At 45.8% G+C, this 71,305-nt stretch overlaps 2 protein-coding genes across 6 annotated transcripts in view; both read left to right on the top strand.

Moving 5' to 3' along the window:
• Window positions 1–14,746: 14,746 nt before the first annotated feature.
• On the top strand, window positions 14,747–42,032 carry KCTD14 (potassium channel tetramerization domain containing 14). Of its 3 annotated transcripts, none has more exons than XM_032167011.3 (2): window positions 14,747–14,821; window positions 37,120–42,032. In XM_032167011.3, the coding sequence occupies exon 2, from the start codon at window positions 37,120–37,122 to the stop codon at window positions 37,795–37,797; it is 678 nt and encodes a 225-aa protein (XP_032022902.1). In that variant the 5' UTR covers window positions 14,747–14,821; the 3' UTR covers window positions 37,798–42,032. The 3 variants fall into 3 exon arrangements, with proteins under 3 accessions (XP_032022902.1, XP_032022901.1, XP_058302181.1); XM_032167010.3 differs by lacking the exon at window positions 14,747–14,821 and adding an exon at window positions 30,844–31,246; XM_058446198.1 differs by lacking the exon at window positions 14,747–14,821 and adding an exon at window positions 30,885–30,930.
• Window positions 42,033–57,707: 15,675 nt separating this feature from the next.
• The window catches only part of INTS4 (integrator complex subunit 4), a 133,036-nt gene continuing 119,438 nt past the window's right edge, over window positions 57,708–71,305 (top strand). The window contains exons 1-2 of one of the 3 annotated variants that reach the window (XM_032167003.2): window positions 57,708–57,884; window positions 61,151–61,342. In XM_032167003.2, coding sequence (XP_032022894.1) covers window positions 57,831–57,884; window positions 61,151–61,342 — 246 coding nt within the window. In that variant the 5' untranslated portion in view covers window positions 57,708–57,830. Of the gene's footprint in view, window positions 57,885–58,397; window positions 58,654–61,150; window positions 61,343–71,305 lie in introns of those variants that run through there. The other 2 variants (XM_058446646.1, XM_058446644.1) reach the window with 2 other exon arrangements.

Raw genomic sequence — 71,305 nt, 5'->3', positions numbered from 1 at the left:
ACCTCTCAACCAGGAAGGTCAGGTGACCATCAGGTGAAGGTCAAGTGGTTGTTAAGCTGTGACGCTAAAATGATAATTGGTTGCATCTGGCATCAGGGACTGGCAGTCTCCCAGTAGACAGGAAAAACCTGAAACTGGTGATAAGCTCTCAGGAACTGGACAAGTGGGCCCCCACATGCATACTAAGAGGCAAAATGGTGGAGTTTAACTGGTAAATGACCTCCTAGGGACATTTGACTGGTAAAGGAAGAATGCCTTGAGTGAGCAGTGCACAACTCCAGGAAACACACTGCACATGCTCCCCTCCCAAGCCCTAGCAGGCCTCTGCGCATGCTGATAGCCAGCCCCAAGGGAAGAAGAGGGGGAGAAGGGACACAAGACCCCAGAAGTTTGCCAATGTATAAAACCCCAAGTCAAAAGGTTAAACAGTGCACTTAGCTTGGCTTTCAAGTCATTGGCTTGACCCTCTTCCAAGTGTACTTTCTTTTTTTTTTTTTGCAACGGAGTTTCGCTCTGTCAGCCAGGCTGGAGTACAGTGGCACGATCTCAGCTCACTGCAACCTCTGCCTCCTAGGTTCAGGCGATTCTCCTGCCTCAGCCTCCCGAGTAGCTAGGATTACAGGCACATGCCACCACACCTCGTTGATTTTTGTGTTTTTAGTAGAGACTGGGTTTCACTATGTTGGCCAGGTTGGTCTTGAACTCCTGACCTCGCGTAATCTATCCGCTTCAGCCTCCCAAAGTGCTGGGATTACAGGCGTGAGCAACCACACTCGGCCCCAAGTGTACTTTCTTTCCTTTCCTGCTCTAAAGCTTTTAATAAACTTTCACTCCTGCTCTAAGACTTGTCTCGGTTTCTCTTCTGCCTTATGTGCCTCAGTCGAATTCTTTCTGCTGAGGAGGCAAGAACTGAGGTTGCGGCAGACCCATACAGATTCCCCGCTGGTGACACTCCTTGTATTAATTTTGTATTGCTGTTGTAACAGATGAACACAAACCTAGGGGCTTAAAGCAACAGACACTTATTACCCTATAATCCTGGAGGTCAGAAGTCCAACATGGGTCTCACCAGCATAAAATCAAGGGGTCAGCAGAGCTGCCCTCCTTTCTGGAGGCTCTGGGGAGAATCCGTTTCTTGTCTTTTCTGGCTCCTAGAGGCTGCCTGCACTCTTTGGCTTGTAATCTTTTCCTCTGTGTTCAAAGCCAGGAACACCTTTTCATGCCGCCTCTCTGGTTCTCCCTCCTCCAGTTACATTGGGAACTGCTGGATAATTCAGCATAATCTTTCCATCTTAAGGTCAGCTGATTAGCAATCTTAACTCCATCTGTCCCCTTAATTTCCCTTTGCCATGTAACCTAACATTTACAGGTTCCAAGAATTAGGAAGGGGACATCTTTGGGGGCCATTATTGTGCCTACCACAGTCATCCCTTTCAATTTTGTTTTTACATGCCATGGTATTTTTTTCTTTCTTTTTTGAGATGAAGTCTCGCGATGTTGCCTAGGCCGGTCTCGAGCTCCAAGGCTCAAATCATCTTCCCACTTAAGCTTCCTCATTAGGTCAGACTGCAGGCACCTGTTACCTTGCTTTGGTGCCTTGTATTTTTGCTTTGTTTTTATTTTACTATTTTATTTTTTTGTTTGTTTTTGGTTTTGAAACGGAGTCTCACTCTGTCACCCAGGCTGGAGTGCAGTGGTGCAATCTCAGCTCACTGCAACCTCTGCCTCCTAGGTTCAAATGATTCTCCTGCCCCAGCCTCCCGAGTAGCTGGGATTACAGGCGTGAGCCATCACACCCAGCTAATTTTTGTATTTTTAGTAGAGACAGGGTTTCACCATGTTGGCCAGGCTGGTCTGGAACTCCTGACCTCAGGTGATCCGCCTGCCTCGGCCTCCCAAAGTGTTGGGATTATAGGCGTGAGCCACTGCACCTGGCCTGTTTTGTTTTTTTGAGTCAAGATCTCACTTTGTCACCCAGGCTGGAGTACAGTGGCATAATCACGGCTCACTGCAGCCTCAACCTCCCAGGCTCAAAGGATTCTCCCACCTCAGCCTTCCCGAGTAGCTGGGACTACAGGCATGTGCTACCAAGTCCAGCTAATTTTCGTATTTCTTGTAGAGACAAGAAATATAAGTTGGCTGGGTGCGGTGGCTCATGCCTGTAATCCCAGCACTTTGGGAGGCCGAGGTGGGCGGATCATGAGGTCAGGAGACCGAGACCATCCTGGCTAACGTGGTGAAACCCTATCTCTACTAAAAATACAAAAAATTAGCCAGGCGTGGTGGCGGGCGCCTGTAGTCTCAGCTACTCAGGAGGTTGAGGCAGGAGAATGGCATGAACCCAGGAGGCGGAGCTTGCAGTGAGCTGAGATTGTGCCACTGCACTCCAGCCTGGGCAACGGAGCGAGACTCTGTCTCAAAAAAAAGAAATATAAATTTCATCACATTGGCCAGGCTGGTCTTGAACTCCTGGCCTCAAGTGATGCCCCTACCTCGGCCCCCAAAAGTGCTAGGATTACAGCTGTGAGCCACCGTGCCTGGCCAGGATATAGTATATTTAATAAAATATATACCTATTAAAATTTTTCTGGCTGGGTATGGTGGGCTGTAATCCTAGCACTTTGGGAGGCCAAGGTAGGAGGATTGCTTGAGGCCACGAGTCTGACACCAAGATGGGTGATATAGTGAGAGGCCCCATCTCTATTAAAAAATATTTTTGCAACCTGGGCAGCATAATGAGACCCCCATCTCTACAAAAAATGTAACTTAGCTGGGTGTGGTGGAATGTGCCTATGGTCCCAGCTACTCAAGAGGCTGAGGCAGGAGGATTGCTTGTGCCCAGGAGGTCAAGGCTGCAGTGAGCTGTGATCATGCCACAGCACTCCAGCCTGGGCTACAGAGCAGTGTGCTGTCTCAAAAAAAAAACCCCAAATCGGCCGGGTGCGGTGGCTCACGCCTGTAATCCCAGCACTTTGGGAGGCCGAGGTGGGCGGATCACAAGGTCAGGAGATCGAGATCACGGTGAAACCCCATCTCTAGTAAAAATACAAAAAAAATTAGCCAGGCGTGGTGGCGGGCGCCTGTAGTCCCAGCTACTCGGAGAGGCTGAGGCAGGAGAATGGCGTGAACCCAGGAGGCGGAGCTTGCAGTGAGCCGAGATCACTCCAGCCTGGGTGACAGAGCAATCCAGCCTGGGTGACAGAGCAAGACTCCGTCTCAAAAAAAAAAAAACAAAACCCAAATTTGATTTCATGTATCTATATATTCTTTATACCTACATAGGTAGTAAACACAAACTTACGTAGGAATGAAAAACCAAATTAAAGGAGCCATCTGGGTGGAGGGAGGGGAAAAAGGGAAGCGTACATGAGTACTTTATATTCATTAGGTCTTATTTCCCAAGCTTAATAATGGCTACATGAATATTTATATATTCATCATCTAATATTTTTGAATAGATTAAGTACTTATAACAACAGAAAAGGAAAAGTGAGAAATGTTTTCTAGGAACAAATGCAAGCCTCAGCAAAAGTTCAGAGGCATGAAATAGCAAGATACATATATACATATATACTGATGATTCTCCAGCATGCCCGCACTCTCTCCCAAACTCCACCATAACTTCCAAACCTTTGCTCACCTCTTCCTAACCTCGCCCCCTTAAGTCCGGCCTCAGCCCCCGCGCTGACATTTTCGACAGATCAGCCCCCTTCCCCTTTAGGATAGGCTCTCCTCTCATTGCAAGGTGCGCTTCTTATCAATCCATGCATGTATGCCTGTCCCCAAAGAACTGCAGACTCTGGGAAAGTTGGGACTCCTAGCTCCAGGCTCAGGGCTCTGGTTCAGGCGGGGCCCCCGCCGTCGCGGCTCCGGCCAGCAGAGGGCGCTGCCGGGCAGGCCCAAGCCTGGAGTTGCGGGGACCCCGGCCTCCCGCCAACACGCCAGCTTTCCGGTTCACAATTGTCAAATCATCTCATCTTTCCAAGACACCCTCATCACATAGACAGCGTCGATGTTCTGTAGCTGGCTTACTAAAGGGGCTTGACTTAGCAGGGGAAAGCACTGAGCCGATCTCTTTCTTTCCTGCTCCTGCCCTTGCGAACTGATTCTGTGGACTCCTTTTTTGCTGTTTCTGGGGGAAATCTCGGCAGATCACTCGCTTTTCTCGGAGTCCTCCCCGTTTACTGTCAGGTAATTCCAGCTTGTGTCTAAGTGCAGGCCGGTATTCTGGCAAACGCCCCCTCCTGAGGCTGCCTCTAACTGGGACACCTGCTGACTGGGGCAGAGGACCGGCAGCCTCCCTGCGTCCTCACCCAGCTCTTCTGCTCCTCCTGCCCCTACGCGGGCTGCCTCGGACTCTTCCTGGGTGGAGTGGGGGAGAAGCGGTAGGGGCAGCAACGTCTGAGAAGGACCTGAGAACTCTGGGCTTTTGGGAGCACTTTGATGGGCAGTATGAAAACCCTCACATCTCTGCTCAGTATATTTATATACATATATATATATATTTATAAGACAGCTCCTTATAAAGAGGGGCTGTCTCCCCCAGGGCTGCTTATGAAACTGCCTTTGCAAAAACTATAACAGTGAGAAAATTAGGGCCGCAAAAGACATCTGATCTAACCAACCCTCATCTTGCCTTTAAGCTCCAAACTGCCTTTGGTCACTCCTGGGTTTAGGCCAAGCTAACTTTGGAAGACATTTAGTTTATAGTTTAAATGATAGCAGCCCTTCTCCAAAACTCAACTGCCTTTGTAAAGCTAATGAAAGACCAACCAGGTCAGGAGGATGTTGAGCCTGAGTTCTGCTAAGGTACAGACATAAACGATTGCCAGCCATTATTCCAGAGGCAGAGGGAAGATATGCAACTTCCCCAATTATTCCTGCAGATAACATCACTATCGTAGAACCTAAGATTGGTACTTTGGGAGGCCAAGGCAGGCAATTGCTTGAGCTCAGGAGTTCAAGACCACTCTGGGCAACTTGGCAAACCTTGTCTCTACAAAAAATACAACAAAATTACCTGGGCGTGGTGGCATGTGCTGGTAGTCCCAGCTACTTGAGGGCTGAGGCAAGAGGATCACTTGAGACCAGGAGGTCAAGGCAGCAGTGGGCTGTGTTTGTGCCATTGCCCTCCAGCCTGGGTGACAAAGTGAGACCCTGTCTCAAAAAAAGATCTCAGGAGTTGGGTGAGTGGGCTTGAGCATTCACACCTACAAGGCAAAATGGCAGAGCTTAACTTGTGTGTGACCTTCCTCTAGGAACACTTGACTGGTAAGAGAAAAATGCCTGAAATGAGCATGTGATCAACTTCAGTAAACACAGTACACATGCGGGCCCCTCCCAAGTGCTGGCAGGCCACTGTGCATGTGGACAGCCCACACCAAGGAAATATCAAGGGAGGGGAGGCGCAAAACCCCGGAAGCATGCCAAGGTATAAAGCCCCACGTCCAATGTCAAACAGGACACCTGCTCTCTCAAGTCACCTGCTTGGTCCTCTTCCAAGTGTACTTTACTTCCTTTTGTTCCTGCTCTAAAGCTTTTTAATAAACTTTCACTCCTGCTCTAAAACTTGCGTTGGTCGCTCCCTCTGCCTTATGCCCCTCCGACTAATTCTTTCCTCTGAGGAGGCAAGAATGGAGGTTACTACAGACCCGTACAGATTCACTACTGCTAACAATTTGAGAAATAACTCCGTCTCCTGTGTGGCATGGATGGCCTTGTGGCAATTAAACTATATTTTTATTACAATGCTGCGTGGTCTCAGTGAATTGGTTTTGTCTGTGCAGTGGGTGGAAGAACCTACTGGGGGTTATACTCACTTACTGCCCCTCAGCTACTGCATCCCTCCTCACACCTCCAGTCTCATTCTGCTGGAGTCCCCTCACCCCTAGATGGAAGCTCTCTTCCACCAGGTCCTTTTCAGGAAGATTCTTCTGCGGGGTCCACATGTGGGTCACAGGAAGCACACAGCTGGCAGTGCAGCCCCTGCCTACCAGCCCTTTGGCACCCTGCTAGGTGCCAGCCAGATTCCACACCCCAGAGTCTCCACCTCCAAGACTCCCCAGATAGTTCTCCTAAAGCCCTGCTCACCTGGTTAGAGGTGAGGGAGAGCAGCGCCCTCTACTCCCTGTTTTGGGGTGTGGGCTGGGGAACAGGCTGAGGGAGCATGTTGACAACTCTGTCCAGAGAAATTTCCCTCCAGTTTCTGGGGATGTCGCCTCTCTTTGTGGTCAGGAAGTAGGTGAAGAGGTGGGTTTTAACTCTGTTCTCCCTTCTGGGGAATCCTAGGTGGGTGGTCCAGCCTCACTTTAGGATCAGCAACTCTGGCCTTGTTTTTGCCTTTGGGGCCTCAGCTGAAATTCTGAGGATACTGTTAAGTCTTCGTTTACATCGCATTAGTTTCCAGACTTTGCCTGAGAGCTACTCAGGGTGTCTGTCACCTTGAGCCAGAAGAGACCTCCTCAGAAGAGCCAACCAAGACAAAGCTGCCATCAGTTCCCTGAGTGAAACCCTTCCTTCTCTGTCAGCTGCATGTGGGCTGCACCACTTTGCCTCACCTTCCACCAGAAGAATCCTGCCCCTGCTTCTCCACTTGACCAACACCTTTTGGTCTTAGAAGACCCGAGTCAAAATGTCACCTGCTCCAGGAGGCCTTCCCTGACACCCCACGAGCTGGTTCAGGGGGCCCCTCCACTGTGCTTCTGCCAGCCCTGTCACACAGGGTTCTGCTGGCATTCCCTCTGTCTCAATCTATCCCCTCACTTGATTCTGAGCTCTTCGCAAGCAAGGATGGTATTTGTTTTATTGAGTATGTTTAATTGTTTCATATGAAAAGCACACACAGGCTGGGTGCAGTGGCTCACACCTGTCATCCTAGCACTACTAATCTACTTTTGGTTTATCTGAATACCTCATTCTTTTTTAGTGATGACGGTTATTCCATAGCAAGAGACATAATCATTTTATCTAACCATTCTAATGAATGGATATTGAGTATATTCCTATTTTGTGGATAATACAAGCAACATTGCAACAAATATCTTACTACATAATACATATGAGAGTATTTTGGTAGAAGAAAATGCCAGGGGTTGGGCTGCTGGAACATACGGTGTGTGCATTTAAAAGTGTAACAGAGGCCAAGTGCGGTGGCTCACTCCTGTAATCCCAGCACTTTGGAAGGCCAAGGCAGGTGGATCACTTTAGGCCAGGAGTTCGAGACATGCCTGGCCAACACAGGGAAACCCCATCTCTACTAAAAATAGAAAAATTAGCTGGGCATGGTGGCACACACCTATAATCCCAGCTACTCAGGAGGCTGAGGGATGAGAATCGCTTGAACCTGGGAGGTGGAGGTTGCAGTGAGCTGAGATCGCGCCACTGCTCTCCAGCCTGGGCAACAGAGCGAGACTCTGTCTCAAAAAAATAATAAATAATAAATAACAAAATTGTAACAGGGCCAGGAGTCATGGCTTATGCCAGTGATCCCAGCACTTTGGGAGGCCAAGGCAGGAGGATCACCTGAGCCCAGGAGTTCAAGACTAGCCTGGGCAAGATGGCAAGACCTCATCTCTACAAAAAATTTTAAAATTAGCTGGCATGGTGGTGCTCACCTACAGTCCAAGCTACTAGGGAGGCTGAGACAGATCACTTGAGCCCAGGCTGCCATGACCTACGATCATGTCACTGAACTCCAGCCTGGGTGACAGAGTGAGACCCTGTCTCCCCTAGTAGCTTGGAAAAAAGGAAAAGAAAAGAAAAAAAAAAAAGAAAAAATCCCAGGACTTTGGGAGAACAAAGCAGGAGGATTCCTTGAGCCCAAGAGTTTGAGACCAGCCTGTGCAGCAGAATGAGACCCTCATCTCTCCATTAAAAAAAAAAAAAAAAATTAGCCATAGGTGGTGGTGCATGCCTGTAGTCCTAGCTACTTGGGAGGCTGAGGTAGAAGGATCGCTTGAGGCCAGGAGTTGGAGGCTGCAGTGATCTATGATTACACCACTGCACTCCAGCCTGAGCAACAGAGTAAGACCTTATCTAAAAAATAAAAAAATACATAAAAATAAATAAAAGTGTAACAGATATTTATGGGCCTGTGCATCACAATCACATTTAACATGATTGTTGATCCCCATCTTAGATATTCTGGCTTAATAGGGATGAATTGGGGCCCAGGAATCTGGATTTTTAAAACGTCCTTACCTGATCGTTGTGATGTGAGCCCACACAATGAGAAACATGATTGCGGGTTCTTCCTGCCCGCTCAACAAACAAAATTGACTCACCAAGACCATGGCATTGCAGTAAAAAAAGGGTTTAATTGACACTGATACAGGAGCTAGAAAGAAATGATTTAGGCAGATAGTGAGGGTAAGAGAGTCTTTGGTAAGGTTTCCTTTTAATAAAAAGCAGCCCCCAAATAATTTATTGTCTAACAAAAAGCAGGCTGAAAAATCAAGCTGCAAGCATAGATAAGCAAGCTAAAGGCTTGCATAGGTAAATGCTGGCAGCTGTGCCAATAGAAAAGGGACACCTGAAAGCCAGGTATATTCAAAATGGATTTTTTTTGAGACACAGTCTTGCTCTGTTGCCCAGGCTGGAGTGCAGTTGCCCGATCCCGGCTCACTGCAACCTCTGCCTCCTGGGTTCAAGCGATCCTCAGCCTCCTGAGGAGCTGGGACTACATGCATGTGCCACCATGCCTGGCTAATTTTTGTATTTTTAGCAGAGATGGGGTTTTGCCATGTTGGCCAGGCTGGTCTTAAACTCCTGGCCTCAAGTGATCTGCCCGCCTCGGCCTCCCAACGTGCTGGGATTACAGGTGTGAGCCACGGTGCCCAGCCCCTCTTCCCTTTTCTTTGTCAACCATGTGTGCAGCAAAGAAGCAAGCAACATGGCACCGACCAGGTAGGGAAATCATTTGCATAATGAAAAATTAGAGTGGGGTGGCCAGCTTCTTCGCAAGCTATATAAATGGCACACCGGGTCTGACCAATCTTTTGGGCCCTATGTAATCAGACACCACCTCCTCAAGCTCGTCTAGAAAACCCCATGCATTTCACCACAGAACCAGAAGACCCACCCGGGAGCCTTTCTCTCTACAGGAGAGAGAACTTTTCCCTTTCTCTTGCCTATTAAACTTCTCTCTTAAACTCACTCCTTGTGTGAGTCTGTGTCCTTGATTTCCTTGGCATGAGGCAATGAACCTCAGATATTTACCCCAGACAATGATACTGCTTCAACACGAAGGTGGCCATGCCATGTAGGAGACGGAGTTATTGCTCAAATCAGTCTTGTCCAAAGTGCATAGGTTAGGGATTTTTCTTTTCTCTTTCTTCTATTTTTTTTCTTTTTGAGATAGTCTCGCTCTGTTGCCTAGGCTGGAGTGTAGCGGTGGGATCTTGGCTCACTGCAACCTCCGCCTCCCAGGTTCAAGCAGTTCTCGTGCCTCAGGCTCCTGAGTAGCTGGGACTATAGACATGCACCACCACGCCTGGCTAATTTTTGTATTTTTAATAGAGATGGGTTTTCACCATGTTGGCCAGGCTGGTCTTGAACTCCTGACCTCAAGTGATCCGTCTGTCTTGGCCTCCCAAAGTGCTGGGATTCCAGGTGTGAGTCACCATGCCCAGCCCCAGGTTAGGGGTTTTTCAAAGGTAGTTTGGTGGGCAGAGGGATAAGGTAGGGGGCATGCTGATTGGCTGGGTTGGAGATTAAATCACAGGGAATCGAAGCTGCCTTCTTGTGCTGAGTCAGTTCCTGGGTGGGGGCAAAACCTGGAAAGGCATCTCAAAAGGTAAATCTTTCTTTCCTTTTTGTTTCTGAGACGGAGTCTCGCTCTGTTGCCCAGGCTGAAGTGCAGTGGCGTGATTTCAGCTCACTGCAAGCTCTGCCTCCCGGGTTCACACCATTCTCCTGCCTCAGCCTCCGGAGTAGCTGGAACTACAGGCACCCACCACCATGCCCAGCTAATTTTTTGTATTTTTAGTAGAGACAGAGTTTCACTGTGTTAGCCAGGATGGTCTCGATCTCCTAACCTCGTGACCCACCCCCCTCAGCCTCCCAAAGTGCTGGGATTACAGGTGCGAGCCACCGCACCTGGCCAATCTTTCTTTCTTTCTTCTTTTTTTATTTTTATTTTTTTGTTTTTTTTTTGAGACAGAGTCTCACTCTGTTGCCCAAGCTGGAGTTCAGTGGCACGATCTCGGCTCACTGCAACCTCCACTTCCCAGGCTCAAGAGATTCTCCTGCCTCAGCCTCCCGAATAGCTGGGATTACAGGCGTGTGCCACCACATTCAGCTAATTTTTGTATTTTTTAGTAGAGATGAGGTTTCACCATGTTGGCCAGGCTGGTCTTGAACTCCTGGCCTCAAGTGATCTGCCTGCCTCAGTCTCTCAAAGTGCTCGTATTGCAGGTGTGAGCCACACATCCGGCCAGGTCAACCTTTCTTTGGCTCTACAATAGTGATATCTTCTGCAAGAGTAATTGGGGAAGTTGCAAATCTTATGCTCTCTGGAATAAAGGCTGGTAATTATTTAGAATTCAAGCCCCTGTCATCCTCCTAACTTGGTGGCCTTTCATTAGTTTTACAAGCACAGTTTAGTTTTGGAGAAGGGCTATCATCTTTTTTGAGACAGAGTCTCTCCGTCTGTATCCCAGGCTGGTGTGCAATGGTGCAATCTCGGCTCACTGCAACCTCTGCCTCCCAGGTTCAAGTGATTCTCCTGCCTCAGCCTCCCAAGTAGGTGGGGATTACAGGCGCCTGCCACCATGCCCAGCTAATTTTTTATTTTCAGTAGAGACGGGGTTTCACCATGTTGACAAGGCTGATCTGGAATTCCTGACCTCAAGTGATCCACCCCGCTTGGCCTCCCAAAGTGCTAGGATTAAGGAGTGAGCCACCGTGCCTGGCCGTTATCATTTAAACTATGAACTAAATTTCTCCCAAAGTTAGCTTGGCACATGCCCAGGAATGAGCAAAGACAGTCAGCCTGTGACACTAGAAGAAAGATGGAGTCAGCCATGTCAGATTCCTCTCACTGTGATCATTTTGCGAAGGTGGTTTTGTTACCAGTGTTCCTTGCTCACAGAGCTCCCAAGATGGTGGCGGGCCACTTCCAAGATGGTGGCGGGCCACTTCCAAGATGGTGGCGGGCCACTTCCAAGATGGTGGCGGGCCACTTCCAAGATGGTGGCAAGCCTTTCTTGGCCTCACGGATTCCAAGGAATGGAATCTTGGGCCATGCGGTGAGTGTTATAGCTCTATTAGAAGCCGTGGGTCACGGAAGAGAACTGTGGAACCCAGTGACTAGTGTTCAGCTCTATTAGGACGAACCCAGGCACTTAGCTGTGCAGGAACAATGGCAAGCCTTTAGCATGATCGGGAGTGGCAACGGGAGTCTCGCTGGATCAGGAGCACAGCGGACACCCTGCCAGATCCCGAGGGATGGGAGTCAGCGGCAAACAGCAGTGGTGGATGGTGAGCAAAAGCTCAGCTCGAGCTGTAACAAACATAGACCAGAAGAGTGCAGTTGCAAGATTTAATACAGTGAAATAGCATGAAAACAGAGCTCCCATACAAAGGGAGGGGACCCAAAGGTGGTTGCCTTTGCCGGCTCCAGTGCCTGGGTTTATATCCTGATCATTGTCCCTCCCGCTGTGCTCTCAGGCAACAGATGATTGGCTATTTCTTTACCTCCTGTTGTTGCTTAATTAGCATTTTAGTGAGCTCTCCTTACTATCTGATTGGTCCTGTGTGAGCTAAGTTGTAAGCCCCGTGTTTAAAGGTGGAAGCAGTCACCTTCCCAGCTAGGCTTAGGGATTCTTAGTCGGCCTAGGAAATCCAGCCAGTCCTCTCAGTTTCACGCAGACTGGGTCTGCTGTGTTCTTGGGTCTCCAGCATCCAGCCCTGAGCCCACCCACACACAGTAGGTTTGCTCCCTGCAGCAACATCATAAACTCCAGTGCTCCTACCTACCTCCTGCTGCCACTGCGCCAATGCCGCCCTGGTGAGTCATCAGACCCAGTGTGCTGGCCCCTGGGGTGATACAGCCTCTAATGGAAGCTTGACAGACTGTGTGTCTCCCAATCCTTGAAGCCCAGAGTGCCTGGGTCAACCTGGCTTACCAGGCAGCTCCCACTTCGGAGATCTGTTAGCTTTGTCCTTTGTGAGAGGCAAAATCACCTTCCATTCAAATTAAGTCCTAGTGGCCGGATGCGGTGGCTCACGCCTATAATCCCAGCACTTTGGGAGGCTGAGGCGGGCGGGTCACCTGAGGTCAGGAGTTGGAGACCAGCTTGGCCAACATGGTGAAACCCCATTTCTATTAAAAATACAAAAATCAGCCGGGCGTGGTGATGTGCACCTGTAATCCTAGCTACTGGGGAAGCTGAGGCAGAAGAATTGCTTGAATCTGGGAGGTGGAGGTTGCAGTGAGCCAAGATCGTGCCATTGCACTGCAGACTGGGGGCCAAGAGTGAAACTCTGTCTCAAAAAAAAATAAAATAAAAATAAAATAAAATAAAAAATCAAGGCCTAGCAAGGAGAATGTTGGTTGCCTTCTCTCCCTGGGGAAGGGATGACTCACAGAACAGGAGTGGTGGATGGAGGACAGACAGCCACTGAAGAGACAGAGAAAAGACACAGAAATGAGGCTGGATTCCAGGGGGAGAAAATTAAAAGGTGCAGAAAAAAGGCAAAAGAGGAAGAAAACAGCATAGAGACACACAAAGAGAAAAGAGCCAGAGAGAAAGAGGAGCAGAGTTAAAGAGAGAAGAGACACAGGAAGAAGTGGAAGGAGAAAGAGGAAACAGGAAAGAAAGAATAAATAAAGAAAAGAGACAGGGAAGAGAGAAGGAGAAGACAGGAGAAAGGAAAAAGAACATGGAGCAGGAAGTGAGTTTCTGAGGGTACTCTGAATCAGCCAGAAAAAATGCCCGTGCTTCAGATTCCAAGAAGACATGACACGGGAAACGGGGGCAGCCTTGGCTTGGTTCTCAGCTCCTGGCTAGCAGCCAACTCTGGTTTCAGCCCTTGCCTGCAGCCCCAGAAATCTGTTGGAGGTCAGACTCTGAACATGGGGCAAAAACATAAACAGGGCAGCCACACTCTGTGTGCCTGGATGGTGGGCACAGCTTTCTTAGTAATTTGGAAACACAGAATAAGAGCTCAAAAAAGCCTACTCCTTGCACAGTGCCTTAGCTATCAAGGATGCCCACTGCAGCACTGTTATAGTAGAGAAAGAGAGAAAAAATACAGAAGGAAGGAGAGAAGAAAGAAATAAAATGTGGCTTAGTAGATTTATGATACATTCATACAACATAATGCTCTGTTGCCATTTTAAAAAGTGGTACAGAAGAGCCCTTCATATGGGGGAAATCTTCACGACACCAGATGGAAAAAATGAGTATACTTTTTTTTTTTTTTTTTGAGACAGGGTCTCACTCTGTCTCCCAGACTGGCTCACTGCAGCCTCAACCACCTGGGCTCAAGTGATCCTCCCACCTCAGTCTCCTGATTAACTGAGGCTACAGACGCACATCAACATGCCTAGCTATTTTTTTTCTTTTGTAGAGACAAAGTTTCACCATGTTGCCTCAGGCTCATACATGTTTAAATAAATCTTTTCTTTTTTTTTTTTTTCTTTTTGAGACAGTCTTTCTCTGTCACTCAGGCTGGAGTACAGTGGTGAGATCATGGCTCACTGCAGCCTCAACTATTGGGGCTCAAGCAATCCTCCCACCTCAGCCTCCTGAGTAGCTGGGATTACAGGAGCACACCACCACACCTGGCTAATTTTTTTTTTTTTTGTATTTTTTGTAGAGATGGGATCTCTCCACATTGTCCAGGCTGGTCTTGAACTCCTGGGCTCAAGCGGTCTGCCTGTCTCGGCCTCTCAAAGTGCTGGGATTACAGGCATGAACCGCCGCACCTGGCCTGGTTAAACAAATATTTTATTTTATTTTTATTTATTTATTTTTTTTGAGACAGAGTCTCGCTCTGTCGCCCAGGCTGGAGTGCAGTGGCACGATCTCGGCTCACTGCAAGCTCCGCATCCCGGGTTCATGCCATTCTCCTGCCTCAGCCTCTCCGAGTAGCTGGGACTACAGGCGCCCGCCACCACGCCCGGCTAATTTTTTGTATTTTTAGTAGAGACGGGGTTTCACTGTGGTCTCGATCTCCTGACCTCGTGATCCGCCCGCCTCGGCCTCCCAAAGTGCTGGGATTACAAGCGTGAGCCACCGCGCCCGGCCTAAACAAATATTTTAAATGGCATGATTGAAGTTTTGTTAGTGGATGTATATGAAGTAGGGATGGCACCGACCCTGTCCCAGTTCAAGGTCCTCTTGAAATTCAGTTCAGCCCAACCCTGTGGTCAGAGACAGCTGTTTTTTTGTTTGTTTTTTTTTTTTTTTTTGTAATCTAAAGTCCAGACTCTACTCCTTCCCTCCTAGACCCATATTCTCCCTTCTGGGGAAATTCCCATGAGTTTTAGGCAGGGCGCCAATTCCTGGCCCTTGCTCCCACTACGGAATCCCTTGCAAGAGATGGGATTCTTCTGCTAGCAGCCCCTGGTACATCTGGGCCTGATCGTGACCACAGCAGCAGTAGCCATCCAGTTCTGCAGTGTGGCTCCAGTCAGGCTCCTGGCCTGGGCCCTCTGAGCTCCTGGTCCTCGTCCTTTGTGAACACTGATAGTCTTCTAAGAAATTCTCTTTCTGTTTCAGGGGGTGACATTGGCCTCTGTTGCTTGTCCCCAGGATCCCTGTCTGACACCCCTGCTGTGTTTGCTGTGGGGAGTTCTGCTGCCACCACCCATTAGGTATGCAGGTCGCCCCCTTCTCTTGGGTCCAGGTGTCCGGGCTGTGTGAGATGGTGGAGAAGCTGTTCACTTGGGGTAACCAGCTGGGGCCTACGCACTTGAGCTGGGGAGCCAGTGAGCGGGGAGCTGGATGGGGTGTGGTTGATTCCTCTCCAGGAACCCAAGAAGGACAAGTTGGGAGAGGTCTTGGGTCCAGGCCGTGGGAGATGTCCTTCTGAGTGACAGTGGACAGTTGGTAAACAATAATTGTTTGCACATGGTCCTGGGCACCAGAAAATTGGCCCTGCAGGCCAGAGGCCATCAGCATGGCCTGAGAAAGAGGTTTGGGCTAAGAATAGGGAGAGGATCCGAGAACCTCTCACTCGAACTGGACCATGGAAAGGCCTACGGGGCTTCAAAAGGTGTCTCAGAGAAGGCAGGAGGAGCTGTCCACCAGGAGCAGGATGCCTGAGGTCCCAAGACTTGGGACGCTGCCCATGTTGGCTACTTTGTTCTGTCCTTCTTTGCTGGCCAATTTTCAGTCAGAAACCCTTAGATGGGAAAGGCCTCTGGATATGTTTGGGGAAGTAGCGAGAAAGGATGGTGTTGGGGGGGCAGGGAGCCTTAATCCATGCTGGTCTGCTGGGGAAGCCTGGGGCAAGAGTCAGGTAGCACTGATTTTTTTTTTTTTTTTGGTCAACATTTTATTGAAATGTAACTACACACAGAGGAATGCACCTAAGTTAATATTCACAAAGTGAGCACACTTGTGGAACCAGCACCTAGCTCAAGGAAAAGAACTTTATTCAGCATCCCAGAAGCCTCCCAATTGGGAGGCAATGATTTTATTTATTTATTTATTTATTTATTTTTGAAACAGAGTCTCATTCTTGTTGCCTAGGCTGGAGGGCAGTGGCGCGATCTTGGCTCACTGCAACCTCTGCCTCCCGGGTTCAAGTGACTGTCGTGCCTCAGCCTCCCGAGCAGCTGGGATTACAGGCACCCACCACCACACCCGGCTAATTTTTGTATTTTTAGTAGAGACGGGGTTTCACCATTTTGGCCAGGCTGGCTGGAGGCAATGATTTTAAAGTGGCACATGGGTAGGGTCTGAAAGCAAAGGGAGGAGGTAGGAAAAGGTCCTCCCATGTGCCACCTGGGCTGAGTATAGTTCTGGGGGCTCAGCAGGAGGCCCCTTCTTTATTGGCACCAGTTGGTGAACTGGCCTACTCGCAGGGCTCAGGGGTGCACCAGTCCCTGGTGCTCAGGGCCTTGGAGCTGGCCCTTGGGAGCTTGGAGAGCAAGTTATCAGCCATAAGTAGCCCTGCAAAGAGAGCCCAGGAACAGTGTTTGTGGAAGTCACAGAATGGGTGGAGCTGGGCCAAGAGCCTGAGGGCAAACAAGGAAGAGGATGTGTCCTGGCTGGGCTGGGAGGGCGTGTGCCCACGAGGTCTGGGAGTGGCTGGCCCCGGGGGAGTGGTTGCAGCAGGCACTATTTGCTCCCCAGTTTCTGTTTGTCCAGGAATGATTCACATGAGTTTTACTGATTGGCCCCTCTGCCTCTCACCCTGTAGTGGACACCTGAGTAGGGGACAGAGGGCACCATGGAATGAGCACAGCTGTGGCATCAGAGGCACCTGGTTTTGAACCCTGGCTCATGGCTCCGTGACTTTGGGAAAGTCATATTCCTTCTTTGGCCTTCGTTTCCTCATTAGCAAAATGGGACAACAGCATGTACTTCCTAAGACAAACTGTGTAAAATGCCTGGCATTGGGCAGGCACTTAATAAATGTCTGTTGCTTTCCTTTGCCATGTTTTCACTTAGCAGCGATTTATCCGGGGCCTAGCATGTAGCAGCCACATGTGCTCAGCACCAGGATCACAGTGGTGAACAAAACCACAGATGTGGAGACTGGCTGCCCTCATGCAGCTTGGGACAGACATTCAGTAAACAAAGGCATGTCCTGAAGGAAAAGTAATGTCTTACTAAAAAGAATCATTGATGACAGCCTTCAAATAGAGTGGTCACGGAAGGCCTCTTGGGAAAGGTAACATTTAAGCTGAGATCTAAAGTATGAGAATGAGCCAGGCATTTGGGAAAGCAGTGCCCAGAGGAAGCTAAAGGACACAGGCTTTAGAGCCAGATGTATACGGGTTTTGAATCCTGCTTCCTCTATTTATTTAGCTGTGGGACTTTAGGTGAGTGTCTTCACCTCTCTGGGCTTCGGTTTTATCTTTTGTGAAATGTGGCTAAAAATACCTACTTTATAGAATTGTGAGGATGAAACTCAATCATGCATATAAAGTGCCCTGCATGGAGTCTGGCACATGGTGAGCCCCTGTGAAAATCAGCTCCCCTCTTGTCCCAGTTTGAGATTGTCAAGTGTACAGCATAGACACAATGCATGCACATGTGTGCACACACACTCACACTCACACTCGAAAACACATATAGATATGCAGGCAGAACATAGGTAGCTCTCTCAAGCTCGGTATTTCAGGAGACTTTCATAAAGGGACTCTTTTTTTTTTTTTTTTTGAGGCAGTCTCATTCTGTCATGCAGGCTGGAGTGCAGTGGTGCAATCTCTGCTCAGTGCAACCTCCTCCTCCTGGGTTCAAGTGATTCTCCTGCCTCAGCCTCCCAAGTAGCTGGGATTACAGGCACCCACCACCACACCCAGCTAATTTTTGTATTTTAGTAGAGACGTGGTTTCACCATGTTGGCCAGGCTGGTCTCAAACTCCTGACTTCAAGTGATCTGCCTGCCTTGACCTCCCAAAGTGCTGAGATTACAGGCGTGAGGCACTGTGCCCGGCCATAAAGGGACTTTTTTTTTTTTTTTGAGATGGAGTCTCCCTCTGTCACCCAGGCTAGAGTGTGGTCACACGATCTCAGCTCACTGCAACCTCTGCCTCCCGCGTTCAAATGATTCTCCTGCCTCAGCCTACCAAGTAGTTGGGATTACAGGTGCGCACCACAATGGCCAGCTAATTTTTTGTATTTTTAGTAGAGACAGGGTTTCACCATGATGGCAGAGCTGGTTTCGAACTCCCGACCTCAAGTGATCCACCCGCCTCGGCGTTCCAAAGTGCTAGGATTACAGATGTGAGCCACCGTGCCTGGCCCATAAAGGGACTCTTTACAAAGAGTCCTTTTGGCAGGGTTTGGTAAGAGCAACAAGTGATAGTGCAGACCCTGAGGGTTAGTAACAGGGTGAGGAAGGGGGCAGTTAGCAGAACTGAGATGATAGCTGTGTGGAGAGGGTCCCTGACACAGGCTGGGACCTTCAGAAGAGGGATGCAGCCAATGTATAGGAACTCGACAGGGAGAGGGCCCCGGAAGAAACATTCTGGCTTCTGCCTTCTCTTGCCTCTGATCTCCCGCTAAGCTCCCCTTGGCCAAACTCAGTTGGAAGCCAGGGTGCATGGGAGCCTGTGGATGCACCCCATAAAGATCAGCCTCCCAGAGTAGAAAAGGCTGGAGTAGATCTGGAGAGACAGATAGAGGAGTTACAGCATGCTCTCCACTCCCACTGGCCTCTTTAGAATGCCAGAAGTGACAGATATACCCAGTGTAAAGTGGTGTAAGTCAAAAAAGAAAACCCTCGGTCACCTAACTTGAAACTCCAGGGGTAGGGCCTTAGGCAGAGCTGCATCAGTGCTCAAATGATAGCCAGCAATCAGGTTCTCATCAACTCTTAGTTCTATTTTCCGTTGTAGGTTAACTTCAATCTCAGGCTACATATGGTGGCAAGATGTTGGCAGTAGAGAGTAAAGAAGGGGGTGGCCCCCGAAGGAAAGCCATGGTTCTTTACAAAGGAGAATGAATAAAAGCAGGGTGGAAATGTTACACATGTTCACTACAGTTTACCTCGGAGTGCTCATGGCCCATAAACTCAGGCGAGAGGGATTGAGACCACTGAGGCCGTGGTGAGCAGGGTCCCCTGCTTGGCTATAGTCTGTTTGGGGATGACTCAGACTGTCTTGAAAACATGTGGGCTGTCTGTTCCCACCTCTGCACTGAAGGGACCTGAAAGATTACTTAGCCCAGCAAAAAGATGAGATTTGTACAAGACCATGTAGTTAATGTCAAGGCCAGGACTTGAACCCAGGTCACACAATCTGTCCTCTACACATGACTTGAAAAAAAGAAAGAAAGAAAGAAACACCCATACAGAGTGTTTGGGTGAAAAACAGAAAGAGGAGAGAGGCAGAGAGAGAGAGAGAGAGAGAGAGAAAGATTAAGACAGTATAAAATAATATACAATGAAAAGTAATTTTCCTCCAGGCACAGTGGCTCACGCCTGTAATTCCAGCATTTTGGAAAGCCAAGGAGAATTGCTTGAGCCCAGGAGTTCAGCCTGGGCAACATAGGAAGTTCTTGTCTCTACAAAAAATTTAAAAACTAGCCGGGCATGGTGCTGTGCACCTGTAGTTCCAGCTACTCAGGAGGCTGAGGTCGGGGGATCTCTTGAGTCCAGGAGGTTGAGGCTGTGGTGAACCGTGATTGTGGCACCCCTGAACTCCAGCCTGGGTGACAGAGTGAGACCCTGTCTCAAAAAAATAAATAAATAAAAGAGCTGGGTGTGGCATCCACTGCACTCCAGCCTGGGTGACAGAGCAAGACCCTGTTTCAGCAACAAAAAAGTAATTTTTGTCCCATGACGTATTCCTGGTCCTCTTTCCAGAGGTAATGATGGCTAAGTCTCCTTTATATCCTTCCAGAAATTACCATTGCAAAGGCAATGGTGTGCATATATATATTATATATAATGTGTGTGTATATATATACATATACATATATACAATATACATATAATGTGTGTATGTATATATACACACTATTATTGTCTTTGTTATCTTTTTTTTTTTTTTTTGAGATGGAGTCTTACTCTGTCGCCCAAGCTGTAGTGCAGTGGTGTGATCTCGGCTCACTGCAACCTCTACCTCTGGTTCAAGCAATCCTCGTGCCTCAGCCTCCCAAGTAGCTAGGATTACAGGCATGTGCCACAACACCTGGCTAATTTTTTTTTTTTTTTTGAGAAGGAGTCTCGCTCTGTTGCCCGGGCTGAGTACAGTGGTACAATCTCAGCTCACTGCAACCTCTGCCTCCCGGGTTCAAGTGATTCTCCTGCCTCAGCTTCCTGAGTAGCTGGGACTACAGGTGCCTGCCACCATGCCCGGCTAATTTTTGTATTTTTAGTAGAGACAGGGTTTCACCATGTTGGCCAGGCTTGTCTTGAACTCCTGACCTGAAGTGATCTGCCCTCCTCGGCCTCCCAAAGTGCTGGGATTATAGGCGTGAGCCACCGTGCCCTGCCCCTGTCTTTGTTATCTTGGTGACCTTCCTATATTAGCCACAGAGATTCACCTCATTTTCGATAATAGAAGAGTGTTCTACTATATGGATATACTCTTATTTAACCAGTCCCCAAATGATGGACATGTAGGCTGCTTCTGGTCTTTTGCTTTTGCAAACAATGGTGCAACGAACATTCTTGTGCACGTAGTGTCTTTGCACATGTGTGCTCTAGGGGCTAATCCTAAGAATGGAAATGGTACCTCATGCCTTTCAAGGGCTTATGCTGACACCACTTATGCTAGAAAGAACAAAGACTGATAGTGTTGGAAGGGATCTTAACCATAATCAAGCCCAACCGTTCCCTCCTCATTTTGCAGATGAGGACGCTGAGGCCCCAGGTCTGACAGCAGCCTAGTGGTAGATTTGAAGTAGACTATGGTTGGGCATCATGGGATAGGCCTATAATCCGAGCACTTTGGGAGCCTAAGGTGGGAGGATGATTTGAACCTAGGAGTTTGAGACCAGCCTGGACAACATAGTGAGACCCCCAGCTCTATAAAAAAATTTAAAAATCAGCTGGGCATGGTGCTGTACCTGTTGGAGGCAGCATGGTTGAGCCTGGGAGGTTGAGGCTGCATTAAGCCATCTTTGCACCACTGTACTGCAGACTGGGTGACAAATTGATATCCTGTCTCAAAAAAACAAACAAACAAACAAAAAACAACAACAAAAAAACTAGATCACTTTGTGTTCTCCCAGAGAAGATGTGGAGGAAAGAGGGCAAGGCTGGGAGTAGGGCAGTGCTGGCCTTGTGTCCTGGCCTGGAAGGGCAGGGTGTGGACAACAGAGCAGTTCCTGGAGCCAGGCTGCCTGGATTTGAATCCTGGTTTAGCAAAATAGGCTTTCTAAGCTTCAATTTCATCACCTGGAAAATGGGGGTTATTTTAACCTTCCTTTAGTCTTCCTTATGGGGTTGTTGTGAAGATTAAATGAGATAATGCCTGTGAAACAAAGGTTACCTTTTACTACCATTTCCTAGCCTGGGCATCTTGACTCCTGCGCCTTGCAAGAGGCATTTTTGGGGTTAAAAGTCCCATGAGCTGGTGAACTAGGGAAATGCCTGGCTTCCAGCCTTGCTCTCTGTTCTTCCAGTGAAGGCTGAAACTGAGCAGGTTCTAACCTTATCCAGAAGCTCTGGCTGCCTGCTTCCTCCAGAAAGGAGCTTGCTGGGGCTGGAACCCAATCAAGTGGAGTGGTTTGAAGGAAGCCCAGCCATACTTCCTTCCTGTACCTCCCTGTGCCTGGCACTGATGGTACAGGACCTCCCAGTTTCCTCCCAGAAATGGTAGGGGCATCACAACTCCCATTTTTGAACTGAAGAATATGAGGCTCCCAGAGTTCAGGGGACTTGCTTCTAAATAAAGAATTCCCTGGGTGGAGTGGGGGACTTCCCAAAGGGAACGGAGGACACATTGGTTCACCATTATCTGTGATCCACCATTACCTATGGGCTCTTTAGCATACCTATCCATATCTATAGTTTCTTCCGCTTTCTTCTCAGAGCACTGCTCACACTGTGAAACCACATATTCATTTCTGTGGTTATTCAATTACAGCTGACAATGGGCCCCAAGAGGTCAGCTCTTGTCCCCTGGTTCACTGCTCTTTCCCCAGTGCCTGGTGCCATGATTGACACACAGTAGGCAAATACGTGTTCCTCCTTCTCTAAAAAAGGATTACAGGCTGGGTGCTGTGGCTCATGCCTATAATCCCAGCACTTTGGGAGGCCGAGGTGGGCAGATCACTAGAGATCAGGAGTTTGAGACCAGCCTGACCAACATGGTGAAACCCCATCTCTACTAAAAATAAATAAATAAATAAATAAATAAATAAATAAATAAATAAATTAGCCAGGCATGATGGCTGGTGCCTGTAATCCCAGCTACTCGAGAGGGTGAGGCAGGAGAGTTGCTTGAACTCTGGAGGCGGAGGTTGCAGTGAGCCGAGATCACACCACTGCACTCCAGCCTGGGCAACAGAGCAAGACCCTGTCTAAAAAAAAAAAAAATAAATTAAAAAAATAAACAAATAAAAAAAAAGAGATTGCAGGCATGGTGGCTCACACCTGTAACCTCAGTACTTTGGGAGGCCAAGGTAGAAGGATTGCTTGAGCCCAGGGGTTTGAGACCAGTCTGGGCAACATAGTGAGCCATCATCTCTACAAAAAAGTAAAAAAAATTAGCTGGGCATTAGCTGTAATCCCAGCTACTTGGGAGGCTGAGGCAGGAGGGTTGCTTGAGTCCAGGATGTCGAGTCTGCAGTGGGCTGTGTTAGTGACACTGCACTCCAGCCTAGAGTCTGGGTGACAGAGTGAGATTCTGTCTCAAAAAAAAAAAAAAAAAAGCATTACTTGCTATCAGCGTTATTCTGAAGAGTCAATGGGATAAAGCTCTCCAAAGTGCCTGGCACAGTCAGGTCAATCTGATGTAGTCCTGGACCATTCTTTACAGACTTGCACAGGTATGGAGCAGAGGGAGGGGAAGAGGGTCCTTGTGGGTTGGCAGGCGTCTCCCTCTCTGCAGGACTTACAAAGGGAGCCTTGTATGGGAGTGGGTGGACAGGATGCCTCGTGGCACAGCTGAGCCCCAGGCTGCCAAGCCTGGGCTGGACTAGGCTGGGCACTCTGCCACAAGCAGCCTTCTGAGGGCCCTTTCATCTGAGTCCCAGCTGCCATTTGGCTGGCTGGCCTGAAGCCCAGCCGCCTGGAGGGGAGAGGGGCTGGCCGAGTTGTCTCCTGAAGAACAGAGGGGAGTGAGTGAGGGGAGGGCAGAAGGAAGCAGTGCTTGCTCTTGGAGTCAGGCCAAAGGGAAATAAGATCCAATGATAGACAATAGCAAGGGGCTGTTTGAATTCTTTTGTTGCCATAGCATCAAGCAAGCCAGGATCACAGATACCATCTCAGAAAATACACAAACCCCCACCATATTATAGGTGGAGAACCGAGGCCCAGAGAGGGGCAGGGACTTGTCTAAGGCTGCACTGCAAACTGGTGGCAGAGCCGAAACTAGAACCCTGCTCTCTTGTCTCCTGGCCTGACTGACTCTGAAAGAGGTGCTTAATCTCTGGGAGCCTTGGGGTCCTCATATAGAAAATGGAGGCGCTAATGCCTATTTTGAATGACCAGGGTCAAATGTGCTAATGTCACTGGAAAACTGAGTTTTTTTCCTACTTTGCATTGGTGGCAAAGAAAGAACACGCAATTGCGGGGTGGGGGTGGGCGGAAAAAGAAGCAAGCGGGTTTTATATTCCTGTCCAGGAATGGAGACAGAGAGAGCTCTTGCTCTAAAGAAATTTTCTCAGAAGGGCCGGGCGCGATGGCTCACACCTGTAATCCCAGCACTTTGGGAGGCTGAGGCAGGTGGATCATGAGGTCAGGAGATTGAGACCATCCTGGCTAATACGGTGAAACCCCGTCTCTACTAAAAAATACAAAAAAAATGAGCTGGGCATGGTGGCGGGTGCCTGTAGTCCCAGCTACTTGGGAGGCTGAGGCAGGAGAATGGCGTGAACCTGGGAGGCGGAGCTTGCGGTGAGCCGAGATTGCGCCACTGCACTCCAGCCTGGGGGACAGAGCGAGACTCCGTCTCAAAAAAAAAAAAAAAAAGTCTTGTCTGAGATTCCTTGTGGAACTGATTTCCATCAAAACCTATTAAAAAACCCTAGTAAAAATAATTATTCTGGCTGAACTTTATGCAAATAATCAGGCCAACCATAAGACTAAAGTTTATTTTGCAAACAGCTCAGTCCTATCATAATCTGTTTTGGACAAAAGTGAGAACTAGAGAGAGAAAAATTAAGTTTCAAAACTTATCATACACTTGACATTACATTCCATTTTCATTAGTTGTTTTTAAGGTTTTGCCCACATTTTAAATTAACCCTGCTTATTCCTGTGAACCAACCAGTGACCTCTGGGTAAAAACAGAAAATCTGAATCAATATACTAGTTCTGGGGAATTACCCTGCAAATCTTGTCAGGTGACAGCAGCAAATAGGGTGCCCATAACCGGGAGGTTTCTTTGTTTGGTAAAATAAGACCAAGGGAGCTAACCAAAGCCAAGCCCCATGCACCCAAATCTTAGGAGGCGTAACTATAGTCACTAGTTACCTTCTGGGCATGTCAGTGACTTCAGGATTTCTAAGCCATCCTTACCCCCTTGTTTCGTTTTTATACATCTCTTTTTTTTTTTTTTGAGACGGAGTCTTGCTCTGTTGCTCAGGCTGGAGTGCAGTGGCATGATCTCGGCTCACTGCAACCTCCGCCTCCCGGGTTCAAGCGATTCTCATGCCTAAGCCTCCCCAGTAGCTAGGATTACAGGCATGCACGACCACACCCAGCTAATTTTTGTATTTTTAGTAGAGATAGGGTTTCACCATATTGGTCAGACTGGTCTTGAACTCCTGACCTGAAGTGATCTGCCTGCCTCGGCCTCCCAAAGTGCTGAGTCACTGTGCCTGACCTCATTTTTATGCATGTTTTTGGATAACCCGGTTTGTCTCTTCTTGCCTCCCAGGATCAAGTGATCCTTTTACTTTACCCTACCGAGTAGCTGTGACTACACACATGTGCCACCATACCCAGTTCATTTTTGTCTTTTCTGCAGAGATGGGGTTTTGCCATGTTTCCCAGGCTAGTCTCAAACTCCTGGGCTCAACTGATCTGCCGATCTCGGTCTTTCAAAGTGCTGTGATCACAGGTGTGTGTCACCACGCCTGGCTCCACATAACAATATACTTGTCACGTCCCCTTAGGATGCTATTTTTTTTTTTTTTTTGAGATGGACACTTGCTCTATTGCCAAAGCTGGAATGCAGTGGTGTGATCTGGGCTCACTGCAATCTCTGCCTCCCGGATTCAAGCAATTCTCCTGCTTCAGCCTCCCGAGTAGCTGGGACTACAGGCGCATGCCACCATGCCCGGCTAATTTTTGTATTTTTAGTAGATACGGGGTTTCACTATGTTGGTCAGGCTGGTATTGAACTCTTGACCTCATGATCCACCCGCCTCAGCCTCCCAAACTGCTGGGATTACAGGCGTGAGCCACTGCTCCTGGCCCCTTAGGCTGCTCTTGACTGTGACAATTTCTCAGATTTTTCCTCTTTTGGGTGACCTTGATAGTTTTGAGGAGTACTGGTCAGTTATATTAAGGATGTCCCTCTATTGAAATTTCTCTGATGTTTTTCTCATGATTGAACTGAGGTTATGAGTTTTGGGGAGGAAGATCATTTTCCTCACATCACATCAAGGGTTTATACTCGGTACTATAAACAAAATATAAAAGTCTAAGCCCCTCAACCATCTGAATGGACCCCTCCTCCCGGCCAAGGGCATTCCAAAGTTAACCTAACAAACTAGTTCAGGCCATGACTGGAAGGGGGTCAGACATGCCTCATTATACCCTTCCCCCTTTTGGAATTCAGGCACAGCTGACCAGTATTACCATCAAAACAGAGACCTTAAGACTGACAGAACAGTCTGTCAGTCTTAAGTCTGTCAGTCTGTCAGTCATGCACAGTCTGTCAGTCTTTACATCTGATAAGAAATATTTGCAATCTATTGTCTCTGAAGCCTGCTACCTGGAGGCTTCATCTGCATGATAAAACCTTGGTCTACACAACCCTTTATAGTAACCCAGACATCCCTTTCTATTGATCTCAGGTCTTTAGATAATAACCCATTGGCAAGTAGAAAATCCTTGCTTTTTTATTTTTATTTTTTAAAAGTAGAGACAGGATCTGGCTGGGAGTGGTGGCTCACGCCTGTAATACTAGCACTTTGGGAGTCTGAGCCAGGCAGATCACAAGGTCAGGAGATCGAGACCATCCTGGCCAATATGGTGAAACCCTATCTCTACTAAAAATACAAAAATTAGTTGGTTTTGGTGGTACATGCCTGTAATCCCAGCTACTCGGGAGGCTGAGGCAGGAGAATTGCTTGAACGTGGGAGGCAGAGATTGCAGTGAGCCATGATTGCACCGCTGCACTTCAGCCTGGGGACAGAGCAAGACTCCACCTCAAAAAAAAAGAAAATAGGGACGGCGTCTTGCTATGCTGCCCAGGTTGGTCCCCAACTCCTGGGCTCAAGCTATCTGCCTACCTTAGCCTCCCCACGTGCTGCGATTACAGGCATGAGTTTCCACACCTCAGAATCGGAAAATCGTTGAATCTGCTTATGACCTGGAAGCCCCCACAACCCCTTCCAGCTGTCCAGTCTTTTTGGACCTAACCAATGTACGTCATACATGTATTAATTGGTATCTTCATTTTTATTATATTTTAATTAATTAATTACTTTTTTTTTGAGACGGAACCTCGCTGTGTTGCCCAGGCTAGAGTGCAGTGGCATAATCTAATCTCGGCTCACTGCAACTTCCACCTCCCAGGTCCAAGCAATTCTCCTGCCTCAACTTGCTGAGTAGCTGGGACTACAGGTGCACGGCACCGCACCAGCTAATTTTTTGTACTTTTAGTAGAGTTGGGGTTTTACCATGTTGGCCAGGCTAGTGCCAAACTCCTGACCTCAAATGATCTGCTTACCTTGGCCTCTCAAAGTGCTGGGATTACAGGCATGAACCACTACACCTGGCCTTATATATTTATTTACAATCTTTGGTCCAACAGAGATATATATTTTTTGAGACAGGATCTCATTCTGCTGCCCAAGCTGGGGTGCAATGGCGTGATCATAGGTGACTACAGCCCTGACCTCCTAGGTCAAGAGATCCTCTTGCCTCAGCCTCCCAAGTAGCTGAGACTACAGGCACGTGCCACCATGCCTGACTAAGTTTTGTATTTTTTGTAGACATAGGGTCTCACCATATTGCCCAGGCTGGACTTGAACTCCTGGGGTCAAGTGATCCTCCCATCTTGGCCTCCCAGATCCACTCCCTTGGGATTATAGACTGATGCCTAGCCAATTGATGTCTTTTCTTTTCTTTTTTTTTTTTGAGATGGATTCTCACTCTGTCTCCCAGGCTGGAGTGCAATGGTGCGATCTCAGCTCACTGCAACCTCTGCCTCCCAGGTTCAAGTAATTTTCCTACCTCAGCCTCCTGAGTAGCCGTAGCCGGGGTTACAGGCACGCACCACCATGCTCGGCTAATTTTTACATTTTTAGTAGAGATGGGGTTTCACCATGTTGGCCAGGCTGGTCTCAAATTCCTGACTTCAAATGATCCACCTGCCTTGGCCTCCCAAAGTGGTGAGATTACAGGCGTGAGCCACCATGCGTGGCCCTAATGTCTTATGTCTCCTTGAATATATAAAACCAAGTTGTAGCCTGACCACCTTGGGCACATGACCTGAGGACATCCTGAGGTTGTATCGTGGGCATGTTCTTAACCTTGGCAAAATAAACTTCTAAATTGGTTGAGACTTGTCTCAGATACTTTTTGGTTTACAGCAAGCACATACTGTCATCATGATCGATAACTGTTGGCAACTGACTCTGGTCACCTGGCTGGAGTAGTATTGATCAGTTTCCCTAATGTAAAGTTTCTTCTCTTTTTCCTCCCTCCCATATTGTACTCGTTGGAAGAAGTCACCGTGCATAACCCACACTTAAGGAGTGGGAAATTATGCTCCCTCTCCTCTAGAGTTATATTTTAACTCTAGGAAAACAACCCCACAAAACAGATACCTAACTCTTTTCACCAATGGGCATGCTTTGCACTCTAAGCAGCTGCCCTGGGCTGGCTAAATAGTCTTCACTGGCCACTGTTATAGTAAATTAAAATGGAGATCAGGCCTGAAGAATCCCTGGCCGGACAATGCTAGTTAGGCCTCATAAGGGAACTCAGTCTTGCTTGATTTGCAAACACAAGCAAAACTTAACTTGGGTCGGCCGGGCGAGATGGCTCACGCTTGTAATCCCAGCACTTTGGGAGGCCAAGGCGGGCGGATCACGAGGTCAGGAGATCGAGACCACGGTGAAACCCCGTCTCTACTAAAAATACAAAAAATTAGCCGGGTGTGGTGGCAGGCGCCTGTAGTCCCAGCTACTCGGAGAGGCTGAGGCAGGAGAATGGCGTGAACCCGGGAGGCGGAGCTTGCAGTGAGCCGAGATTGCGCCACTGCACTCCAGCCTGGGCGACAGAGTGAGATTCTGTCTCAAAATAAAAAAACTTGGGTCATTGTGATGGTTAATACTGACTGTCAACTTGATTGGATTGAAGGACACAAAGTATTGATCCTCGGTGTGCCTGTAAGGGTGTTCCCAAAGGAGATGAACATTTGAGTCAGTGGTCTGGGAAAGGCCGGCCCACCCTTAATCTGGGTGGGCACAATCTAATCAGCTGCCAGCATGGCTAGAATATAAAGCAGGCAGAAAAATGTGAAAAGAGAGACTGGCCTAGCCTCCCAGCCTACATCTTTTTTGTTTGTTTGTTTGTTTTTTTGTTTTTTGAGACGGAGTCTCACTGTCGCCCAGGCTGGAGTGCAGTGGCATGATCTCGGCTCACTGCAGGCTCCGCCCCCCGGGGTTCACGCCATTCTCCTGCCTCATCCTCCGGGGTAGCTGGGACTACAGGCGCCCGCCACCTCGCCCAGCTAATTTTTTTTGTATTTTTAGTAGAGACGGGGTTTCACCGTGGTCTCAATCTCCTGACCTCGTGATCCGCCCGCCTCGGCCTCCCAAAGTGCTGGGATTACAGGCGTGAGCCACCGCGCCCGGCCCCAGCCTACATCTTTTTCCCGTGCTGGATGCTTCCTGCCCTCGAACATCAGACTCCAAGTTCTTCACTTTTGGAACTCGCAGTGGCTCTCCTTGCTTCTCAGCCTGCCAATGGCCTGTTGTGGTATCTTGTGATTGTGTGAGTTAATACTTAATAAACTCCCCTTTATATATATATATATATACACGTATATATATATGTGTCTGTGTATATATATACACATATGTATATATAAAGGGGAGTATATATATAAAGGGGAGTTTAAAAAGTAATGGAATATATACATACACATATATGTGTATGTATATATACCATTAGTTTTATTTTATTATTATTATTATTTTTTGAGATGGGATTACACTCTTGTTGCCCAGGCTGGAGTGCAATGGCTTGATCTCGGCTCACTGCAACCTCCGCCTCCTAGGTTCAAGTGATTCTTCTGCCTCAGCCTCCCAAGTAGCTGGGATTACAGGTGCCCACCACCATGCCCAGCTAATTTTTTGTATTTTGTAGAGATGGGGTTTCACCATGTTAGTCAGGCTAGTCTTGAACTCCTAACCTCAGGTGATCTACCTGCCATGGCCTCCCAAAGTGCTGAGATTACAGGTATGAGCAACCGTGCCTGACCCTATTCCGTTATTTCTGTCCCTCTGTAGAACGCTGACTAATAGAGTCATTTCTGGTAAATGCTAATGTTAGACAGAAACGAAACTTAACATCAGCCAACCACAAGCAGCCAACTAACATATAATTAAGTAACTGTGGACTTTTCAACAAAGGAAACAAAAAAAGGAGATTTCGTAACTGTAACCAATTTTATATATATATATATATAAAATTATTATTTTTTTTTTTGAGAGGGAATCTTTGTTGCCCAGGCTGGAGTTTAGTGGTGCAATCTTGGCTTACTGCAATCTCTGCCTCCCGGGTTCCAGCGATTCTCCTGCCTCAGCATCCAGAGTATCTGGGATTACAGGCACATGCCATCATACTCAGCTAATTTTTGTATTTTCAGTAGAGACGGGGTTTCACCATTTTGGTCAGGCTGGTCTCGAACTTCTGACCTCAAATGATCTGTCTTCTTTGGCCTCCCAAAGTGCTAGGATTACAGGCATGAGCCACCGTGCCTGTCCCCAATAAAATATCTTGCTTCCACATTCTCCCCATAAATATTTGCCTCTGATGCATTGTCATGGGAACATTCAACCTCTTTCCATCTGGTGTTCCCCAATTCAAGAATTGCCTGTTACTCAAGTGCACTCTTAAAAAAGTTTTGTTGATCCTCAGATTTTACATTTTAACACCACCCTACCTCCTAGAGCGCCAGTTTTCTGATCTGTAAAATGGGTGTTGTGGATCTTTCATTCTCTAGGACTGTAGGGAATAGAAAGTCTCTGGCTGTCAATGTCAGTCAATGTCAATTCCTTCTGCCTCCCCCATTTCACTACTGGGAACTCCAAGGCCCAGAGAGGGGTATTAACTAATGTCAACTTTAATAACGGGATTCAAGCAATATGTTTAAATAATTTATTTAAGCGTAAAGTTTGAGAATGGCCAATGGTGGGGACACAGGCTCCAATAAGCTGGGTTCAGTGCTCTTGAGTAGAGTGGTTTGAGGGTCATTCATTTATATAAGCAAGGTCTGGGGAATAATAAGCAATAATAATAATAAGCAAGGTCTGGGGAAGCTTAACAGAATTTCAACATTTTCCATATTAGTTAAGTGTATAGTTACAGCAATTTGATTGGTTATAGGCAGTGTTTCTGTTTGAGAAAGATACATTTAACATTCCACATTAAGATGTAATATTCAAAGGCTCTTTTATCTCTATCATGGGGTCTTCTATCTCAGGTGCCATCTGATCTGAGCTGAAAAAGAAAATATAGGAAGAGGCAAGGTGCCGTGTCTCAGGCCTGTAATCCCACCACTTTGGGAGGCTGAGGTGGGAGGATCACTTGAGCCCAGGAGGTTGAGGTTGCAGTGAGCCTGATCTGCCACTGCACTTCAGCCTGGGCGACAGAGTGAGACCTTGTCTCTGAAAAAAAAAAAAAAAAAAAAAAGAAAGAAAAGGAAGGAAATTAATCTATATCAAAAGGTCAGTCCTTAAGGGGTCTGCTCCATTTCTCGGTCTCCAAAGTCAGCCCTCCTCAGGGCCTAACAACTTTTAGAAGCCCCAAACAGACAGACTGTCCATTTCTTTCTGCACTTGGCCCGGTCTCACTGCAAGCCACGCCTGGCCCAGCCCCGTCCCGCCTTGAGCTTCGGTGTCCCCACCTAGGGGCGGGCAGCCAGGGGCACTTCCGCTGGCCCAAATGATCTGCATGTGGCAGGGCTGCGCAGTGGAGCGGCCAGCAGGCAGGATGACGAGCCAGACCCCTCTGCCCCAGTCCCCCCGGCCCAGGCGGCCGACGGTAAGTGCGAGGCTAGCTGCGTCCCTGCGCCTCTGCCCTCCGCCTCTTCCAGTTTCTCCTGCCCCTCCCTCCCAGACGCCCGAGCCCCCTGCTTCTGGCGCGCTGTCCCCCTTCACCTCGGGCTGGTCGCTCTCTTCTCTATTTGCTGTCCCTCCTGCTGGGATCACTCTCCTTTCGCGCCTCGGTGTCCCTTTCTGGTTTGGCTCTGTCCAGCCTCTCCTCTTTGCCCTTTTGCTTCCTCCCTCTACATTGGGTCTTTAGTTCCTCTCCCTTCTCTCTTCCTCCCGGCTTGTCCTAGCCCACGGCTCCTCCTCTGCCCCACCTCCTCCCCTGCTCCCGGTGGGAGAAGCCCATCCAACCAGCTCGGCCAGAGGATCTTTCCCTCACCTGCAGCCCTCTCCAGCCTGCCGCTGCCCCCTGGCTGGGTCTTCAGCCTGCCCCTGCCCTCTGGCTGAGTCCCGAATCCCTCTGCTTGCCTGCCTGGTCCCCGGCTTGGGTGAGGGGAGTTGGGGAAGAGGATGGGGAAAAGGCTGCGTGCACTCTGGGAGCAGAACATTCGGGTTCTCTCCTGCACTGAGAGTCATCCTAAAGACCTGGAGGAAGGGAAAGCAGATCCAGCAGCAGGGCAGCGTGGCTCTCTCTAATAGGGCCATGATCACGTCATTGTTGTTGGCTACATGCCTAGTGCCAGGACCACCCTAGGTGCTCCATAAATGCCTGAATGAATTACTGGGGAAGTGTAATGCACTGTGCATGATGCCAGGTAGGGCAAGATTGGCCTTGAACAGAATACTAGATGCTCCTGTAAATCAGAGGATATTCCCCTCCCTTAGGAGCCTCACAGAGTTTTTGTTTGTTTGTCAAAATAGAGATGGGGTCTCGCCATGTTGGTGAGACCCAGGCTGGTCTCGAACTCCTGGTTGAGACTCCAGGCTGGTCTGAAACTCTTAGGCTCAGGCAATCCTCCTACCTCAGCCTCCCAAAGTGCTGGGATTACAGGCGTGAAACAGCACTTGGCCAGGAACCTCACAGTCAGCGAAGAAACAGGGAATTGCAAGGGAAGAACTGCCAGGCCAGTGGAAGTATAGTAGTGTAGGACTTTCTGGGATCACAATGAGACAACCCACCCTGAAGGACTCCCGGAGGAATTCATCTGAAGGATGAGTGGGGTCAGAGAAAGGAGTGTGGATGGCAAGTGAGTGAGCTTCTGGAGGTGAGGGGGCCTGGCCAGCTCTGGATTGGAGGGGTGGGGAGCAGCAGGCAGTTCTGGTAGTTGATTGTGAGGGGTGAAGTAGCAGCCTAGTTGCAAAGGGCCTGTAAACCTTGTTATGGAGTCTGGAGTTTATCTGGAAGGGAATGAAAAGTTACTCAAGTGTTTAATGCAGGGAGTCACAGGATCAGATTTGTACTTCAGAAAACGTACTCTAAGACAGGCATGGTAGCTCATGCCTGTAGTTCCAGCACTTTGGGAGGCAGAGGTGGGTGGACCACCTGGCTCAGGAGTTCGAGACCAGCCTGGCCAACATGGCGAAACCCTGTCTCTATAAAAAATACAGAAATTAGCTGGACATGGTGGCACATGCCTGTAGTCCCAGCCACTCTGCAGGCTGAGGCAGGAGAATCGCTTGAGCCTAGGAGGTGGAGGTTGCAGTGAGCAGAAACTGTACTACTGCACTCCAGCCTGGGCAACAGAGTGAGACCTTGTCTCAAAACAAAAAACAAACAAACAAAAACAAAAAACAAAAAGAAGCTTAGGAACAGGGCTGAGGTCTTGTTTGATAAAGAAATGGAGCTGAAGATGTCAGTGCAGGAAACTTTTTTTTTTTTTTTTGAGACAAGGTCTCCCTCTTTCACCTAGGCTGGAGTGCAGTGGTGCAATCTTGGCTCACTGCAACCTCTGCCTTCTGGGTTCGAGCAATTCTCCTGCCTCAGCCTCCCAAGTAGCTGGGATTACAGGCATGCCTCACCAGGGCCCAGCTAATTTTTTGTATTTTTAGTAGAGATGGGGTTTTGCCATATTGCCCAGGCTAGTCTTGAACTCCTGGCCTCAAGTGATCCTCCCACCTTGGCCTCCCAAAGTGCTGGGATTATAGGCGTAAGCCACTGCACCCAGCCTATTTTTTTGCAGCATCTGGAAATTAGCTTCAGAAAGGATATTTGATGTGATTGGATCTGTTAGACTTTCAGAGCTGGGGAAGCTTAGAGTTCTTTTGGTCCATTTTGCCTCCCTGTTTCACAGATGACTAAGCTTAGTTCCAGAGAAGGAAAGCAAAGGGCCCTGGGCACATATCTAAGTATTGGCAGTAGGGGGGCAGGATGTTGGGAAGGATGGGGGTGAGGCACCCATACTGTGTTAGAGTCATGCTAATACAGGTATCATCTCAGCTCCAACTTCAACACATCCTAGCTGTGTGACTTCTCTCTGAGCTTTCCTTGCCTGTAATATGGGGACATTAGGAGGACCTGGGAGCTTTCGGTGGTGTAGGAGTAATGAGAACATATTGGTCCATTCAAGGGTTAAAGTCTGCAGCTTTGCATTTAACTGCGTGCTTTACAGAGGTAACTTCAGGGGTAACCAAACAGCCCTGCCAAGGGGCCTTGAGGTTTATGGGAGAAAGAGTCAGAGGTTCTGGGCTTATTTTTCTCAGCTCTATTGTTTGGCTGCTGTCAAGATGCGTCCTCTCCTCTGCCTTCTCCCTTCCAGTCAGCAGAACTGTCCTGGTAGGAGACGTTGTCATGGCAATCAGATTTCTCCAGCAGTTCAGTTGCCTTTGGCTCTCTTAACTCCAGTACTTTAATCTTAGAAGGAGAGCCCACAGACCAGTTGAGAATGAGGACACACCTAAATCAGACTGAGGGACATTCCTGAGCCCTATCCCCATCCCCACTCTTGTGGTTAAATCTTCCCTCTAACACTATGCATCTATTCCGCAGCAGCAGCCATCACATACATCCCTTAGGAAACCTTCTCTGACAGCATCCAACCCACATCCACAAAAAGACCTGACCCCTCCTACCTTTGAGTCTTCCCTCTCAGCACCTACATGCTTAAGCCATCTATTTCCCTGTCTCTCCTGTGAGTTCCTTGAAAGCAGGGACTGTGTCCTGTTCTTCTGTTTGGCACAAGGTTTGCATGTAATAGGCCCAACATACATTTTGTTGAATGAATGAGTCAGTAAGGGAATGAAGAGTGAAGGTATTGGAAGACTGAAGGTAATTTATGTAATGACTAAGAGCTCAAGCTTGGAATAAAGCGGACCTGAGTTCAAATTCTGACATCATCACTTAATAACCAGTCTTAGTGCTCAGCCCAGGGTCTGGCACTGAGAGGTGGCCTCTAAAAGTTTTGTTGAACAACCAAACTTAACTTGCATTTGCACTGCACTTCACAGTTTGTGAAGCAGTTTTACACCCACAATATGTAGAGTTACCGGCCTTTTCATTACGAAGAATAGTCCTGTTACTATTTAAGTCTCATGGGCCTATATTTTGAAAAACATTCATCAAACAAGTTCCATTTTTGCTGGGCGTGGTGGCTTGCACCTGTAATCCCACCTGCTTGGGAGGCTCAGGCAGGAGGAAGCCTTGAAGCCAGGAGTTCAAGACCAGCCTGGGCAACATAGTAAGACCCATCTCTAAAAAAATTTTTTTAAGTAGCCAGATGCAGTGTTGAATGTCCTGTAATCCCATCTACTTGGGAGTCTGAGGCAGGAGGATGACTTGAGCCCACGTTCAAGGCTGCAGTGAGTTATGATCATGCCACTGCACACCTAGTCTGGGCAACAACAGAGCAAGACCGCATCTCTTAAAAAAAAATTCAATTTTCTGGCCAGGGGCTATGGCTCACGCCTGTAATCCCAACAATTTGGGAGGCTGAGGTGGGCAGATCACTTAAGGTCAGGAGCTCGAGATCAGCCTGGCCAACATGGTGAAACCCAGTCTGTACTAAAAATACAAAAATTAGCCAGGCTTAGTGGTGCACATCTGTACTTGGGAGGCTGAGGCACGATAATTGCTTGAGCCCGGGAGGCTGAAGTTGTAGTGAGCCAAGATCACATCACTGCACTCTAGCCTGGGCAACAGAGCAAGACTCTGTCTCAAAAAAAAAAAAAAAGAAAAGAAAAGAAAAAATTCCATTTTTAAATCCTTCAAGGGCATGTCAACTGTTAACCAGAGCTTCTAATCTACATGAAATTAGAATGTTTGTCCTCAACTCCCAGCACAGGATGTGGATACATAGTAAATACCCAAGAAATTCTTCCTGAATGAACACATGTATGGTTTCTTTAGTCTTTCTGAAATGCTGGAATTGTCCCTCTTCCCTCACCCCCGGCTTTTATTATATCTTAGATCAGAGCTGAGCATCCCAGTTTGGAAACTCTTGACTTCATAACAACTCCATGTCCCCATTTTACTTTCTTATTATTTTTTATTTTTTGAGTTGGACTCTCATTCTGTCGCCCAGGCTGGAGTGCAGTGGTGTGATCTCAGCTCATTGTAACCTCTGCCTCCTGGGTTCAGACGATTCTCCTGCCTCAGCCTCCCAAGCAGCTGGGACTATAGGCATGCGCCACCATCCCCAGCTAATTACTGTATTTTTAGTAGAGATAGGGTTTCACCATGTTGGCCAGGCTGGTTTCGAACTCCTGGTCTCAAGTGATCCACTCACCTCAGTCTCCCAAAGTGATGGGATGATAGGCATGAGGCACCATGCCCGGCCTTTACTTTTGAAAAAAAATTTTTTTCCTTAAACCTATTTAAAAAACAACAGAGATGGGGTCTCTCTATGTTGCCTATGCTGGTCTCCAACTCTTGGCCACAAGTGATCCTCCTGCCTTGGCCTCCCAAAGTGTTAGGATTACAGGCATGAGACACTATGCCTGGCCAATATCCCCATTTTATAGATGAGGAAACTGAGGCCGTAAGAGGGAAAAAGGCTTGCCAAAGGCCACAGACTTTGGAAGTATCATTGCTGAGACTTCCTTCCGTGGCAGCCTCTTCCCATAACATTCTTCTGTTATTGTTGTTGTTATTATTGGTTTTTTGAGACAGAGTCTTACTCTGTCACCCAGGCTGGAGTGCAGTGGGGTGATCTTGGCTCACTGCAGCCTCCACCTCCCAGGTTCAGGTGATTCTCGTGCCTCAGCCTCCCGAGTAGCTGGGATTACAGGCACGTGCCACCACACCTGGCTAATTTTTGTGTTTTTAGTAGAAACAGGGTTTTGCCAAGTTGGCCAGGCTTGTCTTGAACTCCTGACCTCAGGTGATCTGCCTGCCTCATCCTCCCAAAGTGCTGGGATTACAGGCGTGAGCCACCGTGACTGGCCTCCTCCCATAACATTCTATAACCTAAAATTAAGATGCTTGAATGGGTATTCTTTTTTCAAACAGAAACCTTTCTTCCTCTTTAAAATGCCCACCCTCGGCTGGGCACTGTGGGAGGCTGAGGCAGGCGGATCACGTGAGGTCAGGAGTTTGAGACCAGCCTAGCAAACACGGTGAAACCTCGTCTTTACTAAAAATACAAAAATTAGTTGGGCATGATGGCGGCTGCCTGTAGTCCCAGCTATTAGGGAGGCTGAGGCAGGAGAGTTGCTTTAATCAAGGTGGAAGTTGCAGTGAGCCGAGATTGCGCCACTGCACTCTAGCCTGGGTGACAGAGCGAGACTCCGCCTAAAAAAAAAAAAAAAAAGCCCACCCCCTGGAGCAACACAGCATAAATATAACCCTCTTTAGTAAGATGGGCCTTTCACTAGCCGAAGCCAATCATTATGGCTCCCCTAAGTTTTTTATCCAGTTATTCTTTGGATAAAAATAAGTAATGAGCTCAGGGGAGATGGCGTGTTGGTTTACTCTGCCTCTTGTGCCCCCAGATGTCTACCGTTGTGGAGCTGAATGTGGGGGGTGAGTTCCACACCACCACCCTGGGTACCCTGAGGAAATTTCCGGGCTCAAAGCTGGCAGAGATGTTCTCTAGCTTAGCCAAGGCCTCCATGGACTCGGAGGGCCGCTTCTTCATCGACCGCCCCAGCACCTATTTCAGACCCATCCTGGACTACCTGCGCACTGGGCAAGTGCCCACACAGCACATCCCTGAAGTGTACCGTGAGGCTCAGTTCTACGAAATCAAGCCTTTGGTCAAGCTGCTGGAGGACATGCCGCAGATCTTTGGTGAGCAGGTGTCTCGGAAGCAGTTTTTGCTGCAAGTGCCGGGCTACAGCGAGAACCTGGAGCTCATGGTGCGCCTGGCGCGTGCAGAGGCCATAACAGCACGTAAGTCCAGCGTGCTTGTGTGCCTGGTGGAAACTGAGGAGCAGGATGCATATTATTCAGAGGTCCTGTGTTTTCTGCAGGATAAGAAGATGTTCAAGTCCGTTGTCAAGTTTGGGCCCTGGAAGGCGGTCCTAGACAGCAGCGACCTCATGCACTGCCTGGAGATGGACATTAAGGCCCAGGGGTACAAGGTATTCTCTGAGTTCTACCTGATGTACCCCACCAAAAGAAACGAATTCCATTTTAACATTTATTCATTCACCTTCACCTGGTGGTGATCCTCAGGAGCAGAGACTGTTATGAATTCTGGCATGGCTTATGAAATTAAAAGTTGCCATCAAAGCCATTTTCTTTTAATTTCACAAACATCAGGCAATTTCCAGGGTTGGTCTAGAGCCTTGCCACTAAATACTCATCTCTCATTTAAGGACTTTCCACTCCATTGCAACTGACGCCACTATGTTTGCCTAGCAACTTGCAGCTACTTCCTCTTCAAAGCCTCATATATCTCCCAGACCCTTCTCTTGAAGTCCAATAACAAGGCCAAGTAAGAATGTTTCAACAATGCGTTGGCAAGAGATGTGAGATGACAACAGGAACATACGAGATACTGTGAATCTAGATGTTCTGATCTAAAGATGTAGTCTACATAGCCCCAGCTTGGGGTCCAATCCATCTATCTCTGGCATGTGCCTTCATGTAGTAGGTGCTTTCCTGATCCCCTTTGCGAGATGCTGTGGGTGCTAAAACCTCAGAGCTGTCCTCTTCTCTAGAGTGGAGGTTTTCAAAGTGCATCATCAGCATTACCTGTGAACTTACTGGAAATACAAATCCTCAGTCCCCACCTCAGACCTACCGAATCAGAATCTCTGGGGGTTGGCACAGCCTTCTGATTTACCAAACCCTCCAGGTGATTTTGATGTATTCTGATTTTGAGACCATCTCTAGAAAAGAATTGCTACCTCTTGCATGGAGGTACAAAAGACTGACCTCTTACATCAAGGAACTTCCTTTCCCAAAGCTCCTCTTGGAATCAAGCTGAAGTCAGTCTTCTTCTGAGAGCACATTCTTACTCAGTTTTTTTCCTCTGTCCTACGCTGCTCCCCTCACTCCCCTTCTCCTTTTTTTTTTTTTTTTTTTTTGAGATGGAGTCTCGCTCTGCCGCCCAGGCTGGAGTGCAGTGGCGCAATCTCGGGTTCACGCCATTCTCCTGCCTCAGCCTCTCCGAGTAGCTGGGACTACAGGTGCCCGCCACCACGCCCGGCTAATTTTTTGTATTTTTAATAGAGACGGGGTTTCACCATGGTCTTGATCTCCTGACCTCATGATCCGCCCGCCTCGGCCTCCCAAAGTGCTGAGATTACAAGCGTGAGCCACCGCGCCCGGCCTCCCCTTCTCCTAAGAGCACTCCATCAATAAACCACTTGCACGAGAGTCTCAGTTTTGGTTTTGCTTCTCACCCTAATACATGACTTGTCCTCTAAAGGAGGATACATGTAGACATTCATTCTTCTCCAAGTCCAGGTCTGAATTAGATGACCCCCTTCTCTGCATAGTAGCTTGATCAGCTGTGTGGGTTTTCTGGGACCTTCTTGGGACACAGGGTTTCTGTCTTGGGATCAAAGAGTTTCTTGGGATACAGGACTTCCAGTATGAACACTTGGAAGTCTCATCAGGTGCAGCGGCTCACACCTGTAATCACAGCACTTTGGGAGGCCAAGGCGGGAGGAGAACTTGAGGTCAGGGGTTCGAGACCAGCCTGGCCAACATGGTGAAACCCCATCTGTATTAGTCTGTTTTCACACTGCTGATAAAGACATACCTGAGACTGGGCAATTTACAAAAGAGAGAGTTTTAATGGACTTACAGTTCCACGTGGCTGGGGAAGCCTCACAATCATGGTGGAAGGTGAAAGGCATATCTCACATGACAACAGACAAGAGAGAGCAAGTGCAGGGAAACTCCCCTTTTTAAAACCATCAGATCTCATGAGACTTATTCACTATCACGAGAACAACACGGGAAAGACCTGCCCCCATGATTCAGTTACCTCCCACAAGGTCCCTCCTACAACACGTGAGAATTCAAGATGAGATCTGGGTGGGGAGACAGCCAAACCATATCACTGTCTCTACTAAAAATAAAAAAAAGTTAGCCAGGTGTGGTGGCACATGCCTGTAGTCCCAGCTACTCGGAGGCTGAGGCATGAGAATTGCTTGAACCTGGGAGGCAAAGGTTGCAGTGAGCCAAGATCTTGCCACTGCACTCCAGCCTAGGTGACACAGGGAGACCCTCTCTCAAAAAATAAATAAATAAAACCAACTTGGAAGTCCCAGGCAAGCTAGAATGAGTACTGCCTACCCAATCCTCTCTCACTTTGTTTCTTTTCCCTTTGGGACACCTCTTCTGTGGTGACAGATCTGGAAGTGACCTCCTACTCAAGAGAGACCATGTGTACCTATAAGAACCTGGCTTTGCCTCCTAATGGGATAACCACTGTGTCTATCCAGACCTTTCACAAACCACTGAATTTTTCACTTTATGATACCTTCCCCTCCTGCAGTGTCATGTATATTTCAACCAATGTCCAGAAACTTTTCTTTTGGGTTAGAATCTGACTCCTTGAGGATACTTTCAGTTTTCTGTTCCTTGCCATTTCTTCAAAAGGCTGAGCAGCTGTCTCTAATACTTACAACTGACAATAGTAATTCATCCCATCCCTTTGAGAGCTCTGGGTTTGGGCCTGTTGGGTTGCTCCTATGCCCAAGTATTTTAAACATATTCTTCCTTGCCCTTGAGAAAAAAGGTCTAATCTCCATGGTATGAGAACTTTCTAGGCCAGGCATGGTGGCTCACACCTGTAATCCTAGCACTTTGGGAGGCCGAGGCAGGAGGATTGCTTGAGCCCAGGAGTTCAAGACCAGCCTGAGCAACATAGTGAGACTCTGTCTCTATTTTTAAATTTTAAAATTAAAAAAATAAAAGAACTTTCTGGCTCCTCCTATTGCTAGAATCTCTCTGAGTCTCAAATGATAATAAAAAAGTCTCTTCCAACTCTGGTAAAACCACATAGCTGTTCTCCCTGAGAACCTTACCAATCCCTTTATAGTTGTCCAGGTTGTATAAGGCAGTATGAAGAGCAATGGTTCTCAACTTTGGCTGCACATTAATTAGAATCACCTGGGGTGAGTTAAAACACTCCAATGTAGGGCATACCCAGACAACACCTGAAACAAATCAGAATCTCCAGCAGTGGGGCCCAGGAAAAAATATTTTTTAAAGCTCCTTCAGATGATTTCATTGTGCAGTTAAGGCTGACAACTGCTGTAGAGTCTCATTAACTTCAGGCCAATAACAGTTCACTGGTCGACCCAAACGAGGGGTGACCACTCCTCTTCATTGGTATGGACCCCATTCTAATTACCAACTTGTTCTAATCTACGGTGCGTTATCAGGGCCAGGACTAGGCTTCTCGCTGGCCTCACTTTAGTCTTGCCCTCATGCAGATATACATGATTACATGAGTTTTAATAATCTCAGATGAGGCAGGGTGCAGTGGCTAATGCCTGTAATCCCAGCACTTTGGGAGGCCGAGGCAGGTAGATCACTTGAGGTCAGGAGTTCAAGACCCACCTGGCCAACATGGTGAAACTAAATTTTCTACTAAAATACTCCACTAAAAATACAAAAAAATTAGCCAGGTGTGGTGGTACATGCCTGTAATCCCAGCTACTTGGGAGGCTGACGCAGGATAATCACTTGAACCCAGGAGACAGAGGTTACAGTGAGCTGAGATCATCCCACTGCACTCCAGCCTGGGCGACAGAGTGAGACTTTGTTTCAAAAAAAAAAAAAAAAAATCTCAGATGGGACTCCAGGAGGGATTTCATCTGCTTATGAGTACAGGTGTTCATATGTTAATTCCCCAAATAACTTTTCCCAAACTTTTTATGTGGAAAGTTTTCATATATACAGAAAAGGTAAAAGAGTAGTATATGGAATTTGTTTCTTTTTTGAGACAGATTCTCACTGTGTTGCCCAGGCTGTAGTGCAGTGGCACCATCTCGGCTCACTGCAACCTCCGCCTCTTGGGTTGAAGTGATTCTCCTGCCTTGGCCTCCCAGATAGGTGGAACTACAAGCGTGCGCCACCATGCCGAGCTAATTTTTAAATTTTTAGTAAAGATGGGGTTTCACCATGTAGGCCAGTCTGGTCTTGAACTCCTGACCTTAGGTGAGCTGCCCACTTTGGCCTCTCAAAGTCCTGGGATTACAGGCATGAGCCACTGCACCTGGCCCATACTGAACTTTGTCCCTAGCTCCACCAGTTATTACTATTTTGACACATTTACGTGATCTCTTTCTTTATACACATGCATATGTACATTTATAATCGTTCGCTGAACAATTTGAAGGTAAGTTGCAGACATTAACATCCCTCCACCTAAATACTTCAGTTTACATCTCCTAAGAATAACACGATTACCATTATTTCTTTTTTTCTCTCTCCTTCCTTCCTTTCTTTTCTTTTCTTTTTTTTTTTTTTTTTGAGTCAGGGTCTTACTCTGTCACCCAGGCTGGAGTGCAGTAGGACAATCACAGCTCTCTCCAGCTTTGACCTCCTGAGCTCAAGCAATCCTCCCACCTCAGCCTCCCCAGTAGCTGGGACTACAGGTGTGTACCACCATGCCTGGCTGATTTTTAAAATTTTTTATAGAGATGGGGTCTCCTTATGTTGCCCAGGATGGTCTCCAACTCCTGGGCTCAAGTGATCCTCCCACCTCGGCCTTCCAGTGTTGGGATCACAAGTGTGAGCCACCACACTCAGCCCACATTATCACTTCTTTAAAAATTAACAAATCTAGGCTGAACATGGTGGCTCACGCCTGTAATCCCAGCACTTTGGGAGGCCGAGGCGGGTGGATCGCTTGAGGTCAGGAATTTGAGACCAGCCTGGCCAATATAGTGAAACCCCATCTCTATAAAAATACAAAAATTAGCCGGGCATGGTGGTGTGTGCCTGTACTCCCCTCTACTTGGGAGGCTGAGGCAGGAGAATTGCTTGAACCTGAGAGGCAGAGGTTGCAGTGAGCCAAGATCGTGCCATTGCACTCCAGCCTGGGCAACAGAGAGAGACTCTGTCTCAAAAAAAAAAAAAGTTAACAAATCTAAAATATTACATGTAATGTATTATCTATTTTGACAATTGTTCCACAAATGTATTTTATGGTCTTTTTAAAAAATCCAAACAAAGTTCATGCATTACACTTGGTTGTTAGGTTTTCTTCAGTTCAGAGATTCTCACCTTGGCCACATTTTGGAATCAATCAGTCAAGTAGCCTTAAGAAATATGGGCTCCATCCCTAGAGACCTTAATTTAACTGTTTTGGGTGTGGTCTGACCATTGGGTTTTAAAAATCTTCCTCAGGCATTTCTAAAATTCATCAAAATTTGAGAAAAACAGCTTTATTCTCTTTTAGTCTACAACAGTCTCCCTTTTTTACTTTGATATTGATCCAAACTTACTTGATGCACTAAATCCATATCTACTTGGTCTAAGAACTTTGACTTCCCTCTCCATCAAAGTCTTTTTCAGCTGCTTCTGGGAGTCCTTGGGATTGGTGGTGGTGTACTTGTAGTGTGAATCATTCTTTGTTCCAGCCTTTTTTTTTTTTTTTTTATCATTTTCTTGCTCCAGGCTAATCAGTACCACTTGGCCCATTGTTCAAATTGCTGCATTTCCTGGATCATGATTTTCCTAGGGTCTATGTAGAACTACCATCAATGGACCTTACTGGTGGGATTTTTTTTCCTCTTTATTACTTTGGTCTGAGCATGGACACACCATGCTAATGCCAGGGATAATATGCATCAACATTTAACTAAAGGCTTGGGGATTATATATAGAAAAGTTCCCAACTTGCTATTCTATGTGATTGCTCTGAGCACAAGACCTTTGGTATGTCCTAAGAGGGTCCCATATTGAGCAAGTAGTGTTACAACTACTTCCAGGCTTACCAAAAAGCTAGCTCCTTCACCAGCTCCAGGGTTGCTTCCACACCTGGTGACACGAATGCTTCCCAGAGTGGTTGTAGGCTGCTTCACTGCTCAATGATAGAAGTGCATAGCCCTCTCCCACTTTGACTTTGGGCTTGGCAATGTGATTTGTTTGCCAATGGGACATCAGCAAATATGACACAAGCCAAGGCTTCATAAGCATTTGTGCACGGGGCTTGCTCTCTTGGAATGCTTCCACTGCCATAAAAGAAAACCAGGCAATTCCACTGGAGAGGTTATGAGAGGTGGAATAGAGGAGGCTATCAAGCCCCAAATGAACTACCAGATGACCCAGCTGAGTGAGTGACCCCAGGATTGCTCAGTGGAGACCTGCCCGAATTGCAGAATCATGAGTAAATAATGATGTTTTAAACCTCTCTGTTCTATTGATGATTGTAGTTTGAAATAGAAAAATGAAAAATAAAGAAAACCCCTCTATGTTTTGGAGTGGTTTGTCATTCACTAATAGAAAATAGATACACTTCATTTTAAGGGACTTCCCCAGAAGTCCCACCCAATGACATCTGTTTACATTTTGTTGGCTAGAATTGTGACATATGGCCACACCTCTACACAGTATGCAAGAGAGACTGGAAAATGTAATTGCTTTTGTGTGTATGTGTGTGTGTGCTGGGCACAATACCATCTCCAGACAATTGTGTTCTTTAAGAGAGAGGGAGAAAGTGAATATTGGAGATGTAAACAGCAAGCTCTGCCATACCTACACAGAGGTTCAAATCAGCTCTTTTGCTGTTTTTAGTAGCTTACTTTTTTTTGTTTTGAGACAGGATCTTACTCTGTCACCCAGGCATGATCTTGGCTCACTGCAACCTCTGCCTCCTGGAGTCAGGTGATCCTCCCACCTCAGCCTCCCAAGTGGCTGGGACTACAGGTGTGTGCCACTATGCCCAGCTAATTTTCCTATTTTTAGTAGAAATGGGGTTTCGCCATGTTGCCTAGGCTGGTCTTGAACTCCTGGGCTCAAGTGATCTGCCGCATCAGCCTCCCAAAGTGCTGGGATTATAGGCATGAGCCACTGTGCTCAGCCAAGAGACAGACATTTGAAGAAAGCTTATAATAAAATTAGGAACAAACGAATGGCCAGGCGTGGTGGCATGTGCCTGTGGTCCCAGCTACTGGGGAGCCTGAGCCACGAGGATTGCTTGAGCCCAGGAGGTGGAGGTTGCAGTGAGCTGAGATCATGCCACTGCACTGCAGCTTGGGTGACAGAGTGAGATCCTGTCTCAAAAATAAATAAATAAACAAACAAATAAATAAATAAATAAATAAAATTAAGAAGAAACAAACAAAAATAACAGAATGTTTCTTGGAGGAAAGAGAATATGGAGAGCAGAACTTCAAAGCAACTGTGATAAATATCCCTAGAGATGCCTTTTTTTGGGCAAAATGGAGTAACAGGCACTGGATTTACCTTTCTACCTGAAACAACAAAAAACTGGACAAAATATGTGAAACAATGGATCTCAACACATTGTACATTAGGCAACTAAGGACAAGGAACTCAGAGACAGGGAGCAAATGAGATAGGTCCTATGATTACCCCAGCTTGCTGACTGGAGAAGATATTCAGGGCCTGGTGCAGAGAGGGGAACCCAGGCAGAGACTGGGAGTTACCTTGAATTGAAGAGAAAGATCTGGGAATCCCAGGAAGCCAAACAACATGAGTTTCAAGGCAGAGTATCAGAGAGGAGAGGACTCCACAGAGAGAAGACTCTGGAGACCTGCATGAGGTCCCTCTTGAGTATTCAGTGCCGTACTCATCAGTGCACATATGCGAGGAAACCACCCAAAGCCGGGTAGAGAAAAGATTAGTGGGAACAGTGTCCAGAGATCAGGACCAGGAAAAGTGCATATTCCCAACAGCCAGAGAGAAAGACCTTATAATTCACAGGGCCTCAGTTAGAGTAAAAAGGTCTTGCATTAGTAGTGGAGAAAATTTACCCTAAATTAAATACTGTTCTGGTTTTACTTAAAGCTTAAAAGCAAGCAGGGCTGGGCGTGGTGGCTCACACCTGTAATCCCAGAACGTTGGGAGGCTGAGGTGGGCGGATCATTTGAGGTCAGGAGTTTGAGACCAGCCTGGCCAACATAGTGAAACCTCATCTCTAATAAAAATACAAAAAATTAGCCAGGAGTGGTGGCCCATGCCTGTAACCTCAGTTACCTGGCAGACTGAGGCAGGAGAGTCATTTGAACCCAGGGGGCGGAGGTTGCAGTGAGCTGAAATCACACCACTGCACTCCAGCCTGGGCGACAGAGTGAGACTCTGTCTCAAAAAAAAAAAAAAGAAAAGAAAAAAAAAGGAAGCAAGCAGTGAAAGAATCAAACTTTTCAAGTTACTTAACCATGCCTATAAAAAAAAGCTGAGGAGTTTGTCTAGGACTATAATGCTTGCAAAAAAAGTGGAAAAATACAACCCACAGGAGGAAAAGAATTAATTGGTAGAAACTGATCCAGAAATTATGATGATAGATGATAAACAAAACCAGAGATGGTAGAAATAGTAGGCAAAGACTTAAAACAGTGGTTGTAACCATATTGTATGTGTTAAAGAAGCTAGCAGAAAGATTGCACCACTGCACTCCAGCCTGGGTGACAGAGCGAGACTGTCTCAAAAAAAAAAAAAAAAAAAAAAAAAGTGTGGCATAATTGAAGGAGCATTGGAATTCGACCAGAGACCTTACTCTGTTTTTTTTTGAGACGGAGTCTTGCTCTGTCACTCAGGCTGGAGTGCAGTGGCAGGATCTCGGCTCACTGCAACCTCTACCTCTCAGATTCAAGTGATTCTCATGCCTCAGCCTCCCGAGTAGCTGGGATTACAGGCGCCTGTCACCATGCCCGGCTAATTTTTTTTTTTTTATTTTTTTTTATTTTTAGTAGAGACAGGTTTCACCATGTTCACCAGGCTGGTCTTGAACCCCTGACCTCAAGTGAACCGCCTGCCTCAGCCTCCCAAAGTGCTGGGATTACAGGTGTGAGCCACTGTGACCGTCCGAGACCTTACTTTGAATGGCAGCTCATCAATTACAGTGTTCTTAAGCAAGAAACTCTGGGGGAGTTCTTGAAAGGGGATCTGCTCCACAAGGTTGTGAGAGTGCAGTGGGTTGAATGGTGGTCCCCCAAATGCTATGTCCACTTCATAATCCCCAGAATCTATAGATGTTACCTTATTTGGAAAAATAGTTTTTGCAGATGTAATTAAGTTAAAGATTTGAAGATGAGGAGATTCTCCTGTATTATCTGGGTGGATCCTAAATCTGGTGACAATCTTTCCTTATAAATCCTTATAAGAGGCACACAGAAGAGAAGGCAATGTAAAGGAGGGGTAATACAACCATAACAGGCCAGGTGCAGTGGCTCACACCTGTATCCCAACACCGTGGGAGGCTGAGGGGGAGGATCACTTGCATCCAGGAATTCGAGACCAGCCTAAGCAACATAGCAAGATCCCATCTCTACTAATAAATAAATAGCCAGGCATCATGGCCCACAGTTGTAGTCCCAGCTACTTGGGAGGCTGAGGTGGGAGGATTGCATTAGCCTGGAAGTTCAAGGCTGAAGTGAGCCATGATCACACTGCACTCAGGCTGGGAGATAGAGTGAGACCCTGCCTCAAAAAATTAAAAAATTAAATAAATAAAAATGACCACAAGCTCAGGAATGCTGTGGCAGCAGCCAGAAGCTGGAAGAGGCATGGTACAGATTGTCTCCTAGAGCCTCCAGAGAGAGGACAGTTCTGCCAATAAGTGAATTTTGGAATTCTAGCCTCCAGAACTGTGAGAGAATAAATGTTTGCTGTTTTAAGCTATCAAGTTTGTGGTTGGCGGCCTCAGGAAACTAATACAGAGAGTAAAATCAAGTAATATATTTGAAAATATCCAGCACATTTTAGGGCTCTGATATTGCCGAGTCAAAATTTCAAGGCTAAAAGAAATGTAGGGCAAGGGCAAGGCCAAAGTCACAGTGTCTCTTACAGACTCGTCTGGGAAGTATCAGGGCTGTACATCCTTCACATCTTTAAACAGAGAGAGCAGCCACTACATCCATCATTTTGTAGAGCAAATGTTTAAACTGAAGCCACGTGAGATGGATGATAACATACATAAAGTTCCCTTGTGCCAGGCGTGGTGGCTCACGCTTGTAATCCCAGCACTTTGGGAGGCCAAGGCAGGCGGATCACGAGGTCAGGAGTTCGAGACCAGCCTGGGAAACACAGTGAAACCCCATCTCTACTAAAAATACAAAAATTAGCTCGATGTGGTGGTGCGTGCCTGTAATCCCAGCTACTCAGGAGGCTGAGGCAGGAGAATTGCTTGAACCCGGGAGGCAGAGGTTGCAGTGAGCCGAGATCGTGCCATTGCACTCCAGCCTGGGCGACAGAGCTAGACTCTGTCTCAGGAAAAAAAAAAAAAGTTCCCTTGTGACTGTTTTGGAATTTCTTTTTCAATTTTTCATTTTACTATGAGGTCCAAAGGTTTAGTTTTCTGTTTTTTGGTTTTTTAGTTTGTTTTCTTTTGAGACAGAGTCTCGCTCTGTCACCTAGGATGAAGTACAGTGGCGAGATCATGGCTCACTGAAGCCTTGACTCCCCTGGGCTCAGCTGATCTTCCTGCCTCAGCAGCCCAAGTAGCTGGGACCACAGGTGTACACCACCACACCTGGCTAATTTTTGTATATTTTGTAGAGAAGGGGTTTCACCATGTTGCTCAAGCTGGTCTCGAACTCCCAGGCTCAAGCACTCCTCCCGCCTTGGCCTCCCCAAGTGCTGGGATTACAGGTCCGAGCCACCGTTCCTGGCCACGACTTGTGATTTTATAAGTACTGTATATATAATAAAGCCTGTCATCATCCATAGCTGCTTGAGATATTTACTTTGGCAGTTACCTTTCTTTCTTGTCAGACTTAAAATATTGTTTGACTTGACATCAGAGACAACTGTTTACCTATTTACAGTATTGTTAACTTTTGAGGTTTAAGGAATTAATACGTATGGAATTTTAAATTCAATCACAAAATTGTTCAGAACAGCCATTTTCAAAGAGCATTATAATTCAGGAATCACATCTGTTTGTATATTTTTTTCTTATTTTCAAGGTTGGTCTATGGTTTCCTTTCTTGGTTTTAATATGGCTGACAATTTAGGGTGGACATTCTTGAATGTCTACTTAATCTTTTCATCATGAAGAAATTCAACATTATCAAGAGCCTGGGGAAAAGAGTCCATACTTTGATCAGTAATTACTCCTATGAGATTAGATTCCAAGGCAGTACTTAAGAGATTCAGATACTTTTGTCACCCGCATTTTCACTGGAGACATCCTGCTCCTTAAGATCTAAACAGGATTGCTTAACATCTCAATTTCATGAGTTAAGGAAAGGTAATGTCCTCCCTGAGGTTTCTGCACATTCCTGGAGTGCTTGTGTTCTCAAGGTCTGCTCTGGTCTTCCACTTCTGCTCCTCATCTGGGTGTCTTAAACCCATTGTTGCTGTTCTACACAATGTTCACCAGATTTAACATACAGGTCTTTAATGGTTTTTTTTTTATAAATGTCACTCCCATGACCTATTTGTGCACACAGCTGATGGTAGAAAATATAGGCAATTAAGGGGAGAGGATTTATAATACAGAACCACAACTCCCAATTGACTATTGGACATATTTATTCTTAATAGTGTGCCAGTCATCCCATCACTGGGGACTTTTTACTAGTAGATTGTATTTGTTAACTATTCTCTCTTCTTTCCATTTTCTTGCTATGCTCCACCGTGGGTGGGGCTATTCTTCCCTGCCCCACTAACTTACACCAGCCAATGGAATATGTGTGGAAATGACAGTGTGCCAGTTCCAAACCAAGGCTTTAGAAACATGACAATTCTCCATGAGTCCTCTCGTGTTCCTTCTATTTGCAAAGAGAAGACCATGCTCCAGTTTAGCTACCTCCTTTGTTGCTTGGTTCTAGATTGCATACATGTTCTTAAGATAATGACTCTCCTCCTAAGCAACTTCCAAACTATTTTATTAAACAAAGGCAATTCCAATACCTCCCCAACTCTCAATCCATAATACAGTTAAGATAACGTACTGTTGACCAGGCGCTGTGGCTCACACCTATGTAATCCCAGCACTTTATGAGGCCAAGACAGGTGGATCACCTGAGGTTAGAAGTTCATTTGACCAGCCTGGCCAACATGGTGAAACCCTGTCTCTACTAAAAACACAAAAATTAGTCAGGCATGGTGGTGCACACCTGTAATCTCAGTTATTTGTTGGGCTGAGGCAGGAGAATTCCATGAACCTAGGAGGCAGAGGTTGCAGTGAGCCAAGATTGCACCATTCCACTCCATCCTGAGCGACAGAGCAAGACTCCATCTCAAAAAACAAAACATATTTTTATCTCACGATAGCAAAACTTTTGGAAATAAGCAGTATTTTTTCTTTTAATACCCTATTCTGAGAAGCAATAGTTTTAAGTCATTATATTATGTCTGTATAATGTAATGTTATGCTGCTATTAAAATTACATGCATGGATGGCTTAAAATTAAGGTGAGGAGAATGCTCATTTAATTCAATGTAATTTAATTAAATATTTGCTCCAAAAAGGATTTAAGGTAGTGGGACTTACAAGACTGTACAAAAAAGAAATATCTAAAAACATAATTTACAAATATAAGGCCAGGCGTGGTGGCTAACGCTTATAATCCCAGCACTTTTGGAGGCCATGGCGGGCGGATCGCCTGAGGTCAGGAGTTTGTGACCAGCCTGGCCAACATGATGAAATCCCATCTCTACTAAAAATACAAAATTAGCCAGGCATGGTGGCAAGCACCTGTAATCCCAGCTACTTGGGAGCCTGAGGCAGAATAGCTTGAACCCGGGAGGTGGAGGTTTCAGGGAGCAGAGATGGCACCATTGCATGCCAGCCTGAGTGACAAGAGCGAAGCTCCATCTCGGGGAAAAAAAAAAAAGATATAAATTAGGCACAGTGGCTCACACCTGTAATCCTAGCACTTTGGGAGGCCGAGGCAGGAGAATCACTTGAGGACAGGAGTTCAAAACCAACCTGGGCAACATGGTGAGACCCTGCCTTTACAAAAAACAAACAAACAAATAAATAAAACAATTAGCCAGGTGTGGTGGCACAAGCCTGCTGTCCTAGCTCTTCAGGATGCTGAGGTGGGAGGATCACTTGAGCCTGGAAGGTCAAGACTGCAGCAAGCCATGATCGTGTCACTGCACTCCAGCCTGGGCGACAGAGGGAGACCCTGTCTCATATACACAACAATTACAAGTACATGAATTACAAGAACATTGTTGGTTGCCTACTCATTAATACCATCTCCTCCCTTCCTCTTTCCTAACAGAAAGGACAAAATAGCAGGCCAGGCGTGAGGGCTTACGCCTGTAATCCCAGCACTTTCGGAGCCCGAGGCAGGCAGATCACTTGAAGTTACGAGTTCGAGACCAGCCTGGCCAACATAGTGAAATCTTGTCTCTGCTAAAAATACAAACATTAGCCAGGTGTGGTGGCAGGCACCTGTAATCCCAGCTACTCTGGAAGCTGAGGCAGGAGAATCTCTTGAACCCAGGAGGCAGAGGTTGCAGTGGCCGAGATTGCACCATTGCACTCCAGCCAGGGCAACAAGAGCAAGACTCTGTCTCAAACAACAACAACAACAACAACAACAACAACAACAACCCAAAATAGCAATGATAGTAATCATGTTCAAAAGGCAATCTCTACTTCATTTGTACGAATATATCAAACTTCTTAGATCTGTTGGGACTAACCAAAGAAAATTATAGAGTCAGAAGAGAAAATCTTAAAACTGTATGCTAAACATAACTGTCATCATAATCCAAAGGAAAAACACAAAGAAAGATGTAAACCTTTGTAGATTACCCTCATGAAGATATTCTAGTTCATAGCACCGCATCAGGTTTTCAGTTCTACATTTTTTCTCATAGGGTACCTGTTTTTGTTGTTGTTGTTGTTGTTTGTTTGTTTTTAATTCTCTACTTATTTCCCTCATCTTCTGCTGCCTTCCCCCAACCCCCACTCATTATCTGCTCTTTTCTGCTGTGCTCAGTGTCCTGGGAGGCTGATTGTTAGGTCCTTCTGCATACCCAGGGCCCATTCCTTGTTGGCCAGAGACTTGGCAAGTTCAAGAGTGGAAGATGGGTGATAAGAAAGCCTGGGAAACAGGTATAGGTGAAAATGTCTGTGCTCCTTGTGAATGTCCACCAGAGGGCACCCATTCTACAAGAGAGTCTCAAAAATCAAGGGCACAATGATCCAACCTGTGGATGTCAGCCAGCCTCTTTTCCCAGCTCCTCAGTGCTTGCTCGATGGAGACATGAACAAAAATCCCCGCCATAATGGCAGGGATAGAGGCTATTCATGGGCTGTACAGTACAGACTTCCTCTCACCAAGCTAATCTAGCCACTGATGTATGTCCAACCTGCCAATAGTAGAGAGAGACCAACACTGAGCCCCTGATATGGTATTATTCTTAGAGGGTACCAGGCACTTCTTGGTGGGAGGTTTATTGCACTGCAAATCAGTTAGCAAACTGTTGGGCAAAATTCCGGTGTTTCTGAGCAAATGGCATCAACAGCTTTGTTTGAGGATGTTTGCAAAGCTGCTTAGGAGCAGGGAGCAGATTTACTTATACTCCAGGGTAATAAAGCTAATATGGTCCTCAAATCCTGGAAACATTTCAGAGTGATAAAAAAAAATGTCCCTCATGGGGTGGAAGGCAGATTTGTTTCCTGACCAGTATAATAAAGTCTCTCTCCAGAGGACAAGTTTCTCAGCAGTCCTCTTTCAAGAATGGGAAGTTCCTAAGCTCAGTGTTCTCAGCTGTTACAGATCTATTGTGTGCATGGCATTCACCTGTATAACTGCCATGGTGCTTGGTTGGCAAGGAGAACTGAAACAAATTTGGAGTTCATGCCACCTGCTATGCTGTGAATAATCAACTGCCTAAATCATTTGGGCTTGTTGTCCCCTTACCAGATGAAGCTATGAAGTGTAGCAAGTTAACTTGGTGCTTAGGGAGTGCCTGACTGTGTGACAGTTTCCTACCCCCAAATGTAATGACTTAAGACTACAGCTATTAATTATTTCTCACAGGCCTACAGGTTGGGCAGTTCTGGTCTCAGCTGAGATCACGCATACATCTGTAGTAGGCTGGTGGATTAGCTGGGGTGGAGCTGGTCTCAGATGGCTTCAGGTGGGTCAATTTGCCTGTGTTCCATGTGGTCACTCACTCTTCAGCAGGCCAGGTTGGATTTGCTGTCATGGCAATGGTGGGGGTCCACAATCAAACAAAAGGTCTGGGAAATTGTATGTGGGTAGACCTTGAGGCTTAGACTCAAAATTAGCACGCTGTCACTTCTACCACATTGTATTGGCCTGTCACAAGGCCAGCACAAATTCAAAGGGTGATAATATAGATTTCATCTCTTAATAAAAGCACCTTCAAAGTCACATTTCAAGGGGTATACATACCAAGAAGGGGAGATTTGGGGCTGTTTTTGCAATCATTCAACTACACACTGGATCCTTTACATCATGGAAGGAGCAGTGATTTGTCCTCACAGGAATAGACTCATATTCCAAATTCAGATTTGACTTCCCTACCTGCAATATTTCTGCCAGCTCCATCATCTATGGATGCCTCATTCATTATCATAGTATTCCATACATTGCTTCTGATTAAGGAGCTTATTTTATGCTGAGAAAATTGTAGTGAAGAAACTTCTTGGTCTTGCCAGGAACCCTATCATTCAGATGTAGGTGCTATAATAAAGCAGAATAATAACCTTTTGGAGATTCAGTTATAGTGCTAGTCAAGAGCCAACACATTGTGAGTTTGGGCTGCTGTTTGTGGTATATGCCTTATACCAACAGCTAAAATATAGTACTGCTTCTCCCAGAGTTAGAACATGGGTCTGGGTATCAAAGGGTGGAGACAGGAGCAGTTCCTCTCTCTTTTACACCTAATAATTCATTTATGAATTCTTGGGCTCAGTAGGTTTGGAATACTTACTCCCCAAGGGAGGAGCAGTTGCCCTAGAGAACATAGTAATTGTTCATTACGTTGGACAGGTAATGAGACTGTCCCCAGACCACTGGGGCTCTTGTTGCTGAACCAGCAGGTAGAGAAGAAGTTACAAAGTTGGGCTGCTGTTATGCAAGAGAGAGAAAAGACTGAAGCCTCACGGATTCATTCACAGGGGAACCTTAATGTACTCTCATAAGTAATAATAAAAGTCAAAGGAAAATGGCATCAATACAATAAAGACAGTTTTTCAATTCAACATTAAAGAATGTGTGTTCTTGTTTCTATACCAATCTGGCTCATTGAGAAGTTGGCTATACCAACTTCTCAAATTTATTTATTTATAATTAAAAAAATTTATATAGCCAGGCGTGGTGGCTCACGGCTGTAATCCCAGCACTTTGGGAGGCCAAGGTGGGCAGATCACTTGAGGTCAGGAGTTTGAGACCAGCCTCGGCAACATGGTGAGACCCTGTCTCTACTAAAAATGCAAAAAGGGGCCAGGCACAGTGGCTCAAGCCTGTAAGCCCAGCACTTTGGGAGGCCGAGGTGGGTGGATCACCTGAGGTCGGGAGTTCGAAACCAGCCTGACCAACATGGAGAAACACCGTCTCTACTAAAAATACAAAATTAGCCAGGCGTGGTGGCATATGCCTATAATCCCAGCTACTAGGGAGGCTGAGGCAGGAGAATCGCTTGAACCTGGGAGGCGGAGGTTGCGGTGAGCCGAGATCGTGCCATTGCACTCCAGCCTGGGCAACAAGAGTGAAACTCTGTCTCAAAAAAAAAAAAAAAAGGCAAAAAGATTAGCTGGGTGTGGTGGCACATGCCGGTAATCTCAGCTACTCATGAGGCTGAGGCAGGAGAATCGCTTGAACCTCGGAGATTGAGGCTGCAGGGAGCCACGATCGTGCCACTGCACTGCAGCCTGGGTGACAGAGAGAAACTCCATATAAATTTTTTTTTTTTTTTTTTTTTTAAATATAGAGACAGGGTCTCTTTCTGTTGCACTGGCTGGTCTAGAACTCCCGAACTCAAGTGATCCTCCCACCTACCACCTCCCAAAGTACTGGGATTACAGGCATGAGGCACTGTGCCTGGCCTCAACTTTATTTTTATTGCTTCTTCTGTTCCCTGCATGCACTTTACTTTCAACATGAACTGAAGTTCCTTTGGTTTTCGGAATGCACCAAACTCCTTCCTACAGCCATGCATTTATTTATTTATTTATTTAATTTATTTATTAATTATTTTGAGACAGGGTCTCATTCTGTCACCCAGGCTGGAGTGCAGTGGTGTGATCTCAGCTACTGCAATCTCTGCCAAGCGGTCTCAAGCAATCTTCTTACCTCAGCCTTCCGAGTAGCTGGCACTACAGGCATATGCCACCACGCCCAGTTAATTTTTTGTATTTTTGGTAGAGATAGGTTTTCACCATGTTGCCCAGGCTGGTCTCCAACTCCTGAGCTCAAACTATCCCCTCACCTTGGTGAGGGATACAGGTGTGAGCTACTGCATCTGGCCGCCATGTATTTAATAACGATGATAATACTCTGTATCATTGATGCTATGATTCACATTTAATGTCTCTGAAATCAGGAGATGTTGGCCAATCGCTCATATGTAGACTGAGTCGTAGCAGTTCATGGTGTCATCTCTTCGACTGAGCTCTGTGTAATTTTGGAACTACATGTGTTATTTTAAATTACTACTAAATATATCTCCAAATAGATTACCCTATAATTTGGCATTAAAAAGTTTTTATGTGCACAGAAAGACATGGAAACAGCAGTGCGATGTAAGATACAAATCTATGTCTAAATAAGTTTAAAAGAGTTGTTTCTGTAAGTATACATAACAAATCTAAGCTATTAGAAACCATTGTCTTTAATTTCAGCATTTCTTTTCTTAACATAATAAATAAAATACTAATTTTACAATTGCTGGCAGCTTAGATTTGATAGAATATGATAATGGTAATAATAGCAGCTAAGCTTTATTAAAAGTACTGTTTGCTAAATGTTTTTCATTTCCCTTGACATATTTATATATGTCTGGGATGCCCTTGTTTCTGGAAAAACTCATTCTTTTAAAGCGGCATTAGAAATAGTTTCCTTTTTTTTTTTGAGACAGAGTCTTGCTCTGTTGCCCAGGCTGGAGTACAGTGGCCCGATCTCTGCGCACTGCAGCCGCTGCCTCCTGGGTTCAAGCGATTCTCCTGCTTCAGTCTCCCGAGTAGCTAGGATTACAGGCACCCACCCCGACGCCCAGCTAGTTTTTGTATTTTTAGGAGACGGGGTTTCACCATGTTGGCCAGGCTGGTCTCGAACTCCCGACCTCAGATGATCCGCCTGCCTCGGCCTCCCAAAGTGTTGGGATTATAGGGGTGAGCCACCGCACCCAGCCTTTTTTTTTTTTTTTTTTTTGTAGACAAGGTCTCACTCTGTTGCCCAGGCTGGAGTGCAGTGGCTCAATCTCGGCTCACTGCAACCTCCACATTCCAGGCCCAAGCGATTTCCCCACCTCAGCCTCCAGAGTAGCTGGGACTTCAGGCGCGGGCCACCATCATGCCCAGCTAAATTTTGTATTTTTTAAGTAGATTTCGCCATGTTGCCCAGGCTGGTCTCAAAACTTCTGAGCTAGGTGATCCGCCCCCCTCGGCCCCTCAAAGTGCTGGGATTATAGGCGTGAGCCACCACTCTCAGTTTCCTCCAATTTTCGGAAAGCCTTCCCTGAGGCACTCTGAAGAAATTAGGTCTGTTTGAACCACATTCGTTCCCGTTACCCAGCACATTTCAGTTGCACTGTCACCATCAGTTTGGGGGTCTGTCTTCTCAGATTGTAGGACCTTGAGGATAAATATTATCTTTTGTTTATTTTTGGGTCCTCTGTATCCACATCAGCCTCCTGCTTTTTTTTTTTTTAAACTATCCCACATTCTTTTTTTTTTTTTTTTTTTTTTTTTTGTGATACGGAGTCTCGGTCTGTCGCCCAGGCTGGAGTGCAGTGGCGCGATCTCGGCTCACTACAACCTCTGCTTCCTATGTTCAAGTGATTCTTCTGCCTCAACCTCCCAAGAAGCTGGGATTACAGGCGTGTGCCACCACGCCCTGATTAATTTTTGTATTTTTAGTAGAGATAGGGTTTCCCCATGTTGGCCAGGCTGGTCTTGAACTCCTGACCTCAAGTGATCCACCCGCCTCGGCCTCCAAAGTATTGGGATTACAGGCATGAGCCACCGCGCCTGGCCCACATTAATTCTTTTGCAAGACCAAAACAATGAACAGCTAGTTTCATGTAGGTTGTAAACTTGACCTTGGATTTACTGACACTAACATGTGCACTACACCTTACAGTCCGTAAAATGTTCCTGCATTATTTCCCTCCATTGTCACATCTTTGTCAGGTTAGTTATTATAAATGCATTTGTAGTTGAGCCATTTGCTCAAGAACCAGAGCTGTAGTCTGTGGCTTTATTGCTTTATCCTTGGTCTCAGAAGTCTTCTACTGTACTATAGCTATCAGAGCAGGGATTGATGCCTTAAAGGATGGCAGCTTTTGCAAAACTGGAATAAGGAAGTATGGAAAGATACCCCAAAACAAGAGAGGTGGCGCACAGCTTGAACAAAGGCAGTGCTCAGGAAACCTACAAACAGCATCGTGTACAGCAAAGGATGATGGGAAAGTCGGCCGAGACTCTGAGTTTTTTCACGAGTCGTAACCCCCTTACGGGGCTCCGGGTTTTGCCTCTAGCTCTGGAGCGCCGCGCCTCTGCCCTTTAACCTGTACTTCCTCCCTCCCTCCCTTCGCGCTGCACCGCGCTAGTCTCTTAGCCACTCCGAGGCCACCAGCCAGCCTCCCAAAGCTCCCATTGGGTTGCCCACCCTTTCAGTCTCGGCTCCTCCCGCCAGAGGCCCCGCCTCCCACAAGCGAAGCTCTAGTTTCCGTTCTTCCGGCGCAGGGGGCGTAGGCCGCCAAATCAGTCCGTACAGTGGCGAGGCAGTGGAGCAACAGGAAGCGGTTGCTCTTTCCCCAAACCCCACTGCCTTGTGGGATCTCGGCAAGTCATCCACCCACCCCCGCGCCTAGACAAGTTTTCCGGATCCGTCCACCCCCCCCCACCTCCCTCCTAGTGTACGGAAGCTGAGAGGGCCCACGGGCAGGCATGGCGGCGCACCTTAAGAAGCGGGTTTATGAGGAATTCACGAAAGTGGTTCAGGTAAGCTCTGGCGGGAAAGATCCAGAACCGATCCGGACCAGGGTAGATTATCCAAATCCCAGGCACTTTGCCAGAACAGAAGAGGCTCCATACGCCCATGTTAAGTGCTGACTTGTTGATAATCTCTGATATTGCAAGTTAGTGGGCGTGTTAGTTTGCAGCCGCTGTTGTCATTAATATGTGAAGTCTGACAGGATTTTAAAAAAATTATTAGGAGAAACAGTGTTTTTTAATTTGCGAAACTGTCTTATCCGTTATCTCATTTTATTCTCTCACACAACTTTGCTCTATCGCGTTACATTAGCATCCTCGTTTTCCAGATGTGGACATTGAGCCTTCCGGAGGGGTACGAGGATACAGTCAGTTAGCAGCAGAGCCCCTTCTAGCCTCCCCGCCCCCCCGTTCCAAAAAAAACCTCCCAGGGACCAGTTGGAATATACACAAGGTTCTAAGGGGCTGAAAGAAGGGTCTATAGAATTCTTTCAGGCGCAGTCTAAGCAGGCGGGGGTCACAGACTTCACAGGGGAAGAGCTCTCTATTGGTAGAACAGCTCACCTAGGAAGGAGGGCAGTACCTTCCTCCCCATGAAGTTGTGACAGGTGGGCAGAGCCCCTGTCAGTCAGTGATGCTCCGGGTGTCTCCACGTAGATGTTGCTAGGGCTGATCCTAAATCATCCTAATGCCCTATTTCTCAGATTTTAATGTGTATACAAATCACCTGGGGACGTTGTTCAAATGTCGATTCTATTTGATAAGTCAAGCAGAGGAGGTGAGGCAAGATTCTGCATTCCTGACATGCCCCCAAATTCACGCCAGTGCATCGGTTGCATTCTTAGATCCTTAAGACTTGTAGAGTGGCAAGGCTTAGAGCATCCAGCAGGATACTGATCCTTAAACATTACGTTGATTCATTCATCCATCAGTAAAATATGTTAATACATAATACAAAATATGTCAATACATAATATAAAATTTACAATTTTAACAATTTTAAGTGTAAAGTTCAGTGGCATTAAGAACATTAGCACTGTTGCACAATGTAATTTCCTTTCTTCCCAACATTCTGTTGTTCCCATTTCCCAAGACTGCTCAGCCCTCTTCCACCCATCCTCACATGACCAGATATGCCGTGTGTGCTTGTGTTTGCATATCTCCAAACTCTTGCACTGGTTGTCTCTTTTACACAGAATACATGCCATTCTTCCCTTTCTTTTTGTTCTCCACCCAGTGGACTTAACATTTGTGCTTCAAGACCCAACTGAAACCTCAGCAAGAGCTTAGTCTCTTCTTCACCTGTTTCTGTAGCATTCTGTGGTACTAATCTATTTGTACTTTTCGTTCAATGCTACTGTAATTACCAGTGTACCTATCTTCCTACCAGTCTGAGGTCCTTGATGGCAGAGCTAATGCCTGGCTCATCTCCGTGTCCTGGAGATGGACAATAGGGCCTGGCTCACTAAAGTGTTATTGGTTGTTGAATAATAGTTGATATTGGTTGTCGTCTGCCTTACGTAATACTTAGGGAAAAAATTCCTAGCTTTTGACCTAACTACAGCTTCGATAAGACTGAAAACTGAGTTTGAGAGGAATAGGATAGAAATGGCTAAGAATTTTAAGGGAAGAGCTAATTTCTTCACTTAATTTTTCATCAGTTGTTAAAGTGATTAAATGAGATCTTAGTGCTTCTGTTCTTTTTTCTCCGCTGAAAAGGTGAGGGAGAACTGATATGTGCCTAGCACTTATGTATACGTATAATAAAGTTATGTTTAATAACAGATTTATCGAATAGCTCTGTGATAATAAAGTATTGATATGCCCTCCTATAGAAGAAGGCCTTCCCCAGCTAGTAAGTTGTTATTGAATACAAATTCCTCTGACTCCAAAGTCCTTATTCTTTTTATCATGTCATACTGTGTTCTTGTCTAGAATATAGTCTCTTTTCTATAGAAATGTGAATTTGTAAGGAGGTGATTGCTCAGTAGATAAAAATGCACTATTAGGTGGTAAGGAAATTTATTTTATTTTATTATTATTTTTTAATAGAGACAGGGTTTCACCATGTTGCCCAGGCTGGTCTCGAACTCCTGGGGTCAAGGGATCCTCCTGCCTCAGCCTCCCAAAGTGCTAGGATTTCAGGTGTAAGCCACTACGCCCATCGGATATTTGTTTCCTTTTGTTTTGAAATGGAGTTTCGCTCTTTTCGCCCAAACTGGTGTGCAGTTGCGCAGCCCTAGCTCCCTGCAACTTCTGCCTCCTGGGTTCATGCAATCCTCAGCCTCCTGCATAGCTGGGACTGCAGGCATACACAACCACCCCCAGTTAATTTTTGCGTTTTTAGTAGAGACGGTTTTGCCATGTTGGCCAGGCTGGTCTTGAACTCCTGGCCTCAAGTGATCCACCTGCCTCAGCCTATCAAAGTGCTGGGATTACAGGTGTGAGCCACCACGCCCTGTCTGATATTTGTTTTCTAATAAAGAATGGATTTTGGGAGACTGAAGCAGAGGATTCACTTGAGGCCAGGAGTTCGAAACCAGCCTGGGTAACATGGCAAAACCTGTCTCTACTAAAAATACAAAAATTAGCTGTGTGTGGTGGCACACACCTGTACTCCCAGCTACTTGGGAGTCAGGGAGGTGAATCTCTTGAACGTAGTAGATGGAGGTGGCACACACCTATAATCCCAGCATGTTGGGTGTCAGAGAATCGTTTGAACCCAGGAGGTGGAGATTGCAGCAAGCCAAGATTGCACCATTGCACTCCTGCCTGGGCGACAGTGTCTTGCTCTGTCTCAAAAAAATGGAGTAGATCCTTTGTGTGACCTCTAAACCCAAAGGCTACCACAATCCTCAGAGACAGGTAGAGCAAAATGTTAGTGTAAGGCTGGGCACCATGGCTTATGCTTGTAATCCCAGCACTTTGGGAGGCTGAGGTGCGAGGATTGCTTGAGCCCAGGAGTTAGAGACCAGCCTGGGCAACATAGAGAGACCCCATCTCTAGAAAAAAAAAAAAGTATACCTATTTTACAGAGACATAAACTGAGACTTGGAGAAATTAAATGACTTGCCTAAAGTCATAGGAGCTGGTAAAGGCAAAATTGAGACTCAATGGCCTTGTCACCAACCCAGTACTCTTTCTAGTTTATAATACTGTGTTTTCCTAAGTCTATCAGCTAAATATATTATTTGGTATAAGGAAAAATTATTTCCACCAAATGAGGCAAAGTTAAATTTGCAGATTCTGTTTTCAGTTTTCTCTACCCCTTGCAGCCACAGGAGGAAATTGCTACTAAGAAACTCCGACTAACAAAACCAAGTAAATCTGCAGCACTCCACATAGATCTGTGTAAAGCTACCTCTCCAGCAGATGCTTTGCAATACCTGCTCCAGTTTGCCAGGAAGCCTGTCGAGGCAGAAAGCGTAGAGGGAGTAGTCAGGATTCTCTTGGAACATTATTACAAGGTAAGCAAATCTTGAGGATCTGATGGGAGTATATCATGGGAGTTATATCATGTCTGCAGAATGGTTAATATTACAAATAAATAAGGTATTCATTAGCAAGCTTTTATTGAGTGTCTTCCATGTGCTAGGTACTATGGATACAGAGATAAAAAAGATGCAGATCTTGACCTCAGAAAGTTACAGTATAGTAGATGGAAACAAGACATGTCAATGATAAAGTGCATCATACTGCTGAAGTTACTGTGAGTGCAGTATGTGCAGAGTACAGTGGAAGCACAAAAGAGGAATTAGTATCAATCATGACCCATTCATCTCTGGAATGTGGTCCTGCTGTTCCTTTCCTAATTCGTGGTCCTCATATCTAATTGCAGTAGCCCTCTTTTTTAATTAAAAATACATTAAAAATACCCCCCCTTTTTTTTTTCTGGAGACAGAGTCTCACTCTGTTGCCCATGCTGGAGTGCAGTGGTGCAATCTTGGCTCACTGCAACCTCTGCCTCCTGGGTTCAAGCAATTCTCCTGCCTCAGCTTCCTAAGTAGCTGGAATTACAGGCACGTGCCACCACACCCTGCTAATTTTTGTATTTTTAGTAGAGACGGGGTTTTGCCATGTTGGCCAGGCTGGTCTCGAACTCCTGACCTCAAGTGATCCGGCCACCTTGGCCTCCCAAAGTGTTAGGATTACAGGCGTGAGCCACTGCGCCTGGCCAAAAAAAATTGTTTTTGAGACAGAGGCTCACTGTCACCCAGACTAGAGTTTAGTGGCACCGTCATAGGTCACTGTAGCCTGGAACTCCTGGGCTTAAGTGATTCTCCTGGCTCAGCCTTCCAAGTAGGTGGGACTACAGGCGTGCCACTACTCCAGACTAAGTTTTGCATTTTTTTTTTTTTTTTTTTTGAGACTTGGTCTGTCACCCAGGCTGGAGTGTAGTGGCACAATCTTGGCTCACTGCAACCTCCGTCTCTTTGGTTTAAGTGATTCTCCTGCCTCAGCCTCCAGAGTAGCTAGGACCACAGGTGTGCGACACCACACCCAGCTAATTTTTTTTGTATTTTTAGTAGAGATGGAGTTTTGCTATGTTGGCCAGACTGGTCTTGTACTCCTGACCTCAAGTGATCCATGCACCCTGGCCTCCCAAAGTGCTGGGATTACAAGTGTGAGCTACCATGCCCAGCCCCAAAATCATTATTATTATTACTATTATTATTTTTGTGACGGGGTCTTGCTTTCTCACCCAGGCGGGAGTGCAGTGGTGCTATCATGGCTCACTGTACCCTCGACCTCCGAGGCTCAATTGATCCTCCTGCCTCAGCCTTCTGAGTAGCTGGGACTACAGGCATGTGCAGCATGCCTGTCTAATTTTTGTATTTTTTTTTATAGAGACGGGGCTTTGCTATGTTGCAGAGGCTGATCTCGAATTCCTGGGCTCAAACAATCCACCCGCCTTGGGCTCCCAAATTGCTGAGTTTACAGGTGTGAACTACCACACCCAGCCCCCAAATTATTAAGCTTATGGAAAAGTAGATAAAATACTATAGTGACATACCAAATATCCATTCCTAGAATTTAACAGTTATTAGTATTTTGCCAAATTTGCTCTATTTTTTCGCTGAATTTTATTTTATTTTGTTATTATTATTTTTTGAGATGAGTCTCACTCTGTTCCCCAGGCTGGAGTGCAATAGCACTCCTGGGTTCAAGCAATTCTCCTGCCTCAGACTCCCAAGTAGCTGGGACTACAGGCGTGCACCATCACGCCCAGCTAATTTTGTATTTTTAGTAGAGATGGGGTTTCACCATGTTGGCCAGGCTAGTCTCGAATTCCAGACCTCAGGTGATCCACCTGCCTTGGCCTCCCAAAGTGCTGGGATTACAAGCGTGAGCCGCTGCACCCATCCTTGTTTTGTTGAATTTTTAAAAAGATATGTCATTTTTTTCTAATTATTTCATTACATATCTATTAAAAAGGGATATCTTTTTGTTGTTTTCTTTTTTGTTCTCACTGCTATGAGAAAGTAAAGGGACTTTTTATTTTTTAACATAGCCACCTAACCATAATGAATAAAGTTAAGTAATTATTTAATGTCATCTAAGAATTAGTTGATATTTAGATTTCTCTAGCTGTTCTCCCAATATCTTTTTATAGTTGATGTATTCAAATCAAAATGCAAACCAGGTCCCCACATGGCATTTAGTCTTTTTAAAAAATCTACAACAGTTACTGTTTTGGTTACGTTGATTTGATGAAGAAACTGAGACAGTTCTTTTGTAAAATGTCTTGTTTTCCAAATTCATTTACTTCTTTGAGGATTAACTTGTTCCTCTGTTCTCTGTATTTACTATGAACTGAAAGTTAGATCTGTAGGCTTTGTTAGATTTAAGTTAAGCATATCTTTGACAATTTTAAGACTATGTTATAAATGATGACTTGTACTTCATATCGCAACTATCAGCATGCAAATGTCACCGTTACATTGAGGTCTTCCTTTACCCTTCTGTTTCATATCGAAACTGCCTATCCCCACCCAGCACTTCCTAGTCCCCTTTGTTGATTTTGTTTTCTCCATAGTAATTACCATCTTCTAATATTCTGTGTAATTTCTTGTTAATTATGTTCCTTGTCCATTTCCCCATGCAGGAACATAAGCTTCCCTTGAGCGGGGATTTTTATGTTTTTTAATTGTTGTTTCTACAGAAGCAAGAACAGTGCCTGGTAAAATAAATATTTGTTGAATGAATAAATGAATTAATTGATGCTTTTGTGATACATTTTACTCAACAAATATATATCAGACTTTGTTCTGGGCACTGGACAGTGTCCTATTAGCACAACTGTTAAGTCTTATGCGTTGCAATTGTTTGCCATATGTGTCTATCTCCTTCAGACTTTGAGCTCCTTAAATTCAGAGGCTGCAGATCCATTAATCTCTATCCCAGTGCCTGGCAGGTTCCTAGGAACATTGAAGGGACATTATAAATGTTTCACTTATGTTTTACATGAATAAAATCAGGCTTTCTTTTTTTGTTGTTCTTTCTTTTCTTTAAAAAAAATTTTTTTTAAATCGTATCTATCTATCTAGAGACTGGGTTATGAGACTGGCTAATTTTTGTATTTTTGATAGAGATGGGGTTTCACCATGTTGCCAAGACTGGTCTCAAACTCCTGGGCTCAAGTAATTCACCTGCCTCAGCCTCCCAAAGTGCTGGGATTACAGGCATGAACCACTGTGCCTGGCATCTTTTTGAGTGTTGCTCTGTTGCCCAGTCTAGAGTGCAATGGCACGATCACTGCTCACTGCAGTCTGGACTCCCAGGCTCAAGCCATCCTCCCACCTCAGCCTCCTGAGGAGCTGGGACCCCAGGCACATGCCACCACTCCCAGCTAATTTTTTCTTTTTAATTTTTTTTGTAGAGATGGAGTCTCTCTGTGTTGCCCAGGCTGGTCTTGAATTCCTGAGCTCAAGCAACCCTCCTGCTTGGCCCTCCCAAAGGATTGGGATAACAGGCATGAGCCACCACATGTGACCAAAATTAGGATTTCCGTTCTCAAGAAGTTTTCAATCTCTCAGTGATCTATTTTCCGTTAGTCTTTTTCTTTTCTTTTTTTTTTTTTTTTTTTGAGACGGAGTCTCGCTCTGTCACCCAGGCTGGAGTGCAGTGGCACTATCTCAGCTCACTGCAAGCTCCGCCTCCCAGGTTCACGCCATTCTCCTGCCTCAGCCTCTCCGAGTAGCTGGGACTACAGGTGCCCGCCACCACGCCCGGCTAATTTTCTTTTTTGTATTTTTAGTAGAGACAGTGTTTCACTGTGGTCTCGATCTCCTGACCTCGTGATCCGCCCGCCTCGGCCTCCCAAAGTGCTGGGATTACAAGTGTGAGCCACCGCGCCCGGCCTCTGTTAGTCTTTTTCTTAGCAATATCTACCATTATTATTATATTAAAGCTCTATTACCAATAATCATCTATAATAATACGTCTTTTTTTTATTTTTATTTATTTATTATTATTTATTTGTTTTTTTTTTAATTATTATACTTTAGGTTTTAGGGTACATGTGCACAGTGTGCAGGTTTGTTACATATGTATACATGTGCCATGTTGTTTTGCTGCACCCATTAACTCGTCATTTAGCATTAGGTATATCTCCTGATGCTGTCCCTCCCCGCTCCCCCCACCCCACAACAGTCCCCGGAGTGTGATGTTCCCCTTCCTGTGTCCATGAGTTCTCATTCAATTCCCACCTATGAGTAAGAACATGCGGTGTTTGGTTTTTTGTCCTTGCGATAGTTTACTGAGAATGATGTTTTCCAGTTTCATCCATGTCCCTACAAAGGACATGAACTCATCCTTTTTTATGGCTGCATAGTATTTCATGGTGTATATGTGCCACATTTTCTTAATCCAGTCTATCATTGTTGGACATTTGGGTTGGTTCCAAGTCTTTGCTATTGTGAATAGTGCCGCAATAAACATACGTGTGCATGTGTCTTTATAGCAGCATGATTTATAGTCCTTTGGGTATATACCCAGTAATGGGATGGCTGGGTCAAATGGTATTTCTGGTTCTAGATCCCTGAGGAATCGCCACACTGACTTCCACAATGGTTGAACTAGTTTACAGTCCCACCAGCAGTGTAAAAGTGTTCCTATTTCTCCACATCCTCTCCAGCACCTGTTGTTTCCTGACTTTTTAATGATGGCCATTCTAACTGGTGTGAGATGGTATCTCACTGTGGTTTTGATTTGCATTTCTCTGATGGCCAGTGATGATGAGCATTTTTTCATGTGTTTTTTGGCTGCATACATGTCTTCTTTTGAGAAGTGTCTGTTCATGTCCTTTGCCCACTTTTTGATAGGGTTGTTTGTTTTTTTCTTGTAAATTTGTTTGAGTTCATTGTAGATTCTGGATATTAGCCCTTTGTCAGATGAGTAGGTTGCAAAAATTTTCTCCCATTCTGTAGGTTGCCTGTTCACTCTGATGGTAGTTTCTTTTGCTGTGCAGAAGCTCTTTAGTTTAATTAGATCCCATTTGTCAATTTTGGCTTTTGTTGCCATTGCTTTTGGTGTTTTAGACAAATGGATAACTAGAATAACCAATGGAGACAAGGGCTTAAAGGAGCTGATGGAGCTGAAAGCCAAGTATTGAGAACTACGTGAAGATTGCAGAAGCCTTGGTAGCAGATGCGATCAACTGGAAGAAAGGGTATCACTGATGGAAGATGAAATGAATGAAATGAAGTGAGAAGGGAAGTTTAGAGAAAAAAGAATAAAAAGAAATGAACAAAGCCTCCAAGAAATTTGGGACTATGTGAAAAGACCAAACCTACGTCTGATTGGTGTACCTGAAAATGACGGGGAGAATGGAACCAAGTTGGAAAACACTCTGCAAGATATTATCCAGGAGAACTTCCCCAATCTAGCAAGGCAGGCCAACATTCACATTCAGGAAATACAGAGAACGCCACAAAGATACTCCTCGAGAAGAGCAACTCCAAGACACATAATTGTTAGATTCACCAAAGTTGAAATGAAGGAAAAAATGTTAAGGGCAGCCAGAGGGAAAGGTCGGGTTACCCACAAAGGGAAGCCCATCAGACTAACAGCTGATCTCTCGGCCGAAACTCTACAAGCCAGAAGAGAGTGGGGGCCGATATTCAACATTCTTAAAGAAAAGAATTTTCAACCCAGAATTTCCTATCCAGCCAAACTAAGCTTCGTAAGTGAAGGAGAAATAAAACACTTTACAGACAAGCAAACGCTGAGTGATTTTGTCACCACCAGGCCTGCCCTAAAAGAGCTCCTGAAGGAAGCACTAAACATTGAAAGGAACAACTGGTACCAGCCCCTGCAAAAACATGCCAAATTGTAAAGACCATCGAGGCTAGGAAGAAACTGCATCAACTAACAAGCAAAATAACCAACTAACATCATAATGACAGGATCAGATTCACACATAACAATATTAACTTTAAATGTAAATGGGCTAAATGCTCCAATTAAAAGACACAGACTGGCAAACTGGATAAGGAGTCAGGACCCATCAGTGTGCTGTATTCAGGAAACCCATCTCACGTGCAGAGACACACATAGACTCAAAATAAAGGGATGGAGGAAGATCTGTGAAGCAAATGGAAAACAAAAAAAGGCAGGGGTTGCAATCCTAGTCTCTGATAAAATAGACTTTAAACCAACAAAGATCAAAAGAGACAAGGCCATTACATAATGGTAAAGGGATCAATTCAACAAGAAGAGCTAACTATCCTAAATATATATGCACCCAACACAGGAGCACCCAGATTCATAAAGCAAGTCCTCAGTGACCTACAAAGGGACTTAAACTCCCACACAATAATAATGGGAGATTTTAACACCCCACTGTCAACATTAGACAGATCAACGAGACAGAAAGTTAACAAGGATATCCAGGAATTGAACTCAGCTCTGCACAAAGTGGACCTAATAGACATCTACAGAACTCTCCACCCCAAATCAACAGAATATACATTTTTTTCAGCACCACACCACACCTATTCCAAAATTGAGCACATAGTTGGAAGTAAAGCTCTCCTCAGCAAGTGTAAAAGAACAGAAATTATAACAAACTGTCTCTCAGACCACAGTGCAATCAAACTAGAACTCAGGATTAAGAAACTCACTCAAAACCGCTCAACTACATGGAAACTGAACAACCTGCTCCTGAATGACTATTTGGTACATAATGAAATGAAGGCAGAAATAAGGATGTTCTTTGAAACCAACGAGAACAAAGACACAACATACCAGAATCTCTGGGACACATTCAAAGCAGTGTGTAGAGGGAAATTTACAGCACTAAATGCCCACAAGAGAAAGCAGGAAAGATCCAAAATTGATACCCTACCATCACAATGAAAAGAACTAGAAAAGCAAGAGCAAACACATTCAAAAGCTAGCAGAAGGCTAGAAATAACTAAAATCAGAGCAGAACTGAAGGAAATAGAGACACAAAAAACCCTTCAAAAAATTAATGAATCCAGAGCTGTTTTTTTTGAAAAGATCAACAAAATTGATAGACCGCTAGCAAGAATAATACTTCTTAGAGCAGTTAACGTTATATTGCTTGTTAGAGTTTGTAAAGCACTTTCCATATGTAATATTTTATTTAATCCTGATGACAGCACCATTGTTATCTCTACATTCCAGATATGGAACTAAGCTTAGAGCTCTTTTAGTATCCAAGGTCACCCAGCCAGTAAATGGAAGGTATGGATTTTAAATGGGTTTTTTTTTTTTTTAAACCTTTTGTTATGGAACATTTCAGATATATACTATGTAAGTAAAGAGAATATTTTAATTAATTCCCGTGTACCCATTACCTGGCTTCAAAAATTATCATTTTGTGGCCAAACTTGTTTCATTTTCCCTCTTCCTCAATCTACTTCTACTTCTTTACCCTCACCTTCTTTCAGATTCTTATGAAAATAAATTCCTGGCATCATATTATTTTAATCATAAATTTTGATTTATATCTTTAAGTGGCGAAGACTCTTTTTTTATTATTATATATTATTATACTTTAAGTTCTGGGGTACATGTGCACAACGTGCAGGTTTGTTACATAGGTAAACATTTACTTGTGCCATGTTGGCTTGCTGTACCCATTAACTCATCATTTACATTAGGTGTTTCTCCTAATGCTATCCCTTCCCCAGCCCCCAACTCCCCAACAGGCCTGGTGTGTGATGTTTCCTGCCCTGTGTCCAAGTGTTCTCACTGTTCAGTTCCCACCTATGAGTGAGAACATGCGGTGTTTGGTTTTCTGTCCTTGTGATAGTTTGCTGAGAATGATGGTTTTCAGCTTCATCCATTTCCCTGCGAAGGACATAAACTCATCCTTTTTTATGGCTGCATAGTATTCCATGGCGTATATGTGCCACGTTTTCTTAATCCAGTCTATCGTTGGTGGACATTGGGTTAGTTCCAAGTCTTTGCTCTTGTGAATAGTGCCGCAATAAACATATGTGCGCATGTATCTTTATAGTAGCATGATCTATAATCCTTTGGGTATATACCCAGTAATGGGATTGCTGGGTCAAATGGTATTTCTAGTTCTAGATCTTTGAGGAATTGCCACACTGTCTTCCACAATGGTTGAACTAATTTACACTCCCAACAGTGTAAAAGTGTTCCTATTTCTCCACATCCTCTCCAGCATCTGTTGTTTCCTGACTTTTTAGTGATTTTCATTCCAACTGGCGTGAGATGGTATCTCATTGTGGTTTTGATTTGCATTTCTCTGATGGCCAGTGATGATGATCATTTTTTCATGTGTCTGTTGGCTGCATAAATGTGGTGAAGACTCTTAAAAAACACAATCTTTTGTCATGTCTGAAAGCAAAATTTAACTCAGGTGTTCTGATGTCAGATCTCAAGCCCTTTAACCAGTCCATGCTGCATGCATTAATCAAGTGGACCCTAGCTCCAAAGGAAATGAGGAGGGATGCCAGATGGACCCAGTTCTAGATTGGTGACCATAGTGTTTTTTACCCTTTCTTCTGTTCTATCCAGAAATGTGGTATTTTATATTAATATTTTAGTGGATAAAACTACTGTGGCTTCTGCTTTTTCCTACTTTTTTTTGTGATCAGGCATTAGTATCTGAACTTATTTCACATGATTGATTCTTCACTTATGCCACTGTGCTAGTAGCTATGGAGGATGCAGAGCTGTGAGACATGTTCCTTGTCCTTTAGGGGCTAGCAGTATAGTCGGCAGACCATATACGTAGTATGTAGATAGTAAGTGCTAAAGTTTTCCATTTGCTTGTTTTTTCATTTGCTCAGCATGTCTGAATACTTACTCTGTGCCAGGCTTTATGCTTCATGTTGGTAATAGAGATGTATATGATGTAATCCCTGATCTGAGTCTTGAGTAAATAAGAAATGAATTAATAACAATACAGTATTTCAGGTCTTCTGAAATCTGGGGTAGGTTATGATATGGCCTCAAAGAAGGGGGTGATTAATTATTGGAAGCAGGGATCCAGAAATGCATTATAGAGTGGTAGCGATGCTTGAGAAAAGTCCTAGAAATAGATTTTGGCCAGTTGGAAGACAGGGGGAAAGACATTTTAGTTGTGAGCAACCATGAACATGGGCATGGAGATGTGAGACGGGCTATCACATTAGAAGAAATGCAGTTACTTTGGCTGGTGCAGATTTTAGGTTGGGAGCTCATCAAGAGATAAGACCAGAAGATTTGGAAGGGATCTGATTCTAAAGGGCCTTGTATTCTACCTTGTCAGTTTTTGTTTTAGAAATGTCGTTCTGAGGGGAAGTATGGAGGATAAAGGAATTGGATGACTGGAGTTAGAGTGACCAATTAGAAGACTGTAAGTTTGGGGAAAGGTGATGAAAGCCTGAACCAGGACAGTTTTAATGGTCAGAAGAAACAATTATTAGAGAAGGCTTCCCTGGAGGTAATTCTGTTTTTAGCTCAGGTGTGAAGGAGATGAGATCATTTATGTGTCATAGTAGAAGGAGTGCTAAGGGATTATTTCAGAAAGTAAAAGAACTTGAGTAAAATATCCAAATGGATAAGGAATGTCACTAGGTCAGATGCTCTCTTATCTCCTTTTTTTTTTTTCATTTACATTTATTTTCTTCCCCCCCTTTTTTCCTTTTTTTTTTTTCCTGACAAGGTCTCACTCCAGGCTGGAGTGCAGTGGTGCTATCATGGCTCACTGAAACCTCCACCTCCCAGGCTTATGCAATCCTCTCACCTCAGCTTCCTAAGTAGCTGGAACTATAGGCATGTGCCACCATGCCTGGCTAATCATTTCTTAATTGTGGTAACAATTAAAATTTATTATCTTAACCATTTTAAGTGTGCAGTTCATGTGTATTAAGTACATTCATAATGTTATGCAGCCATCACCACCATCCGTCTCCAGAACTCTTTTCATCTTGTAAAACTGAAACTCT

This window comes from Hylobates moloch, unplaced genomic scaffold (genome assembly GCF_009828535.3).
Source record: "Hylobates moloch isolate HMO894 unplaced genomic scaffold, HMol_V3 SCAFFOLD_11, whole genome shotgun sequence".
Lineage (NCBI taxonomy): Eukaryota > Metazoa > Chordata > Mammalia > Primates > Hylobatidae > Hylobates > Hylobates moloch.
Note: the sequence above shows the minus strand (reverse complement) of the source record. Positions and strands in the feature narration are given on the sequence as shown.

Excerpts from the sequence above, each read along its gene's own strand:
- KCTD14 (XM_032167010.3), top strand. The coding sequence starts at position 31,148 with ATGATCTGCATGTGGCAGGGCTGCGCAGTGGAGCGGCCAGCAGGCAGG. Across the intron at positions 31,247-37,119 it reads CCCGGCCCAGGCGGCCGACG|ATGTCTACCGTTGTGGAGCT; the intron begins GTAAGTGCGAGG and ends TTGTGCCCCCAG.